General features: G+C 39.0%; 1 long non-coding RNA gene across 1 annotated transcript; it reads right to left on the bottom strand.

Annotated features, from left to right (window-relative positions):
* Window positions 1-31175: 31175 nt before the first annotated feature.
* Window positions 31176-64361, bottom strand: LOC114227030 (uncharacterized). Its single transcript, XR_008558530.1, has 3 exons — window positions 64195-64361; window positions 36507-36712; window positions 31176-31292 (listed from the first exon to the last, which is right to left on the bottom strand). It is a non-coding gene; the product is annotated as an uncharacterized LOC114227030 (long non-coding RNA).
* Window positions 64362-72089: the final 7728 nt, after the last annotated feature.

The raw sequence follows: 72089 nt of genomic DNA, 5'->3' as shown, positions 1-72089 counted from the left end.
CGTATGCTCATCTGGAGTAATCTTGCTTGTCTCCCTGTTTTGTGTGTCTTTTTACAAGAGAACATAAGCTCTGTTGAGTGCAGCACTGTCCAGGGTTAGATCCCAGGGCCACACGTGGAACTATTTCCTGAATGCACTGCTGCCCAGTGATACCTCAGTACTGATGTGCAGGGCGCTTGTGATGAGCCCGCCTTCTGTTAGGGAAGAAGGTATGCACACATGTACTTCCAGCTCAAAATTCGATTAAGAAAACAGCATGTTCCCAACCTCTCAGCGGAGACAAGCTGTCTCCATTGCCCAAAAGTTTAATACACTACTCACTAAGCACGGAATTTCTGTTTTGTTTTCTTTTCTAGTGGATAGATCCATGTAACAGCTGGGCCCATATAGAGGCAAGCTATGTTATACTAGGAAAATGTATAACTCAGATGTTTGGATTTTCTGTGTATCAGTTTGAATATGCCTCTCCTTCTGTGGGGATGCTATGCTCAGCGCTAACGGCAGTTACCAGAAAATTAACTTTACTACTCAATGCGAAGTTCATATTGGCATTCCAACATCCAAGTGTTTTCCTTGACTTTTCTTCAGAAAAAGAAAAGAGCAAAATGTCAAAATTAAGTGCTTTCTCAAAAGATTTCTTTTACATTAAGATTTTCAGGTTAAAAATAGTTAGAAATCACCTTTTGCTCTTTTTTTTTTTTTTTTTTAACTAGAGGCCCAGTGCATGAAATCATGCATGGGTTTGGTCCCTCAGCCTGACCTGCACCCTCTCCCAATCCAGGACCTCTGGCTCCTAACTGCTCACCTACCTGCCTGCCCTAACCACTCTGCCTGACGCCCCTAACTGCCCTCCCCTCCCAGCCTAGTCACTCCTAATTGCCCTCCTCTGCTGGCCTGGTCACCCCAATTAACTTTTTTTTAAAAACTTATCCCCTTTACACACAATTGTATTTGACTTGCTTATTGGCTTCTCCCTCTCACACAATTTTTCCCTCTCCTTTATGTAACACTTTTTCCTACTGACTCATCATTTATAAACTTTTCTTTCCTCCTTATTTCCTACTTCTGTTCCATCATCCTTCTTCCCATCTTTCTCCTACCCTCCCTCCCCGCCCCTACATTCCTTCTTTCCTTTATCTTTACCCTTCCCTCCCTCCCCTTTTCCTTCCTTCCCACCTTAATTTTTTTCTTCACTTCCTCCCTCGGACCTGCTTTGCTCCCTCCCCCATTTCTTCCTTCTTCCCATTCTCCTTTTAAGCTCCACCGGCTCTCCTTTAAAACTTTTCTTCCCTCCCTCTTTCTCTCTCATCCTACCTTTCCCATACATTATTCTCTACTTACTTCCACTGTTTTAATATCTATCTATCTACCAGCCTAATTATTCACTATCATTTATCTTTTTTCTTTTCTGACTGCTAATTTTAAAATCTGTCCCTGTACACAACTATACTTGATTTTCATTATAGCTCCTACGGTTCACTCATACATCCTCTTTCCTTCTTTAACTCTGCTCTCTACTGACTCCTTTATAAAGTTTCCCCTCCCTCCATTCTTAAACTTCCATGGGGCGGCGGGGGGGAGGCATTAACCCCCAGCCCAGGGCTCAGCCCTGGCCAGGTGTTCACCACCCTCCCTTCCCCTGCCTCTCTGCTGCCATCCTGCTCCCATGCCCTGCCCAGATGCCCAGCCCAGCGAGGGTGGCCGAGGCCTGCACGGCCCGAGCATTGCTGCTGCCACTACAAAGCAGGAGCCCCTCCACCCAGAAGGCCTCGGACCGTCCACCACTCCATCCCGGACCTGTGGGCACCTCCCGCCAACGACCCACACTGGGGTCCACCGCCCTCCTCCCATTGGGCGCACCTACTCCCCTCCACTCCGTGATCACCACCCCTCCTCCGCATGCAGCCCTGTGTTTCCTTCCCTTTTCCATTCTTGCAGCTTTTTCTTGTTCCCTTTCTGTATTTCTGTTTCTCCTCTTCGCCTGTCTCCATGCAGGCCTGCCTTCCTCTCCCTCTCCTTTCTTATCCCCTCCTATTGTATCCTATCCTACCCAAGGCCTCACAGCTGCCTGAGCAGAGGGCAGGGACGGAGCCTGCTGATCTGGTCGTGACATGATGCTGTAATGGATAATTTGCATATTTCTCTATTATTAGTATAGATTTTTATATCACTAACAACAAAAAATACTAAAATAAAAATCCTATACTTATGTTTAAAAGGCCCTCAACAGTTGGGTTTCCATTTGGTTTTAGATCCCTTATCTAAGTAGACTCATATAGGGTTTGTCCTCTGTGACTGGCTTATTTCTGTAATGTTAAGGCTCATCCATGTTGTCACATATGGCAGGATTTCCTAATTTTTAAAACCCGAGTAATATTCTACTCTATGTATATGCCACATTTTCCTTATCCACTCATCTGTCAATGGACATAAGGTTGTATCTATGTCTTGGCTAATGTGAATAGTGCTGCAATGAAGAAGTGGAGAATAGCATGGTGGGTGCAGGGACTGGAAGGAGGGAGAAATGGGGAGATATTATTAGATGGGCATGAAGTTTAAGTCATGCTAGATAAGTAAGTTCCAGAGATCTGCTGTACAACATAGTGCTTATAGTTGACATATTGTATTATACACATAAAAATATTTAAAGGATAGATTGTTAATTACGTGTTCTCACCATAATAAAAAAAAAAAAGCAAACAAACATTTCGATTTAGATGACTTTAAAAATTGTAGCTGGCTTTTCTCTTTGATGAATTTTTCACTTTTTTATGAGTGGTAATTGATTAAAAAAGGAAAATTACACGGTAGGTGTTATCTTAAGTACTTCAAATCTAGTTTTGTAATCCTGAGAGGTAGATGACGTTATTATTCCAATTTTATAGATATGGAAACTAAGTTTAAAAATTAAGTAAACCGCTCAAGATCACACAGCTAGCAAGGTTCTATAGCTGGAATTAAGTGGGCCATCTGATTATAAAATAAGTGTTCTTCAGCACTACACAGTAATTTGTTTTTTATTCTATTCATTGTCTTGGGGTTTTTTCTCTAGTCACTTATCTTTATGTTCTATTATGTTTTGTCTTTCCAGCTATGTCTGGCAATTTGAAATCAGTCAGAATGCTGTGGAACTTGAAAATCAGGCTAGTTTGGGTTGGAATATATGTCCAAACTGCCCTCCCTCTTATTACCCAACCTCTAGTGCCTGCCCAGGAGTTTTCTCACCCAGTGCCCTCCTCCCAACAGTCTCTTCAGTTTCTCCTGGGGTAATCCTAGAAGTAGACTTCTCTATATCCAACCTCAACTCAAACACCTGCCCCAGCCAGGCTGGGGCTCTTCCTCACTGCTTCAACCAACAGTGTTGATTTATACTTTAAATCTTAACAGGAGGAACTTTCCCTTAATTTCTAACATTGTAACCAAATTATATAAAAAAAAAATCAACTTTGTCCTTTGCAAAATTTTAATGATTCTGTCAGAATCCTAGATTTCTGATAGCTTGACTACTTCTTTTAATTCACAAATCTCTTCTGGAGAACATTTTGAGTACTTTCAGAACTTTTTTTTGTTCTTTTTCCTAACAAGTTTCTGTCGTAGATTTCTTCAAAGGAGTATGCAATGACACTCATGATCTAAATGAAAAGGAGTTATGCATCTAATCATACTTTCTGTATTTTAAGGACAATTCTACTTTGGTAAAATAGAATCTCCATTTTCTAAGCCCCTCCCCATACACACAATTGTTGGGCATTGTTTTATTTTTTACCATACATAAAAATGTTTATTACCACTCTGTTTTATTTTTTCATTGTTATTTCATATGCTAGTTCTATTTCTTCTGGCTCACTTCCTACAGAAATCTTCTTTTTGTAAATGGTAAATCATAGGCACAAGGAAGCTATTCTAAGCAAAAGGAAGAGCAGACACTTCTTACTAAGTACTACGATCTGATTACAGGAGAGATTGTCTACCTTGAGAGAAAGTGTGAAAGCTTTCTTGGAGAAATTTTATGTTACTACAAAATTGGAGGGCAATGTAACACTATTGGACATTTTTTCAAGTAAGCATTACTGAAGACGTGTCTAATAGTGCATATCTGTGGATCTTTAGCACTTACTGTTATAATTGTTAGCAGAGACCCTCCGCCACTCTACAAAGAACGAGAAGAGCAACACAGGGTAATTCTTGAAGAATATGAAATGCCTTTAATTCCAATTTGTTTTCTAAAGAACAGGAGTTTTAAGGTATGTTACTTTGGGGAAAAAGTTGAGGTTATTTTAAATTAAATATGCAAAACATTGAACTAAAGTTCAATAAGCTTCTTTAGCCCATGACTTCTCTGAGCTTCTAACATGCTAATGTGCTTTGTAAATCTCCAAGGAGTAAAGGCAGTTACAGAGAACAACCCATTTTCCAAGCTTCTTTACCTGCAGATAATTAACTCTAAGGGTCATCTAAGTGTTCCCTATATGGCAATTTGGGAAACAATTGTGCCATTGGGTCAGGAATAAATAAGAAGACTCTCTAACTAGATGGTTTCATTTTGGCTATTTAAAAAAATTATTTTTTTTCTAAGTTTTCATGCCATCATCTCTGTCTGAAGGCATTACCACAAAAGACCCATGATCCTTGCTCTCCAAAGTCTTATGAGAATGCTGTCCACAATTTCACTAGTACAACTTTTACAGTAACCCAGGAGGATGCTATTAGGGAACATCACCAGGAAAAGGAATGCACGTAGAAACTTTATTTTTTTTCTCGAAGTATAATCAAATATTCACTAAGCCTATTTTCTTTGTGGCAGTTGCTAAGAAGTTCAGATATAAATTTTGACTCATCTCTAGTAGCCTTTCAGAACTACAAGCAGTGATGTTCCTAGTGTATTTGAGAGCTGAGTGTGTCATGTTTTTAACACCCATTCCGCCAAAAAAAAAAAAAAAAATCAGTAATAATGAATAAAAATATTATTTGCTCTTGCTTTCTTTACCTTTAAAACAAAACATTAATATTTTAAAATTATAAATTTAAATATATTCACATTTTGTAATTGCACACAAACTAAAATTGCACTTACCAAATAAAAATATACTTTATAGTTCTCTCTTTTTTGCATTTAAACAAAACTAAAATCTCAAAGAGAATTTCAGAATGGAGTTAATCTGATCTGTTTTATAAATATTGTGCTCTTATGTTTTATTATTATTATTATTTAGAACCTACCATCAACTATCAATTGATTTCTCAACAGAAGCACTTCAGGCCAGAGGGAGTGGCATGAAGTATTAAAAATGATGAAAAGTAAAGACCTGAATCTAAGGCTACTCTATCCAGCAAGATTATAATTTAAAATTAAAGATGAAATAAAGTCTTCCCAGAAAAAAAGAAAAACAACAACATAAAACAAAAACAAAACAAACAAAAATGCCAAAGGATTACATTACCAGCACACCAGCATTGCAAGAAATATTATAGGGAATGCTTTAAGAAGAAGAAATTAAGAGAGAGAGAGAGAGGAACATAGGTATAAAGAAAATAAATAGTTGCCAAAACCGGTTTGGCTCAGTGGATAGAGCGTTGGCCTTCGGACTGAGGGGTCCCGGGTTTGATTCTGGTCAAGGGCACATACCTTTGTTGTGGGCACTTCCCCAGTGAGGGGTGTGCAGGAGGCAGCTGATTGATGTTTCTCTCTCCTTGATGTTTCTAGCTCTCTGTCTCTCTCACTTCCTCTCTGTAAAAAATCAATAAAATATATTAAAAAAAAGAAAAGAAAAGAAATGGCAATACATTAAGTACTTATTGACAATAACCATAAATGTAAATGGACTAAGTGCTCCAATCAAAAGACATAGGGTATCTGAATAGATAAGAAAGCATGGCCCACATATATGTTGTCTACAAGAAACCCAACTCAGAACAAAAGATGCACACAGACTAAAAGTGAAGGGATGGAAAAAAAAAATTCCATGCAAATGGAAACAAACAAACAAAATGCTGGGGTAGCAATACTCATATCTGACAAAAAAGACTTCAAAACAAAGATCATAATAACAGACTGAGAAGGTCACTACATAATACTAAAGGGATCGATCCAACAAGAAAATATAACCCCTGTAAACATATAGGTACCCAGTATAGGAACAATTAAATATTCTTAAAACAAAACAAAACAAAACTCTTAGAGGACCTGAAGGGAGAGATTGACAGCAACACAGTCATAGTAGGGACTTTAATATCCCATTGACAGCACTGGATAGATCTTCCAGACAAAAACTTAACAAGAAAATGGTGATAAAGAACACACTAGATCAGATGGATTTAATAAATATTTACAAATCATTTCATCCCAAAGTTGCAGAATATACATTCTTTTCAAATGCATATGGAACATTCTCAAAGATAGACCATAGGTTATTATACAAAGTAAGTATCAAGAAATTTAAAGGGGGGAGGGTCAATTGGGGGAAAAGGAGACATATGTAATATAATACTTTAAACAATTAAAAATAAAGAAATTTAAGAAGATTGAAATTATATCAAGCATCTCAAATCAAACTGGCATGAAATTAGAAATCAATCACAATTAAAAGAAACTCAAAAACATAAAAAAATATAGAGTTTAATAGCATGTTATTAAACAATGAATGGATTACCAATGAGATCAAGGAAGAAATCAAAAACTTCCCAGAAGCAAATGAAAATGAACACAAACAATCAAAAATCTATGAGAAACAACCAAAGTTAGTTACTGACAAGGAGCTCCAATAAGACTGTCAGCTGATTTCTGAGCAGAAACATTTCAAACCATAAAGGATTAGCATAAAATATTCAAGGGCATGAAAAGCAAGGACCTACAGCCAGCACTATTCTCTCCAAGAAGATTATTATTTCAAATTGAAGGAGAAATTAAAAACTTTCCAAATAAAAAAAGAAAGCTAAAGGAGTATATTACTACCAAGCCAGTCTTACAGGAAATGTTAGAGTGAAGAAGAAGAAGAAGAAGAAGAAGAAGAAGAAGAAGAAGAAGAAGAAGAAGAAGAAGGAGAAAAAGGAGAAGAAAAAGAGGAAGAGGAGGAGGAGGAAAAGGAGGAGGAGATAAAAACAGGGAAACATAGTTGTAAAGAATAAAATGCCAACAAATACATACCTATCAATAATCACTTTAAATGTAAACTTCTTAAATGCTCCAATGAAAAGATATGGGGTAGCTGAAACAGTAAGAAAATGAGACCCATCTCAGAATGAAAGGCAGAGACTAAAAGTAAAGGGATAGAAAAATATATATCATGCAAATGAAAAAGAAAAAAATAGCTAGACTTTAATACAAAGGCTATATATAGTTAGAGACAAAGAAGGGAGCAATTAAACAAGAGGATATAACCCTTATAAACAGATATGCACACAACATAAAAGCACTTAATTATATACAGCAAATCTTGATAGATATAAAGGGAGAGATTGACAGTAATACAATAGGAAAAGCAGTCCTAAGAGGGAAATTCATAGCATTATAGGCTGATCTTAAGAAAGAAGAAAAATCTCAAATAAACAATATAATTTTACACTTAAAGAAACATGAAAAAGAACAATAAACAAAGCCCAAAGTGAGTAGAAGAAAGAAAATAATAAATATTTCAGCAGAAAAAATAAAATTGAGTAAAAAAAAATACAAAATATTATTGAAACCAAGTGTTGGTTCCTTAAAAAGATAAAAAAAGGTTAAAAAGTCTTTAATCAGATTCATCAAGAAAAAAATGAGGGAGAAGGCCCCCCAAAATAAAATCAGAAATAAAAGAGATGTGACAACTGATACTACACTTATACAAAGGATTGTGAGAAAATTTTATAAACAACTATTTGCCAATAAATTGGACAATCTAAGTGAAATGAATAAATTCCCAGAAACATACAATATTCTAAAACTAAATCAGGAAGAATAAGAAAATCTGAGCCCTAGCCTGTTTGGCTCAGTGGATAGAGCGTCGGCCCATGGACTGAGGGGTCCCAGGTTCGATTCCGGTCAAGGGCATGTACCTTGGTTGCGGGCACATCCCCAGTAGGGGGTGTGCAGGAGGCAGCTGATCAATGTTTCTCTCTCACCGATGTTTCTAACTTTCTATCCCTCTCCCTTCCTCTCTGTAAAAAATCAATAAAATATATTTAAAAATAAATAAATAAAAATTAAAAAAAAAATCTGAGTAGACTGGTAAAACTAATGACATTGAAGCAGTTATCAAAATCAAACAAAAATCCTGAACCAGATGGCTTCACAGGTGAATTTATCAAACATTCTTCTCAGAATTCAAACAAATATTCCAAAAATATTTAAAATATTCCAAAAAATTCAAAAGGAGAAAAGACTCCAAAGCTCATTTTAGAAGGCCAACATTATTCTAATTTCAAAACCAGGTAAGACACTATAAAGAAAGAAATTTATAGGCCAATAACCAGCATGAACACAGATGCTACAATCCTCAACAAAATATTAGCAAACTGGATCCAGCAAAATATTAAAAAGATGATACTCCATGATCAAGTGGGATTTATTCTGGGGATACAAGGTTGGTACAATATTTGCAAATCAATGGACATGATACACCACATAACCAAAATGAAGGATAAAAAATCACATACATGAATAGATGCAGAAAAAGCATTTCATAAAAACCACCATTTATGATAAAAACTCTCAGCAAGTGGAAATAAATCATATCTCAACATAATTCCACCAAAAACAACAACAACAACAACAACAAAAAACAAAACACAGAGCTGATAAATTAGTTCAGTAAAGTAGCAGGATACAAAATAAACAAATATCCAGAAATCAGTTGCATTTTTATACACCATTAATGATCAGAAAGGGAAACTGAAGGGAAAAAACAAAATAAAACACCTCTCTTACAATTGCATCAAAGCAAATAAAATAACTAGAAATAAATTTAACCAAGTAATAGACCTGTACTTCTAAAATGATAAGAAACTGAAAAAATAAATTGCAAAATATACCAAGGGGTGGCAGTATATATTGTGTTCATGGACAGGAAGAATTAACATCATTAAAATGTCTGTATTAACCAAAGCAATCTACAGTTTCAATGTAATTCCTATCAAGATACCAATGGAATATTTCACAGAACTCTAACAAATATTCCAAAAATTTATATAGAACCACAAAAGACCCCCAAGTAGTCAAGGCAATCTTGAGAAAGAAGAACAAATTTGGAGGTATCACACTACCTTATATTAAACTATACTACAAGGCCATAGTAGTCAAAACAGCAAAGTGCCAGCATAAGAACAGGAATATAGATCACTGGAACAAACCAAAGAACCCAGAAATCAACCCACATATATAAAGTGAATTAATATTTGGCAAAGGAGGCAAGAACATACAATGGGGTAAAGATAGTCTATTTAATAAAGTGTTAATAAAATTGGACAGATACATGCAAAAAAAATGGAACTAGACCATCTTTTTACACCATACAGATGAATAAACTAAAAAATGAATTTAAAACTTAAATGTTAGAATCCAAACCATAAAAATCTTAGAAGAAAACATAAGCAGTAAAATCTCAGACATTTCTCATAGCAATATTTTTTTTCTGATATATCTCCTCAGGCAAGGGAAACAAAAAGAAAAAGAAAAACAAAACAAAACAATGGGACTACATCACACTAAAATGTTTTGTACAGCAAAGGAAACCATCAACAAAATGGAAATACAGCCCAAAACTTATAAAGAACATATACAACTCAACACCAAAAAACCCCCCAAACAATCCAATTAAAAATGGGCAAAGGGCCTAAATAGACACTTTTCCAAAAAGGACATAATGGCCAAAAGACATATGGAAAGATACTCAATGTCAGTAATCATCATGAAAATGCAAATTAAAACCACAATTAGATATCAGCTCACACCTGTCAGATTGTCTATTATCAATAAATCAACAAACATAAGTTTTGACAAGGATGTGGAGGAAAGGGAACCCTCTTGCCTGTTGGTAGGAACCCTCTTGCCTGTGCAACTACTGTGGGAAATAGTATGGCATTTCCTGGGAAAAAAAAAAATTACATTGCTTTATGCCCCAGGAATTCCACTTCTGGGAATATATTCAAAGAAACTCAAATAATTAATTCAATAGAATATTTGCAACATTATTTACAATAGGTAAGATTTGGAAATAGCCTAAGTGCCCATCAGTAGATGATTGGATAAAAAAGCTATGGTACATTTACACCATGAAATACCACTGGGTCATATAAAGAAGGATCTCTTACCTTTTGGGGCAGCATGGATGAACTTGGAGAATATTATTCAGAGTGAAATAAGCCAGTCAGAGAAAAACAAATACCATATAATTTCACTTATATGAGGAATCTATTGAACAAAATAAACTAACAAACAAAATAGAAAAATATTTAGATACAGAGAACAGTCTGTCAGCTGACAGAGAAAAGGGGTAGGTTAGGTGGCTTGGTGAAAAAGATGAAGGGATTAAGCAAAAAACAAAAACACACAGATACAGATAACAGTATGTTGTTTGCCAGAGGAAAATGGGGTGGGAGGAAGGTAGAAGAGGGTAAAGAAGATAAATAAATCCCAGATACCTTTCTGTGACTCAAGTACTTGACTTAGAATATTATTGTAATACTAGAGGCCCAGTGCATGATTGAATCATGCACGTGTAGGGTCCTCTACACGCTTTCGCTTTTGATCGCAGGGAAGCTGGGTGCCTGTCCGCTGGTGCACCAGGCCTTTCCGAAGCCTCCGGCGCAGCAGAGGCTTCGGAAAGGCCTGGAGCCGGAGCAGACAGGCACCCAGCACCCCCGCTTTTGATGGTCCGCGGTGGGACATGAGCTCGCTGCCCCAGAGGCCCCTTCTGTTCCACAGCAGCACAGCCATGGCGCAGACGCTGAGCTTGCGCCGCCGCTGGCGACACGAGCTCAGTGTCCCGCTGGCCCAATCGGCTACCCCGGCCACCCCGAGTCCCGCCCCCTGTGCCTCCCGCTGGCCCAATCATGGGTGTAGCGGAGTGATGGTAATTTACATATTACCATTTTATTAGGTAGGATTTCCAATATTTTGTATCCCATAGAAAGTACTAGCAATTAGGCAATGTATATATTAGTATCATTCTACCAAGTTATTTCTATTTATTGTTCTCAAGCTATATTTCCTTTGTTTCTATAATTGAAACCTTCATTCTTTCACCCAGTAAGTTTTTAGTTAATTGCTGACTATGGTTCAACCATTACTTGGGGAATTGTGGAAATAGGCTGAGTACAATACAATTCATGGATCTCTTTGAGCAGAGAATCATATAATTATTTCATAAAACAAACATATGAGTAGAATATATTACCCAGGAAAGGCTAGTGTCTGCTATAGTTAAGCTAAATCTCAGTGGCTTAATCTTATGTGGTAGTTGTCTCCAAAGATGACCGACAGTAACAACTCCCTCTGTGTATGTCCATGGTGAACCTCCCATCAAGGTGTGGTAGTCTCAGCCCTTACATCTGGCTGGACTTACAACTTGCTGTGACCAACAGCCAGCGCTGGTTTCAGACATAGTTCGCAGGAGGCCTGGCAGCCTCGCTCTTGCCCTCTGAGCCACAGCCACTGTGCTGTCAGGAAGGCCACGTTATTCTTTTGGAGAACGTCCCTGGAGAAAGTATAAGTTGCTGTTAAGCTACTACATTTTGGCCTGGATTTTGTTATCGAGCAAGAGATAACTGAAACAGGGCCAGGTTTATTCTCACTCATGCTACCGGCCCATCATGGGTTGGCAGGGAAGTTCTGCTCCATAGAGTCAGTTGGAAACCCAGACCAACAGAAGTTACCACCTTGTTGTAGCTACCCTTTCATAACACATGGCCTCCTGGCCTGCAGCAGATGTATAAATGTGTGTATGTGCTGGAAGTGGCTCCTTCGCTCCTGCTCACCGGCACTTAGTTAAATCTGGTGACATAGTTTTGATGTCTGCACAGGGGTGGAACTGAGTAATCTTCCCACTTGCCCCGAGAGAAGAGAACCCGATATAGGTGAGCACCAGAATGGTCTGTGACACAGAGCCTCACAATATAATGTGCAAAATGCTCAACTAAATAAAAACGTGTTCTATCTGGGTGAGTCAAGAAGGCTGCTTAGGTGAGCTAAGAGGTGAACTTCCTGTGACAGGACAAATGGGAGCAGGGCAACAGAGAAAGGATAGGCGCATGGCAGTCAGAGAGAGCAGCCATGTGGCAGTGTAGAGAGGCCTGTCGGAGTGTGGCCTGCTCTGACAATGGTAAGAAATGCACATGTTGGAACATAAAGTAATTGTACAGATGAATTTAAAGATACAGTGCAATGTTTTGAAGAGCCTCATATCTCATATACAATGCTGCTCAGTTCCATTCTGTAAGCACCACTGACTCCAGTGTAAGAATTTAACAGAGAAACAATCAGGGCATTTTAAGAAAGAAACTGTGCAAGTGGATTAGAATGAGAAAATGGCAGAAATAAATATGAGGATAGTACAATAATTTAGGTAAGATGATAGAAAATTGATGTGAAGGACAGGCAATTCCAAAGTAGAATTGATATACTAGTATATAAGTAATCATAAATATAGAATATGTAGAAAATAGGTTGAGGACGGAGCCAGGAATAACCGTGGGAGTTATTGCTTAAGATGGAGCACTGAGGATGACCAGTTTGTGGTGCGGAGGGAGAAGAGACATTGAGGTCTATCTTGGGCACACTAAGTGGAGGTGCCCGTGGTAAGTACAGAGGAGAAGTGAGGTGGGATGGAGCAGGGGGGCCTGCCTTAGGTCCGGCCTGAGAGGGAGCACAGGTGGACTCAGGCAGGCAGGCCTGGAGAGGTGCTTCCCCAGCCCTGCAGAACCCCGCTCACTCGCCGAGCCAGGAGGGCACCTGCCAGGCACAGTGCCTTTACTTTGCAGAGGTCAGATTGGCATATTGATTAAAGGTACAAAATGATGACTTAAATAGGTATTTAAAAGTACAATGACTACAGTTGAATGACAGTAATCTAAAGCTCTAAGATTTATGTTTCATTACTTAATGAGCATCTAATAGTTGAAAATAACATGCTTTGGAAAAAATGTATTTTAATGAATATAAAAATCTAACTTCATCATTACAGATCACAAAATGTAAAGTTAAAAAGGATGAACATGTACATCTGACACCCCCGGTCCCCAACTATTTTTTAAAGAGAAGGTGAAGGGTAACATTTTGGCTTCCTAACATAGGTGTCTGCCTGCACCAGTTTCCTGAATAAGTAATTCAATCCAAAGTGCAAAAAAAGTGCTTTCCTTCAATGTTTTCCTAGATATCAAGTTGAATGTTATGGTGCGGCTGAGCACATTACTGGTTACCTAAGCAAGTCTCCCCACCCCCCCCCCCCCCCCGCTCCTTGGAAGGGTGGGGAGTACTGAGCTCTGCTAGAGGCCGGTCCTTTGATGTAGGCAGCCTAGTGTCATTAGACAGGAAAACCTGCACTTGAGCCAAATTACACAGTGTATGTCCTGGCACCGACTTTAGTGTGCACCTGGGTTTCAAAAAAGGAAAAACAGAAACCCAAATTCCTTTCCTTTTCTTTTGGGATTCAGCACTAACACCATTTTGTTTAAATTTCATAGGTTAAGTTTCATCAAAGTAGAATTTGTTTATGTAAAATTGCATACCAGATGTTCCCTGCCATGGAAGTTGTGGAGTATTTTATTGCCAATGTGGCCCTTGCGGATTTCACAATTATAAACTGAAGCAAGGTTGTTTATATAAGTTTCAGCTGTAGACAGTATGGAAGTGTGGTAGCAGGGGCCTCTGGCCTTGCAGACAGGTCTACTTTTTTGTTGGTTTTTAAATATACCCGAGAAAATGGATAACTTGATCTTGTAAATTTTGGAGTTTGGAGAAGTACAAATTTAGTGGCAACATTTTATAATTTTGGAAGTATTTTCTACTCTTGCCACCAGTTTGGTGTGAGATTGGAGATGAGATAAAGTTAATATGGAGCTTTAAGTTGGATTCCTCTTTGATAGCAGAATTGATCCATTTCTGCCCACAACACCCTCAGCTGCAGGGTTGGCTAAGACGCAGATTGCCAGCCCCACCCAGAGTTTCTGATTCAGAAGTCTGGGGCACAGCTTGAGAGCTTGTATTTCTCTCATGTTCTCAGGTGATGCTGTTGCTACTGGTCCGAGGACCCCAGCCAAGCACCCATCCTGTAGCAATAGTTCTTAATGTGGATGCACACCAGACTTCTTGAATCAAAATTTGAGGGGAGAGGGTTCACCTTCACCCTGGCAGACTGAGGATATAGCCAAACCAAACTAACCAGTGACCAGTGGCCTATCCTCTGGTTTTAAAAGATGAACTGGACCAATAGTTTTTTCTTCTAAGGCAGTTTGAATGCTCACCAGTGATCGGTGAGAGCAAAACCTGAGGGAGGAGTGAGGTCGAGTCCCGGTACAGCAAGTCGGAGGCTGAGCCAGAGCTTCTAAACTTCACCTGTGAAAGAAGACCTTAGTGGACAGGGCTGGGAACCACTGCCATGCAGAGGGCATGAGAGCAGCACCAGTGACGAGCAGATGAAGCGAATTCAGGGAGCTCCAGGAGGAGCACTCAACTAGAGCAGTGTCTGCAAAGTGGGTTCGCCACCTGAGCAGCATCCACGTCACCTGGGAGCTTAGGAGAAACGCAGAATCCTGGGCTTATCACGAGTCTCCTGATCACAAACCTTGAAGGTGGGGCCCAGCAAAGTGTGTGGGACAAACCCGAAGGAAATGCATGCTGCATTTTGAGAACCAATGAACTAGTGTAGCGATTTTCAACCGTGTGCCGCAAGAATGTTTAAAACATGCAATACCTGATTGTTTAGTCGGGGGCACTGACCTCTTTTCCCTTAGATTGTCAATTAAAAAAACAAACAAAAACAGCCAATACAACAATAGCCTTCTACTGTGAGTGAATAAAAATTACAACTATTATTTGTAAGATCAGCAAAAACTGTATTTTTGGTGTGCCTCAGTTTTAGTGATTAGTTTATGTGCCATGAGATGAAACTGTTGGAAGTCATTGAACTGGAGCTTTGCTGAACTGACCTGGCTGCTGGGACTCCAGAAGCAAACCAGGCCCAGCATTTACGAAGACCTGAGCTACTATTTTGCCCCTTCTTTGATTTTCATTTATATTTCCTTTATATTACTACTTACAGTTTTTCAGTCAACGCTTTTCTCTGCATGTGGCTTGAGGACTCACAGCTCTGTGTAAACAACTCTTCTAACTTAAAGTCAATAGAAAATTTTAGCCCAAGAAAGACATGATGGTGAAGAGAATAATCATCTATCTGCTTTGAATAGTATGCATCTCTAACCTAGTGGTTATCAAAAACGCTGAGTGTCCCTTAGAATCACCTGAGGGGCATTTAATGATACCCAGGACATTCCACTGGCATTCATGTCAGCTTCTCTGCTGGTGAGACCAGGTTTCATTTTTTCCTAGGTGATTCCGATGTTCAGACAAGGTTGGGAATGCTCCCTTAGTTCCAGATAAATAATACCTCAAGCTACTGGAAAACCTTGTGCTGTGATTCTGAAACCACAATCAGCAATTTTTAAGGTGTCATAGAATACTGAAGAGATAAAATGCACCCATAGGAGAGCAATTGTTCTGGTCTCACTGTATACAGAGGGAGGGGAGGATGAGCTGGGTATTACCATCTGCAACTGAGGAGACCGAAACTTAGAGAGGCCACAGTGCTGGTGAATATAAAACTAAGATGTCAGCCAGCGCTTGGCACTGGAAGTATTCAGAAATTAAATGAGGCACCTTGACTTGTTGATAGGGCCTAAACAGGCAGTCAGACATCCCTCTGACAATCTGGGACTGCTGACTCCTAACCACTCGCCTTCCTACCTGCCTGATTGCCCCTAACTGCTTCTGCCTGCCAGCCTGATCATCCCTAAGCGCTCCCCCACTGGCCTGATTGATGCCTATTTGCACCCCAGTAGGCCCAATCACCCCCAACTGCCCTCCTCTGCAGGCCTGATTGCCCCTAACTGCCCTCCCCTGCCAGCCTGGTCACCCCCAACTGCCCTCCCCTGCAGGCATGTCCCCCCCCAACTGCCCTCCCCTGCTGGCCTGGTCTCCCCCAACTACCCTCCCCTGCTGACCTGGTTGCTCCCAACTGCCCTCCCCTGCAGGCCTGATCTTCCCCAACTGCCCTCCCCTGCCAGCCTTGTCCTCCCCAACTCCCCTTCCCTGCTGGCCATCTTGTGGCAGCCATCTTGTGATGACATGGGGGCGGCCATCTTGTGATGACGTGAGGACACGAGCGCCAACTAGGCTTTTATTAATATAGATAGTACTCCTTTGTGTAAATATACCATAGTTTATTCAACTGGCCCCATTGGGCATTTGAATTTACAGTCTTTTGAAATAAAAATAAAGTCACATTTAATAAAATTGAACATTTGTTTTCTTTTATTTTTGCAGATGTACTTTTGGGATTGAATCCTAGAAGCAGGATTGCAGAATCAGAGTAACTGTGTATTTAATGCTGTTCAATGTTGCCAAATTCTCTTCCACACAGGCTGTACCATTTTTCATTTTCAGTATTTATGTAGGAGAAGAAAGCATTTCCTTCAAATTTGCCATCAGAATAAGTCATCAAAATTGCCCTATCAGTGCAGTTGTTACTTCTCTTTGAGGGAGATGGAGCATGCATTCAGTGCTCAAGAGTCATGGGCATCCTATCTAATAATAGACAAATATGCAAATTGACCATACCTCTGACACACCCACAAACCATGCCCACAAGCCACGCCCACCATCCAATCAGAGCGAGTATACAAATTAACCCAAACCAAGATGGCTACAGCCACAGAGAGCAAGGTTTCCTAGGTAACAGAGGAAGCCAAGTTTTCCGCCTGGCCTTGCCAGGCCTAAGCCTCCACTCAAGCTACAAAGTTTCAATTATAGAAGGTAAACAAATTCAAACAAATGGTGGCAGAATGGAGCTTGAGAGAGCAGGCCAGGGTTGCTGCCGGCAACAGGAGAAGCAAAGCTTTCCGCACACCCTGGCTGGGCCCACCCGCTTAAGGCAACAAAGTTTCAATTATAACCCCAACACAAATGGCTACCGGCCTCTGAGGGAGCCCCAGGCTTGGCTCTGCTCCAGGCTACAAAGTTTCAATTGTAGAAGGAAAATAAATTCCAGATACCAGGGCCTCCGCTTGCATTGCCAGGGGATGTGGCCTGCCTGCAAACCACCACAGGCCCCTCGCTCAGGCCGCCCCACGCCCCAAGGGAACCCCCACCTGATCCGGGACGCCCTTCAGGGCAAACCAACTGGCCCCCACCCCTGTATCAGGCCTCTATCATATCTAATAAAAGAGTACTATGCAGATTGATCATCACTGCAGCACACAATATAGCTGCCCCCATGTGGTCAAAGATCCTGCCCCCGTGTGGACACAAGATGACCACCACAAGATGGCCAGCAGGAGAGGGCAGTTGGGAGGCACCCGGCCTGCAAGGGAGGGCAGTTGAGAAGGACCAGGCCTGCAAGGGAGGGCAGTTGGAGGTGATCAACCCTGCAGGAGAGGGCAGTTAGGGGTGACCAGGCCAGCAGAAGAGGGAAGTTGGGGGCAAACAGCTGGCAGCAGAGTGGTTAGGGGGTGATCAGGCTGGCAGGCAGAAGTGGTTAGGGGCAATCAGGAAGGCAGGCAGGCAAGCAGTTGGGAGCCAGCAGTCCTGGATTGTGAGAGGGATGTCCCATATTGGAGAGGGTACAGGCTGGGCTGAGGGACAACCCCCCTCCGTGAACAAATTTCGTGCACCGGGCCTCCAGTTCATTATAATCTGACTTATATCTCTTACAATTTTCCGTGCGAGTTGTTGTTCTTTTTCTGTCCATTTTAGCAGGTCTAAAAAGTATATTATTGCCAAAACTGGTTTGGCTCAGTGGATAGAGTGTCGGCCTGCGGATTGAAAGGCCCCAGGTTCGATTCTGGTCGGGGGCATGTACCTTGGTTGTGGGCACATCCCCAGTATGGGGTGTGCAAGAGGCAGCTGATTGATGTTTCTCTCTCATTGATGTTTCTAACTCTCTATCCCTCTCTCTTCCTCTCTGTAAAAAAAATCAATAAAATATATTTTTAAAAAATAAAAAGTATATTATTGATATTAACCCTTTTTTATTTTAAAATCTTTATCATTGTTTTTTCAATTTGCTTTTGGGGGAGAAGGTTTATAAAATGTTTTATTAGTATTTGCATGTGACACATTTTGTAGTTTAGTTAGGAAACCTTTATCAGATTTTGTACTATTTTAATCCTTGTTCTAGTCAATTTATTTAAAGACAAACATTTTCCTTCTTTTTATATCTTATGAAATACATTAAGCAATATTACTTCTAGCTGCTTTTTACAGTTTGGTAAAATTTCCATATAAAATTTTTTGGGGTTATCATAAATTTCTTTCTTGTTTGTCTTTCTTCCTTTTATATATATTGGTCAGATTAGACTTCCTACTACGATGGCAGTTGTTGCTAGGTTACACTTTCCATGAACAATCTCTAGCATCTAGATTTTCAAATTCATTTGAATATATTTGTACTGAAAGGCTTCTTTTAACTTTAACCTCACACGCTCTTTGAACTTGAGAGAAAGCAACATGTAATTGACCATATCTGAAAATGGGTTCAGGTAGGAATATTCCTACTCTGTCTAGAGTTTGTCGTTGTGATTTATTGATAGTCATCGCAAATGCTGGCATCACAGGACACTGTCTTTGAATTAATTTAAATGGAAGGCCAGTGTCAGACGGGACAAATCAATTATTGGAATCAGAACAACCTCTCCTTCTGCAGATCCTGTTAATACTTCAGCTTTGAGAAACACACAGGTGCAATTGGTGCCAGCAAGAGCTTTATATGCATCACGCATGTGCGAGTCAACATTTATTTTAAATTGCCAGTGTGTGTCATATGTACTGGCTGGTCAGTCAGTCGGATGGTCGGATGGACAAAAGGCTGGTCACTTAGCTTTTATATCTATATAGATAATTTTTATTGTTCTAAATATTCAATGCTGCCGACTTATCTTGAGTATACCACTAGTGGTCTGTGGACTCTATTGTGAAATGTTTTTTTGTTCTTTTTTATCATTGCTTTATTACCACTTCTCCATTGATCCAGTTGATCCACATGTATCTTAATAGTGAAATTATTTTATTTTTAGTCCCCAAGTGTATAGACATGTATGTTTGGTTATTGTTACTGATTCCTAGTTTTAGTGCATTGTGGTCAGGGTATACAATTCATATGATTTTTATTTTTCAAACTTTATTGATTGTTTATGGCTTATTGGAGAGGTTAATTTCATGAATGCTCTGTGTACACTTGGAAAAAAAAAACAAGTTACATTCCCCATTATCAGGATTGGAAATTATATGCAAGGGTAGGTTCAATCCCTGTTTGGGGAGCATGCAAGAGGCAGCCAATTGATGTTTCTCTGTCACATCAATATTCCTCTTTTTCTCTCTCCTCCTCTCTTTCTCTCTAAAAAATAATCAATAATAAAAAGACAACAGTGACTGCCAGTTAATTAAACAATACTCAGAGTCATTATTTTGGGTTTGTAATCATGAGGAAGTGTTTTACATATCTACATCTATAGCTCTGCCTACGTATTTTTTTGTTTTACCTTTATATATCTTCTCTATATCTATGCATCAATATTTATTTGATCGTCTTTACACACTGGAAATTATTTCAGAGATTATTTCAAGTATCCCCACTTAAAAATGCTATTTCATCCATGTGTAGGTATCTGAGCATAAGCATATCTAAAGATTATGTAGCCTTCCTATACACCAGACATTTGCTTAAGTAATATATATACTAGTGGCCTGGTACATGAAATTCATGCACATTAAAAGGGGATTAATTAGGGGAAATGGTTTACTATTGCTATCTGCCCTTTCTCTATAATAGAAGTGTCAGAGATGAAAGAAAATTGGTAAAATGTATTTGAAAATCTTCCCCCTGTCAGAGTCTGGGGTGCACCATGTGCACCTCAAAATTGTGTGAGACCCAGACCTGGCTGCCCGCATCCCCTCATTGGACTAGATCCAGACCCGGCTGGTCCCACCCTTGTCAAGCCCCACTGGACAGGGGGCACGACCTGAGGTCCCCTGTCAAGCCCCACAGGGGCGGGGGGGTGCAGCCTCAGGTCCCTGCTGATTGCTGGTTAAGGCTCATTAAGGGAACTCGGCCTCTGCTGTGGGTGCAGCCATCTTGTGTTATGGAAACCCCACCTCTGCTGTAGGCGCCGCCATCTTTGGGGTGGAGTGACGGCCAATTTGCATATTCCCTCTTTATTATATAGGATATTCCTTACTCAACTCCTTTTCTGAGGCAAGTAGTAGTATATATCCCATTTCACAGATCAGGGCACTGAAGAGCAGGGAGTTATTTGACATGCCAATTACTACACAGCTCCTAAGGGTAGGACTAGATTTTGCACTACGGCTTTGAACCCAGCCCAAGTGGGTCAAAAGTCAATGACTTTAACCACTAAGTAACACTTCTCCCTGTTCTAAGCTCTAAGAAAGACAATACTTCAGTTTCAGATGTTTTTCTTTGTTATTATGAAAATACCCATTTTCTCTGTTACAATGTGGCTTACTTTTGGTTTTATGAGATAACAGCAGTTTCTTTCAAGAAAACATTTAAATGGAAGAAGAAAGAGAGATATAGGTGAAAATGGGATTCTATGAAGGTAGTTACACACCTACTTGTCAATGCAGGAGGTGGCTAGAGGGAAAGGAAAAGAATAGAGATGTCACAGATACTGAAGATGCACTTTGTGAACTTGGCCAAATTATATAGCATTGTCTGTTTAATATTGTGCTTAATAAATACTTTGTGCTTTAGTTTCCAAATTGGTTATACAATACTAAAATCATTTTTGGATATTAGTATATTGAAAAAAATAATAGACAAATACAAATGGCCAATATCTACTTTTATACTATACTAAAACCATGCATTTATTTTCTGAATAAAAAAGGCCCATAATTAGTGTTTTTGAAACCCAATAAAATTAACTATTGAATTATACATTTACACTTTGAAATTTGTTTCAAAATACAATATGCTCAGTCCTATATTCTTCTGTGGTATTTTCTAAAGTACATAGACCTTAGAACGCTAAGAATATAAATTGTAAAGGTTAAAGGGTCATCATATTTCTGGCTATTCTCATTAAGTATAGTTACAAGACAAAAATTAACTTTTATTTCCATAGCAGTCAATGGCAGAGGTGAAATTTTCTTATTAAATGAAGAATCCTTCTAAGTTGGAAGAAGTAAAAATAACAATAATAAAATTCCCGGCAAATAGTAAAAAAAAAAATATATATATATATATATTAAATGTGTGTTTCCTTTCTCTAATTGTTTAGAAAGTTGGATAGTTAAAATATCAATAAAAAGAACATTTTAGGTTTTCATACAGCTTCGGGTATTATGTAACCATGATGTCAACAAGCTTTTTTGCAGTGAATAAAATGATGGTTGAATAGGCAGCCATGTCACACACATCATCTGGGGGCCAGGCTGGAAAAGCAACTAAATCAGAGAACATCCACCTGGAATTAACAAATTAGACACAGCTGAGGAGACCACTTTCAGTCAGGAAGGGCAGAGGATGCCTGGAGAATGGTAGGAGTAGAGGTCTGGACTGGAAAGGGTCGCCCAGCCCGGGGCTGAGAGGGTGAGGTGGAGGCTGCATTGCACCAAAGCCATGCCCTTTGGCAACAGGAGTAATACCCGGTTGTGAAAAAGAAAACCCCACAGAGCTGCTGGTGCCTGGGGAATCTAGACCAGGGACTGCAGCTGCAGGCGGCTGCGCCCCGAAAGATAGTCTGAAAAGTGGCCCAAGTGACACGGTGCTAGGTGAGGGGAGAAAACCGCAATTTTGTGGTTGTTTTGCTTTTGTTTTGTCTTTGCTTTTATTCAATAAACCCATAATATAGGACTTTTCAGCTGCAAAAACTCACCCAAGGCTCTGGTGCAGGGAGAGGCACAAACTTTTGGAGACTGAGGAGAGGCTAGAAAGGGAGGCAGGGCAGCAAGACGTGCCCAAGACTCATCCTAACGCTCCAAACACAAGCAGCCATTTCTCCCAAGAAGAGCGAGCCCCGCCCAGTGGCCTTAAGGCAGGGAATTTGCCTGCTTGCAGCCAAGGCCTGTAGAGACAGACAGAAGCAAAGGAGCGGAGGATCGCCAGACAGTGTCTGAAAGGGGTCAGCACCTGAATACCCAACAGGGAGCCTAGAATTGACGGACGGAACGGAAGAGTGGGGTCTGAACCCAGCCTGCATGGGGCATTGAAATGCAGCTGAAGCCAACACTTCACATTTTTAATTTTGTTTAATTTTCTTTTTAATTTTTTACTATAATTTTATTTTCTTCTTTTTTTATTTTTTCCACTTTTACCTTTTTCTTCCTCATTTTTTCCTTTTTCATCCTGTTTTTCTTCTCTTTTCCTGATTTAGCTTTTTCCTTGTCTTTCTTTTTACCTCTTTTTAAAAAGTGATCTTTGTTACCTGCTTTATTGATGTGTTATTATTACTGCAGTGTCTGTTGGCTTATTAAAATATCTAATTTCCTCCTCCCTGTTCCTATTCCATTTCCCTTTCTCTTTTCTCATTCTTCACTAATCAAATCTTTTTTTCTTTTTCTTTTTTATTTCCTCTCCTCTCTTGCTCTTTTCTACTCCTATTTTTTTAGTTTCACTTCCTAAATTCAAGACTATCTGCTCTCTCCTCTATTCTCAATAAATAAATACTTTTATTTTTTTTTATTTTTATCTCTTATCTATTCATTCTCTTTCTCCTTCCTCTATACTAACCAGACCTTCCCCTATTTATTCTATTCCTTAACCTTATTTTCTGTATTTAAATTCTGCCTCTACAGATTCTGTACAGCCCCCTTCTTCTGGGTGTTTTTGTTTGCTCTTTTTGGTTTATTTGTTTGTTTTGTTGTGTTGCCTCCACATATTCTTTCTTTTTCTTTTCTTTTCTTTTTATATTTACCACTATCATTTTTGTTCCCTTTCTCCTAATTCTCTTTTCTCTGGTGGTCACTTCTATTGGGGTTATAGCTGTCTTGTGTACATTCATATTCTGTTGCCTTTGTGTTGTGTCTTGTGTTGTATTTTGTACTGTTTGGTCAGCACCTTCACAATGGTTGGCACAATGGGGTAGAGAGTGAGCCACATAAACAGACACCCTGAGAGAAGACTCCATCCATGAATGGGATAATAGCATTAAAGACCCAACTGTATCAAGAGAACCTAAATACCTCCAGTAGGGGGAATCCATTGAATACCCAGCCCAGAAGATCTGAGATACTGAACCACTGTGTCCCAAAAAACATCAACTACATAAGACAAATTCAAAAATTCTGGGTGGCATAGCTGTTTGATCTAATGCATACAAACAATCACAAAGGAACAACAAAAATGGGGAGACAAAAAAAAAAAAAAAAACACATATGAAAGAAAAAGAGAAATCACCAGCATAGGAAATAAATGAAATGGAGGCAAACAATATGTCAAAGAAAGAATTCAGAGTAATGGTTATAAAGATGCTAAAAAGGCTGAATGGGAAATTAACCAACATGTGTAAGAATTAAGATGAAATGAAAAATGACATAGCTGCAATAAAGAACACAATGGAAGATTTCAACAGTATACTAAAAGAGGCTGAGGACCGAATCAGCAACTTAGAAGACAAGGTAGAAAAAAATAAAATAAAAACACCCAAGCAGAGCAGCAAAAAAAAAACAAAACAAAACAAAACAACACTTAAAAAGCAGGAGGAGAGTCTAAGGGGGCTTTGGGACATCAAACAAAACAACATCTACATAATAGGTGTACCAGGAGGAGAGGAAGTTGAGCAAGGAATAGAAAATCTATTTGAAGAAATAATGCCAAAAATGTCCCTGAGTTTGGGAAGAAAAAAGTTACATAAGTATAAGAAGCACACAGAGTCCCAAACAAGATGAACCCAAAAAGACTGACACCAAGACACATCATAATCAAATTGGCAAATCTCAATGACAAAGAAAGAATCTTAAAGGCTGCCAGAGAGAGAGAGAGAGAGAGAAATTTACCTATAAGGCATATCCCATTAGACTATCAGCTAATTTCTCAACTGAAACACATCAGGCCAGGAGGGACTGGAATGAAGTAGAAATATACAAAGTGATGCAAAGCAAGGGACTGAATTCAAGAATACTCTATCCAACAAAACTATCATTCAAAATAGAAGGGGAAATTAGAAGCTTCACAGTAAAAAAAAAAAAAAAAAAAAAAGTAGGGAAGATTATTACTACCAAATCAGCAATGCATAAAATGCTAAAGCTATTGATGAAAATAGAAGAAATAGAAAGGGAAGAAGGAACACAGGCATAAAGAGTAAATATGGCAACAAACAAGTGCCTGCAATAATAACCTTAAATGTAAATGGATTGAAGGCTCCAATCAAATGACATAGGATAGCAGAATGGATAGAAAAATATGACCCATATATATGCTATCTACAAGTGATGCACCTCAGAACAAAGTGCTCATAGAGACCGAAAGTGAAGGGATGGAAGAAAAATTTTTTTTCAGGCAAATAGAAGTAAAAAAAAAAACAAAACAACAAAACAAAAAACCCACAATGCTGGGGTAGCAATACTTTTACCTGACAACACTGTCCTCAAATGAAGGCCATAACATGTGATAAAGAAGGTCACTTTATAATACTAAAGGGATTGATTCAACAAGAAGATATAAGTCTGGAATACATACATGTATCCAGTACAGGACACCCAAATACATAAGACAACTCCTAGAAGATATCAAGGGAGAGATCAACAGCTATACAATCACAGTAGCGCATTTTAATACCCCATTGCCAACACTGGATAAATCCTCTAGACAAAAAATCAGCAAAGAAACAGCAATCCTAAATGACTCACTAGATCAGATGGAATTAATTGACATCTTCAAAACATTTCACCCTAAAGCTAAGGAATATACATTCTTCTCAAGTGCACATGGGAAATTTGCAAATATAGACCACATATTAGGACACAGGTTAAGTCACTATAAATTCAAGAAGATTTAAATCATATCAAACATCTTCTCAGATCACAATGGCATAAAATTAGATATCAACTACAATAAAAGCAATAAAATCAATCAAACACATGGAGACTAAATAGCATGTTATTAAACAATGAATGTGTTACCAAAGAGATCAAAGAAGAAGTAAAAACATTCTGGAAACAAATGAAAATGAAAACACAATAACCCAAAATCTATGGGGCACAATGAAGGCAATCCTGAGAGGGAACTTCATAGCACTAAGGAAATAATAAAGATCAGAGTGGAAATAAATGAAATAGTGTCAAAAAAAAAAAAAATACAACAGGTCAATAGAACCAAGAGCTGGTTCTTGGAAAGGATAAACAAGGTTGATGAACCTCTAGCTAAGTTTACCAAGAAACAAAGAGGACCAAAATAAACAAAATCAGAAATTAAAGAGGTTAAGTAACTACCAACCCCACAGAAATACAAAGGATTATAAAAGATACTATGAACAACTCTACCCAAAAACTGGACAACCTAGACAAAATGGACATATTCCTAAAAAAATAAAATCTTCCAAAACTCAATCAGAAAAAAATCAGAAAACCTGACTAGGCAAACAACTACTGATGAAATTGAAGCAGTAATCAAAAATATTCCAGCAAACAAAAGCCCTGGTCCAGACAGCTTTACAGGAGAGTTCTACCAAACATTCAAAGAAGAACTTAAACCTATCCTCCTCAGACTATTCGAAAAAAATTCAAGAGGAAGGCACACTTCCAAGCTCTTTCTATGCAGCCAGCATTATCCTAATTCCAAAACCAGATAAAGATACCACAAAGAATGAGAACTACAGGCAAATATCCCTAATGAACATAGATGCTAAAATTCTCAAGAAAATATTAGCAAATCACATCCAGCAATATATTTAAAATATCATACACCGTGATCAAGTGGAATTAGTCTGGGGATGCAAGGCTGGTACTTCACATAAACTGATGTGAAAGACAAAAAGCACATGATTATATCAGTTGATGCAGAAAAAGTATTTGACAAAAATCCAACACTTTTTTGATTAAAAATATATATATATATATCAGCAAAGTCGGAATAAAGGGATCAATCTTAACATAATAAAAGCCTTATATGACAAACCTATAGCCAACATCACACTCAATGGGCAAAAATCTAAAACCATTTCCCCTAAAAACAGGAATAAGATAGGAATGCCCACTTTCACCACTCCTCTTCGATATAGTACTGGAAGTGCTAGCCATAGCAATCAGACAAGAAGGAAAAATAAAAGTTATCCAAACTGGAAAAGAACAAGTAAAACTGTCATTATTTGTAGATGGCATGATATTGTACATAGAAAACCCTAAAGACTCTATAAAAAAACTACTAGATTTAATAAATGAATTGGGCAACATAGCAGGATACAAAATTAACACCCAGAAATCTATGGCTTTTTATAAACCAATAATGAACTCACAGAACTAGAAACAAACAAACAAAAAAATCACATTTAACATTGCAACAACAAAAAATTAAGAAACCCAGGAATAAACTTAACCAAGGAGGTAAAAGACCTGTACTCAGAAAGCTATTGGACATTGAAAAAAGAGATAGAAGAAGATAAAAACAAGTGGAAAAATATAACATGTTCATGAATTGGTGAATCCACATTATTAAAATATCTATACTACCCAAAGTAATCTATAGATTCAATGGAATTCCCATTAAAATACCAATGGCATAGTTCACAGACCTAGAACAAACCCTCTAAAAATTTATATGAAGTACAAAAAGATCCCGAATAGCTGCAGCAATCGTGAGGAAGAAGAACAAAGTTTGAGGGGTCACAATACCCAGATATCAAGCTATATTACCAAGCCACAATTCTCAAAACTGCCTGGTACTGGCACAATAACAGACATAGACCAATTGAACAGAACAGAGAAGCCAGAAATCAACCCAAGACATTATGCTCAATTAATATGTGACAAAGGAGGCAAGAGCTTACAATGGAGTCAAGACAGTCTCTTCAATAAATGGTGTTGGGAAAATTGGACAGATACATGCAAACAAATGAAACTAGATCACCAACTTACACCATACACAAGAATAAACTCAAAATGAAAAAAGACTTAAACATTAGATGGGAAACCATAAAAATCTTAGAATAATCCACAGGCAGCTTAATATCAGACATATGTCATAGTAATATATTTACCAATACATCTCCTAGGACAATGGAAACTAAGGATAAATAAACAAATTGCACTACATTTAAAAAAAAAAAAGCTCTGCACAGCAAGGAAGCCATCAACAAAACAACAAGAGAGCCCACTGCATGGGAGAACATATTTGCCAAGGTTACATCCGATAAGGGTTTAATCTCCATAATTCATAGGGAACTCATACAACTTAATAAAAGGAAGATAAACAAACCAATAAAAAATAGGAAAAAGACCTAAATAGACACTTTTCAAAAGTGGACATACAGAAGGCTAAGAGACATATGAAAACATGCTCAAAGTCACTAATCATCCAAAAGATGCAAATTAACAGATGCAATGAGGTACCATCTCACACCTGTCAGAATGGCTATCATCAACAAATCAAGCAATGACAAGTGCTGGTGAAGATCTAGAAAAAAAGGAATCCTCATACACTGCTGGTAGGAATGCAGACTGGTGCAGCCACTGCGGAAAAACAGTATGGAGTTTCCTCAACTAATTAAAAATGAATTCCCATTTGACCCAGTAATCCTACTTCTAGGAATATATCCCAAGAAATCAGAAACACCAATCAGAAAGAATATATGCACCCCTATGTTCATAGCAGCACAATTTACAATAGCTAAGATTTGGAAACAGCCTAAGTGCCCATCAGCAGATGAGTGGATTAGAAAACTGTGGTGCACCTACACAGTGGAATACTACGCTGCTGTAAAAAAAAGAAGGAATTCTTACCATTTGCAACAGCATGGATGGAACTGGAGAGCATTATGCTAAGTGAAATAAGCCAGCCGGAGAAAGATAAGTATCACATGATCTCAGTATATTGTGGAATATAATGAACAACATAAACAGATTCAGAGACACAGAAGTATGGAACAGACTGCCAAACATCAGAGAGAAGTCAGGAGAGGGGGCGGGGGTAAGGGATCAATCAAAGAACTTGTTTCCAGGCATATGAGCATGACCAATGGACAGACAATAGGAAGGTGGGGGCTTATGCTGGGGAGTAGGAGCGGGTGGGGAGAAGTCAATGGGGGGAAAAGGAGACATATGTAAAACTTTCAACAACAAAGAATTTGAAAAAATAAGTTTTTTGCATAATTAATTGAACTAATAATATTGTTTAATTTTTTTTTTTCAAGTAAGAAGTTGAGATTTTTGGTAAACAAATAGGTTGATGACCAGCAGTAGTGAAAAGAGTGCTCAAGTCAAGTAGCACTACAGGAATAAAGGGAGAAGCCAAAATGGAGAGGAAGAAGGCTGTAGAAGAGATAAAGACAGTTTTGGATTTTTTTTTTTAAATCCTCACTGAGGTTATTTTTTCCATTGATCTTTTAGAGAGAGAGTGGAAGGGAGGTTGCCTCCCACACATGCCCCTACCAGGGATAGAACTTGCAACTGAGGTATATGCCCTTGACTGGAAATTGAACCCACAACCCTTTGGTCTGCAGGCTGACACTCTAATCACTGAACAAAACGGTCCAGTTTTGGATTTTAATCCTGCACACAAGACAGAGAATTGTATCTCATTTAAATGAATGGGTGGTGCCCAGTACAATTTTGGTAATCAGTGCATGTTTATTAATAATTACTGCAACTAACACAATAATTTAAACATAGTAGGAGAAATAATCAAGAATGAAAAAAGGGTTAGCAAGTTACCTGAAGACAAAATAGCTCCCTTTCCCTTGGTAGTCCCTCTTATAACTCTAAAACACTGGACATAACACAAAAAACCAGCAAAGAAAGACTCTGGTAGGTGGAAAGAAGACAAATTGCACAGGCACCTTCAGCCTTGAGGAAATCGTGCAGCAAGCTCCCCGGCTTTCTTTGTTGCTCCCACATATCCGGGACAGGGAGCTGTAGGAGCAGCCAACCAGAACTGCCAGTCGTCACTGACAAAAAATGGCCCAACAAAAGCCTGCTCCCCCTAGATGAAGGACAGAGAAGAAGGCAGCCTAACAACATAAAACCTTTTTGGCAATATTCTCCCTCGGTCTCAAACACCAACAGAAAAACTGCATGTCAGGCTGCCCAAGCAATAGATGCTCTTCCTCATTGTGAGTAGTGTCTACAGGGTCTAGCTGTGAGTGGAAACACCAGGTGGTGTGAGGAGGGGATTATTCTAAGTAGAACTAGTATTGCTTGACTCTGTTACTCATGCAATTTCACTCCTAAGCTCATTTCTTATTAACATTATTTAAAACGGAAAAGTATAAAGAGGAGAATTTGGGAAGGAGAGCTGAAGGGGGAGGAGACATTGAGAACTCTGGAAATCTTAAGGTATTTGAAGGTGTGCTGGAAGTGAAATTTTGATCATCTGATCAACAGTGAAGAAGCCATTAGGACTCTGAGCAAGAAAGAGGTGAAAGAGAGGTACAGTTTATATCATAAATGTGGAAGGGAGGATTTTAGGTTAAGAGAGAACTTTCAGTGGTGATGCAACAGATGATTTAACAAGATCGAGTTGATTTATTGTTCATAAGTGCAAGAGCCTCTGGGACCCTCCTCAGCTACAATCTGCATTGACCTTCACATCCAGGCCACATTTGAATGACCCTCAGACCAATTCACTGACCATTAGTTCTAGAAAATGTGTTTTTCTTTCAATTTTGGACTCTTCTGAAGATTGGGTGAAGAGTGTTATTATTCAAGGCAAGACTTTCAAAGAACAAAATATAGCTGTATCTCCAAGAGGTTCGCAATAAGCACTGAGATGATTTGAGAGAGTGGAGACATCAAGCAGTGGTGCAGGCTCAAGGGCCTGAAGGCCGAATACATAAACTGACTTTTGTGCACAGCTTGCTGACTGTGTCTGATTCTTGGTTGATATAAGGGTCAAAAAGACTAATCAAATTTGTGCTGTTCTATTATACACTCAGATGGAGGAGATTCCCTCCGCTGGCATTTGAAATCCATATGGAAGCACACCATCAGCAAATTCCCTTGTCATCTGTCCTCTCTCCTCTCCTGCCTTTGCCCCTAAATGCCATGTGGGTGGTTTTCTTATATTTTAATGGACAGATATAAAGCTGGGGGTTGGACACTTATTACTGTGTGGAATTATAACCTCCCTTCATCTGCATTCAGAAATCACAAAGGGAAATAAAAAAGCTATGCCTGAATAATCCAGATGTTGATGAATACAAAGACCCAGAATGCCCTTCCATCCTTCAAAAGCATTCCAGTGAACAACCTACAATCTAAATTAAGACCAGAGGCAGGAATGAGTTCAACAACACTACATTACTACAGTGCTCAGAAGGACAAGATTCAATTACATTACAGTATATACTCTTAATCAAAATATAGAATACATCAAAAATAAACTTCATATTTTTCCAGGATCAGAAATCTTTTTTAAAAAAAAATAAAAGCTCTAGTTTGTAGCAAATATGTTTGTTTTGTTTATGTTGCCTAATAATTCCCAGTCTAGAGGAGAAGTTAATAACCTTTAAGTAAAGACTAATATCTTTCTACGGAAGTGCCTTTCTTTCTCTTTTTCTTTTTTTCTTTCTTTTTTTTTTTTTTTTTTGACCCATCTGGTTTGTCAGAAAAGTCTCCTACCTCTGATATTTATACAATATCATGCAAATGTCAAAATCTGAATGTCATCTTCAAAGACCCTTTTATGTCAGGCAACCCCTTTATAGGGAAAAAATAAACAATTTTATGTATGCATGCTTGATGCCAGTCCAATTAATAAAAGCCTTTTTTGCTATGCTTGGCTACAAGCAAGTTTCTCTTTTGAAAATGAACAGAGGGAGAATGAGATAAAAGGTCTGTATTGTTTCCTTGCAAATTTTACAGTTTCATTTTTAATTTGTGTTTGGATGTGAGGATCTTGGTGCAGATGGTGTGATAGTCCACAGTATGTTCTGAGAACCTGAAATGATAACAAAGATATGCAAATTGAGAGGGTGCTTTGGATAAAAGCCAAGATATCCAATTTCACAATAGCTGAAAACAAATTGATGTGCCCAGCACACTATTCAGAGGAGCACTAGGAAATGTAACAGTGCCAAAACAAATTATACTAATGACCTTAGCCGTTTGTTGCATTCTATTGGCCAGCTTAATGTTGGTTACATTTGTCTGCATTGGCACTTCATTTACTGCACAAAACAACTTTCTAAAAAATACAAACCAAAACAAAACCAAAAGGAAAAAGATCAATCCTCATAATTGAAAAAATGCTATACAACTATTTTTGCACCTCAGAAATATTTAGTAATATTTAATATATCAAAAAGTTAAAATGTAAACAATAAAAATTTAAGAAAAATGTCTAAAGTTTATCATTTTAGGAGAATATATAAGTTCACATTACTTCATTGGGAAGTTTAGTCAAAATGACTAAACCAAAATGACTTTCAACAATTTTATGTAGACCAAGGCATATTTTAATAGAAAATTTTCTAAATTCCATGTTTCAGAGCATAAAATGAACTATTCCAGACAACAGGAGCAAAGAAAGGAACTAAATAAGAAAGGGAGGAAAGAAAAAAATACCCTGTTTTAAAAATAGAAACTCATGATTATAAAATCTAATTCATAATGTACTATATGCAATTATAAGTATATATACAATTATTGAGCATTATTCTATACTTGAAGTTAAATAAAATACTAGCTAGTGCTATTTAGAGGTTATTTTTCTACCTTATCTGATTTTGGCAACCTGTTTAATAGTTGCTGAAATCTAACATTCAATAAAATGTTGTAAATAAGAATGATATTTAATCTTAAGTCCTACTTAAATATATAATTTAAGACTGATGGAAGATGCTGACTTACATTACATGTTTATTAACAGGGATACTTTATTTTTTCATTTTGAACTTTAAGACTCCAAGAACCCTGAAGTTCTTCTTCTTATTATTCATTTTTAAAATGTATCTTTATTGTTGAAAGTATTACAGATGCCCCCTTACCCTCTCCACCCTGCTCTGCCCCTCCCCAGGCCTTCACCACACTGTTACAGAGGAACATCAAATTTTCTTTTTCTTGGACAATTACCCTCTGACTTTTCATTATAAGTAAAAATTAAGCAAACCAAATACAAACATAATTTGTAGTGGAAGCAGTTAAACTTTTGAAATCAATAAAATATTTCTATAAGTAAACTGCAATTCTATTGACTTTTCCATTGTTCATGCTTTTGCAAAAAAAAAACACAAAAATTCATATTCAAACAGTTTATAGCTCCAAACTCTAGAGTTTCTTAAAAATTGATTGCACACTTATTGCTCAAAAATTAGTGAGCCAAATGCAAAAGCCATGCAAAATAGGTGAATAGAAATCAAGATTATGAAAACATTATGATTTGCAGCTCATTGTGAGAGTGTAAAATGTAAGGAAACCTTATTGAAAGCAGGACTCTACATCTCTCATCACATTTTAATAGTTTCTACTTAAAATACATTTTAAAAAAGATCTTATTCTCCTACAAGAAGATAGTGTGCAGTCACAGTAGGGCAGATAATAGTAGAAAAGGGCAGAGTCATAGTCAAATGCACATTACCTAACAGATTTGACTGCCAATTTAAATGTAACATTTATTTAAAAATCAGAAATCATTTTTAATTTTAGGATATTATTTTTGTTCCAGAATTATTATGTTTATATTCCTGTCTTTTTAATGTATGTTTTCAGATTATTTCTGATTTGAAAATTTTAAAAAGAGAAATGACAGGAAATGAAAATCGCTTTTATACAATAAACAGGCAAAGGTTAATAGTGCTCTCCTTCTCATTACACCCAATGTGCCTTTTAATACTTCTTCAAGGTCAACGGGGCCTTGGCAACATAATGCAAGTTTAGCAATTCCAAGTTCAGTTATGTAAAAAGCGACAAGTTATTGCATAACTGTTTTCATGGTATAGATAGGAGTAGCATCTATGTGGGATATCTTGCAGCTGCAGCGAGGAGCTGGAAGGTTGGGTATGTAATTAGATAGTAGTGTGTCAAAAAAATCTCTTCTCATCACAAGAGTAATTCTGTAGAGAAGTATTCTTGAAGTATGTTAGGCAAATATGAAAAAAGTCTCTATCTGCAACAAAAAACAGCTCTTATTAGCTCTTTAACTTAAGAAACACCAAAATGTAGATTTCTGATAAGCCCCCAAGTGACCCCTAGTTTAGGGGGGGAAATTCACTAACCAGAAGATCTTGGAGCTGTCCATCAATTTCTAAGACACACAGAAATCCTGAGCAGTGAGGCAATGCACTCTCTGTCTTCATGCATAATACATTTCAAATAGGTGAAGTAGTATGTAAAGTGAATTTTAATTGGCTATAATTGTCATTTCATTTAGTAAAGTATTGTCTGGAGACCAGGATATCAATTAGCACTCTATGGACTCCCTTACTTATGAAAATATGCGTAGAGAGAGGCAGTGTGCTCAAGCCGTAGATATACTTTAATTAAGAATATAGACAGTAAATTAAAGACTTAAAGTATCAATTAATTGCTATATATGTGGGTTTTGATTAGCAACCTGGTAAATTAAAAATCACTGTCTTTGCTTGAAATGAACTAAAGAAACATGTTTTGGCCATATTTTTTACTCAAGCCATTCACTTGCTATGCCCTAAGAAAAATGTCAGCATTTAAAAAAAAAAAAAAAAAAAGCCATCAGAGGTGTCTGAAATAGTAAAATTTTTCTCCTTTAATTTTAAGCTTCTATAAGGATGCATTGCATGAAAACGTAAGAAAACAATATTAAGTCAAAAGTCTCCCCTAAAGATCTCTTTCATATGTCCTTCATTTCCTCAGAATTAATGGATGTTCAGGCATCAATAAGGTAGAAAAAAAGATGATTGATGTATTTCGTTTTATTATTAAATTGTTGGTAACCAAGGCAGCTTTTTCCATGGGGATGAAGAGGGACCTGTCCCTTTTTAACCACTTGCTCTGAATGACTTTTATACCCAATATCAGTGAGAAGAGAGGATGAATGTCACCTCTCTTCTCTTCCTCCTCCTGCTGATGTCTACTCCCTCTGTTGATTGACAGCTACTAATAACCTTCCTGCCCTAAGTGCCATGGAGACACTTTATTAGGACAAACAGCCAAGGAAATCTAGGAATGGAGCCAAGTCTGCAGTGAGTTATTATCGGGCTTGTATTTATCTCAGCTTTGTAATTTTTTTCAGTGATATGCAAATCCTGAAATAGATCTTCCGCTGTTGAAGGACAGGTCCCTCTGTTAATTGATCCACTGAGATTCACTCTACCCTCTTCCAGCTCCCAGCCAGGGAAGATGCTACATGAAAGCCGCTCAGAGCACGCACAGGCCGGAAATTCTCCACACACGCCTTCCATTAGAACCTCCACCAAAAATGAATCTATGTTTCTAAAAACACCCTGCCTTCTCCATGTATCTGCCCAGCAGATCAAACCAATGTGTTTATTTGTTTATTAGCTTTGTATACAATACTATTTCAAATTATAACCAGATGTGATTTCAGAGGGGATTTATGTTTTCTGTTGAGATACACAGAGCGCATATATATTGTAAATGCATTAAAACTAATTCAGGGAGAATCCACATTTATTTTTCAGGTGGAGAGACAATTGTAAAAAAGGCCATGAAGTAGAGAAATCTGTTTTCCCTAGAGCAGCCGCTTCTCTGTAAGGTAAAAACGCAGCTGTCTGCCCCACATTTTCATGCTAAGAGTACTTGGCATTTATTTTGTTTCTTCATAATGATTGCGTGTGTGTGTGTGTGTGTGTGTGTGTGTGTGTGTGTGTGTCTACATGCTCTTCTCAAGAAGTTTACCAATAGAACATTAACAATAACAGGTCTATGTTAACTTACATTGCCTTGATAGCTTACTTGACACTTAAAGTGGACATATGGCACGTAAAAGCAGTAAAATATAAATAAAACTATGGCCTAAAAATCTAAATATTAATTGGTATTCTGCACAGAATCCATGGCACAGACTCAGACTGATTTTGAGGCTGACACTGTGCTATCCTTTGCAGTATAAAATAAAAGCTCCATAAAGTATCATTCCAAGACGAAATATAAAAACATACAAATTAACCAATATCTTTATTCGTTATAGTGTAGTAATTTTTCCTAAAGTGTGGCAATAGGCCACGTGTTTGGCGATTCATCGTGCACTTTGGCACATTAAGTGTGTTGGGAAGTCTGTGGACAACTACACTGTTCAGCCAGTGATCTCCAAAGCCAGCCTGTCCGGGACCGCTTTTATCAGGATCTCTCGCAGCATTCCCTGGATCAACAGGGAGCATATCCACAGAGTCAGCACTTCGCTGGCTAGACATTTTTATTCACAGAGGAAGCCATCGCCTGTTCCTGATACGCAATTGCTTATTTATAAGCTCTTTCCTGCAGCGCTGACGTCACGGCACCCTACACCCCAGTGAGGTTTCGCTTGTGACAGCTCAGGACACACCTTCCGGCTGCGGGCCTGACGCCATGACCGGGCGCCTCGCGGCTGGTCGCTCAAGTTGCTGTTCCCTGGAGCAGACTTCCTCTCGTGTGCCGAGGCTGACTTTGTCCCTCGGGGAACATCTGATATTTGACAACATCGGAGTTCATTTTTGGTGTCACAACCTGGTAGCGAGGTGCGACTGGCATCTAGTGCATCGAGACCAACACCCTGCAACGCCCGGGAGCAACCCCACAGCGAAGCCCGAAGCCCGAAGCCCGAAGGCACGGGTGCCGCGGCTGGGAGCCGGCCCTAGAGACCCGGCCGCACCCCTCTGGGGGAGAAGCGCGGAGGGTCTCTCTGGGGGGGCAGCTCCCCCACGCCGCTGCGTGCAGAGCTCAGGCCCAGCCAGGCCCGGCCCCGGCCCCAGGCCCAGCCCCGCGGCTGGAACCTCAGACGGGACTGTGCCTGAAACATGGGGGGTTGTGGGGGGTAATGGGGGGATAAGGACACATATGTAATACCTTAATAAATTAAAAAAAAAAAAAAGAATGCGCGCTTCGCTGTGGAGTACAGAACTTAGCTTTTCTATTTTCAATCATAATTGATGCTTTAATATTGGCTAACGGTATCTGCTTTGCATTATTTTTTCTCTTAGACTTATAGAAACTGCCAGTGAATCCCAACTATACTTACAGAAAAATGGTATCTTTGACACAGAAATCACTCAGCCGGTCAGAGGCATGCTGACCCAGGTACACTCCCATCGACACGCAGGCCGGCCAGGGAAGCCCTCAGACGGGCTCAGGGCTCATCCATGCCGCCTTCCCTCTGCAGTAGGACTGTCTGTGATGAGACTTATTCTGCTGTGGGGTGACTGTCATCTTCCTGAGAACTGCTACCTACCAAAGAGCCATCTGATTAGACCTGTTTTAGACGTTCTCTAACTTTATTTAAAAGTAAACAGTAAAAGGGTTTTTATGGTCATAAACCCATTCCTTTAATAACCAGTTGTCATTGGGGAATGCTGGGCATTGGACAAGGAGCTGTTGCTGTTTTAATCAGTAATATTATATTTTCCTAAACCTATTTTGCTTATTAGCAGCAAGAAATGTTCACACATTCTCATGTTTTTTGTCATCCATTGTTATAAAAAGAGGAATTATAACCACTTAAATGGAACAGCAGTAAGAGCCAGGAGACGGCCTTCAGATTTCTCCCAGCTGCCAAATGAATGAACGAACTAATATGGCCCACACAGTGCAAATCTATAATCTAATCAACTGACCAGATAACACAGAATTTTCTTTAAAAAAATTTGAACCAAAGAAAAAATACCCCTATTATAATGGTACTAAAAATACAAAGAAAAATAACATGGTTCAGATCCTTTGGAATTTCTTAAACAAACATTTTAAACACTTTGTAAGCAATATAGCAAATTCCACATAACTGTATAATATTCTGTTACTAGTCTCAAAAATGATAAATGGAGCTTCAGCTAATCTCCCTGTTAGAAAGAAAGTGACAATTCAGTACTGGAAAGGAAATATTCTAAACTTCATTGTTATTGATAAATTCTACAAATGCTCATTGAACTTCCAGATGTCCCAAGAACTACAATATACTTAACAGAGTTCATCAACAATAGCAACACTATATCCATTGCCTTAAAATGGTTTACCCTATACACTGAGCTGATTGAATCCCCTTTATTAGCATTACAAGGCTCTGTTAATGGAAATTATTTAATCTGTCCTTGGGATATAAAAGAATAAAATTCTGATCTGGCTCATAGGGTGTTTTTATATGCATAGAGCACAGACATAGTTTCTGAGAGGGGTGCTAGTGTTGTACTGGCATAACCGAATATGCAAACGGCTACTAGACTTTATAGTGACAACTAGAAGGAAGTGCAAATGTAACATCTTTAACTGAGAACCCTCCAACATCTGCAGAGAATAAATTCAACTAACTGCCAACCTGCAAGGAGCTAAGCACATAACTGAAGTGAAGGCAAGTTCCCGGAACTTAGAGCACTTGCACTAAAGCATTACTGGCTATATTTGGACCCAAAATTTATTCCTGAGTATTAGTGCTTGCCAATGATGACACTGTGTTAATGAATGGTTTATAATGGCCATTTATCTACTCCACAACACACCACAAAGATTATTTATATGCTGAAGAAATGAACAGGGGACTCTCACCTCGATTCCTAACAGAAGCACGTGCCTCTTCCCTACCCATGCATTGCTCTGCCCGGGAAGAGCAGTCTCCCGGCTTCTCAAGTCCTTCTATAGAGCAGGAGCCCGAGTGAGAGAAGAGCTATAACCTGAGAGCTAGCAATGAAGCGCTTTGCGTTCTCCCTTTGGTAAGAAGCAACAGGACTGAAGATTGGCTTTAAGAGGATAGGATGCTTAGTGGTAGAACTGGAATGAGCTAGAACGCCTTAATCTGTGTCTGTTGATGGATGAATGGCTAAAGAAACTGGCATCTATAAAATGGAATCTTAGCCATAGAAAAGAAGGAAACCCTGCCATCTGAGGCAACATGGGTGAACCTGAAGGACATTATACTTACTGAAATAAGCCAGACATAGAAGAAAACACCGCATGATATTACTACATATGGAATCTTAAGCATTTTAATTCATCAAAGCAGAGATTAGAACAGTGGTTACTTGGGGCTGGGGGTGAGGGAAATGGGGGAGATGTTGGTCAAAGGGTACACATTTTCAGGTATAGTATGAGTATCTTTGGGGTATTTAATGTACAGCAGGGCAATGATGACTAAAGTTACCAATATTGTATTATGTGTCTCAAAATTGTTGAGAGTAAATCTTAAGTATTCTCAAAACATACATATAAGTAACTATATGAGTTAACGCATTTGTGTGTTTGTGGTAATCATTTCACAATATGTATGTATAGTAACCATCTCATTGTACAATTTAAATATATATATAATTTTTATTTATCAGCTACACCTCAAGAAAGCTGAAAAACTGGGATAAAAATATATCATTTCACCAAAAATGTAATAATTTTATAATTTTGGAAACTATAAATAATTAAATATCCTTCCCAAATGACTTGAGATTCACTTTAAACTGTGTGTGGTTGTTATTCTTGCCCACGCCCCTTCCAGTAGTCATTCCTTACTCATCAAGTCCAAGTTTAAAAGCCATCTCTAGGACACTTTTATTATATGCATTTATGTGCAGAATCCTGGTTCTCTTCAGATGCTATTTGGAGCTCCTTGCCTGTGCCATGAGGTCTAAGGAACCAACACAACACCCATTCATTTATGTTCTGTCCGTACCCTTTGGCTCACATGGTGTCTAGCAGTGAAAAGGGCCTAAACAAATCTTGAATGAGTAAATAAACAGGTGGGTTTGCTTGTTTTTCTCCTTAAGCATAGGAACACTAGTGTGTCCCGAGAGCTTATTTATATCTTAGTTCTGTGGTTAAATTGTGTTTTCTGAACTGTAGCATTTATTATCAGGCTGAGAGTAATCTCCCGAACATTTGCTTGGAAAGTATGAATAGTTCTTCAATTAACCTCAGGAGTAACACATACTAGTACATGCATACATACATAGGTACATATACAGATATATGTATGATCATATATAACGTGTATGAATTTATTTGTTTTACATTTATACAAAGTATGATTATATAAAAGGTATTACCAATCCAGATAAACTTATTGAACTTCACAAAGAGGTTGTTTATACTAAGTGTCATCAGCACATTTTGTTTTATTTCAGAAAAGAAGCATATCCTGTGGGTTAGAACTTCTTTCTAGGAGCAAAAGGAACTTCCTGGTGTGCACAGGTGTTTGTGTGCAGGGAGTGGATGGGAGAGGTAAAGGGGAGGGGGCAGGTGGGAATCTGAACTAAGCTATACTAACACTGAATACGCCCTGGGAAAGTAAAGCAGTGTAAGAATTTACAAACCTGGACAGGACCTGCAGTGTTACCAAACCCAGGGATGCCCGCAGGGCTGAGGCGTGTCTAGGAAGGAGCCGAGCTTCTGCCTTCCAGGGGTGGGGTGAAACACCAGTGCACAAGATTAAAAGAAATGGGCAGGAGGAGAGTTGGATTTATAGAATGCTGGCTTCCCTCAATAAAACAATTTTGTGTATGTACTCCCAAATAAGCATGTTTATTTCATTTTAAATTTTACTAGTTACATACCGTAAGCTTTTCAAATTTGCAAAATCAAAAATCTGAAAGAATGAGATAGATTGTCACAAAGAATCTCTCCACAATTACTCACTCTTAAAAAGGAAAAGGTCATTACTGTTATAATGGACATATAGCATGAATACCACCTTAGCACATTGATCAAAGAAGCATGCGATAACAAGTGTGGATCAGGGAGTGTGGAGAAATTGGAACACTCATACACTGCCAGTGGGAATGTCCAATTGAGAAACCACTTTGTACAACAGTTTTCCAGTTCCTCAGAAAGTTAAACATAGTTATATGAACCAGGAATTCTACTCCCAAACATATACCCCAAATAATTGAAAACATATGCCCACACAAAAATTCGTATCTGAATGTTCATAGCAATATATTTCATAATAGCCACAACATGAAACCCATCTAAATACTCATCAACTGATGAATGGGTACTTAATATATAATATACCTACACCATGAGATATTAGCTACACAAAGGAAAGAAATGCTGACACCTGCTATAACATGGATGAACCTTGAAAACACTTCTTGAAGTGAAAAAAGCCAGACACAAAAGGCTACCTATTTTATGATTTCATACCTAGGAAATGCTTAGAATAGGCAAATTTATGGAGACAGCAGGTAGATTAGTCATTGCCAAGGGCTGCGGGTATAAGAAGTGACTGTTATTATGTATGAAGGGGGTTTATTTTGAGGCAATTTAAATGTTTTGGAATTACAGCATAGGGGACATAGTCGATAATTTTGTAATAACTATGTATGACGCCAGGTGGGTACTTGAATACCGGGGTTATCACTTTGTAAAGTGTATGATTGTCTAACCACCCTGCTGTACACCTGAAACTAATACAAAACAAAATAAAATGTAAATGAGAATTTTAAAAACTAAATTAAGTAAGTAAAATTATGAGTCACCAGGAAGAACATGAATAGATTGGGAGATAATTTTAAAATCAAATACTCTAGATTTAAATAGTGAATATGGCTTTACAATTTTGTGAATATACTGAAAGTCACTGAAAAATAGTCTTTGAAAGAATAAATTTTATGGTAAATTATAAAATTATACTCTAATAAAAATTAAGGGCCATTCTGTGAAATAACTAGTTTAACCTCTTTAAAAATGTCTTTATCATAAAAGACAAAAATTACTGGCGAAGTGTTCTAGCTTAAAAAGTATATAAAGGCAACACATGATCTTCAATTAAACTTTTACAAAAAATAGAAAAATAGATGACTTCAGTATGGTAGTGGCACTGTGCATGGGATACTAGTATTGTATCAAAGGTACCAATTTTAATTTCCTGAGCAGAGCATAGGCCTTGTACTGTGCTCACACAGGAACGTACCTGTGCTTTGGAGATGCTTATGTACTTCGGGTATTGACTGGTGCTCTGATGCCTTCGACCCTCAAATGGTTCAACAGTAATAAACTTAAAAGTTGCACATGTAGAGATAAGGTAAATGTAGTAAGATGTTAGTTAGCTTTGGGGGAATCTAGGCAGAGGTATATGGGAGTTCATTTCACTATTTTGTTGTTGTTAATCCTCACCTGAGGATATTTTTTCCATTGATTTTTTTTTTTTTAAGAGAGAGTGGAAGGGATGGAGGGAGGAGGAGAGAGAGAGAGAGAGAGAGAGAGAGAGAGAGAGAGAGAAAGGCACATCGATAGGTTGCCTACTGCACACGCCCCAACTGGGGGCTTGGAAAGAAACCTACAACCCTTTGGTGCAAGAACAAATTCAGGCTCCCACTGTGGGAGAAGGGCCTGCAAACACCATTAAGTACTGTTAGCGATAGCTCTGCGTGGTTGCAGAGTGCAGTGAAAAGTTGGGGATGTTCCCAGTTGAGCAATGCAATCAACCCTGGACTTTTCTTTGCTAGAAGGACTGACTGTGCTCTGAATTCTCCCAGCATGATGTATGATGCCCCTTGTCACTTCATACAGCAGTGAGAGCACTCCATTTGCATAGCCTCTCCTACAGCTCTGTCTTCCAGAATAGGGACCCTGCGCATAAAGAAAGTGTGACCTGTGATAAATGCCTGTCCCTGATAAATGCAGATTTAACACCCCCCCCCCACTATAATAATAAAGCCGCGAAAAACAAGGAACATTCCAGCAGAGGAAAACAACCATCTTCCCATGGATAGGTAATGACTAAAAGCCTCTTAAAAGATTCTCTCCCCTCATTTTTTTCTAACCTCTATATGTTTCCAATATTCAATATAGTGCTTTTTCTTTTGTATTACTGTGTGTTTTTTGCATTAAAATGAGAGGGAACACTATACATTTTATTTCATGTGTTATTTTATGTAAGAAATCAGAAATTATTTTCACTTGCTAAAAAACAAAGGGAAAACTATGACTTGGCATTGGATGCACAACTAATACTTCAATCCAATTTTCCAGCCAACATGTAACAAGGATACACTCTTTCCAGAAGTACGGTGGGTGAAAGTAAAATGACGATGGGTGTGAGGAAGGTCGGGATCAGAGAGCACGAGTCATTCAAAGAGGCATCTCTGTCCTATATTGGACTTCTCTCTGAGCTCCAAGTTGATAGAGAAAAATAAAGCCCGAATCTGAACTTAAGCCATCAGAAATAAGATGCAATACATTAAGGCTCAGGACCACAGGACTCCTTGATTAGCAACGGAAAAAAAAAAAAAAATTTTGAAGAACGGTTACCTCTTTAATAGATGTGACGAAAGTACTGAGTGTTAAATCTTGCCTAAAATATTGTTTAAGCCCCTGGGTTAGCCCTCTGGACTTTGTTTATACCACTGCTCTTCCTGGGACTGAATCTGTTTTCCCAGGTGCACGCCCTGGGTCTTCCTCCCTCCTGCTGCTCCGCCCTCCTGGGTGCTTGGGGTGAGCACAGCCTCTGGACAGACCAGTGGTGGCCACTACTCCAGGTCACTCTCCAGGTATTTCAAAGTTACATATATATTAAAAAGACACATCATAATTAAAATGCCAAGAGCAAAAGACAAAGAGAGAATCTTACAAGCAGCAAGAGAAAAACAGTTAGTTACCTACAAGGGAGCTCCCATACGATTATCAGCTAATTTCTCAACAGAAACAATGCAGGCCAGACGGGAGTGGCAAGAAATATTCAAAGTGATGAACAGCAGGAACCTACAACCAAGACTACTCTACCCAGCAAAGTTATCATTCAGAATTGAAGGTCAGATAAAGAGCTTCACAGATAAGAAAAAGCTAAAGGAGTTCATCACCACCAAACCAGTATTATATGAAATGCTGAAAGGTATTCTTTAAAAAGAGGAAAAAGAAGAAGAAAGATAAAAATTATGAACAACAAATACATATCTATCAACAAGTGAATCTAAAAGTCAAGTGAATTAAAAATCTGAGGAACAGAATAAACTGGTTAACTTAATAGAATCAGAGGCATAGAATGGGAGTGGATTGATAATTCTCAGGGGGAAAGGGGTGTCTGTGTGGGGAGTATGGGAAGAGACTGGACAAAAATCATACACCTATGGATAAGGACAGCACGGGAAGGGGAGGTAAGGGAAGAGGGGGGGTGGGAACTGGGTGGTGGGGAGATATGTGGGGAAAAAGGAGAAACAATTGTAATCTGAACAATAAAGATTCATTAAAAAATAAAAATAAAAATAAAAAAATAAAAAGAAGATAAACTGAATTTTTAAAGCACTCCCTGTTTTAGGGGGACATTATTTTGCTTTGGAATTTAAGAAAAGCTATCAATTTAGTGTGTGACCTTTCAGTTGAAGTTAACTGCCCGCTCACACTGTTTTTATGCCACTTTCACTCTTATGGCAACTGCCAGCATCGCTGATGTAACACAATTTTATAAATTACCTGTATTTGATCTACTGAATTATTTTGAATATTTACAATTAGATTATTTATGTATTATTTTACCTAACTCCCACTCCTAGACATTCTGACTTAATTTCTCTATCTATGACCAGGGCATTAAGATATTTTTAAAAGTCTCATCAGGTAATTTTAAATCTTTGGCAAAATTTGGGAACAACTGGATTAGAAAATAGTAGTGTCTTAATATTTTGTTTTATGATTTTGCTTACTGTTGTGAGAAAATACACCACAGTAGTTAAGGACCACAAACATTGTGTCCACAATACATAGATGCATACAACATAAGGTGGAAAGAGAATGATACAGCAATTGGAACTAATTGATTGTTGAATCTGGGTAAGAGACACATAAGAGTCTGCTGCAACTCTAAAACACCTCCTCAAAGTTTGAAATTATATCAAAATAAAGGTTACCAATAATAATTTGACCTCAATTCCTCAGAGAATATTGGACACACCTTGAATTTTCCTTTCACTATTAAGCAATATCTTTTTACCTCTCCCCCACTTTTTTGTGTTAGTATAAACAATATTATACTTGCTTTTACAGATCAAAGTCACAAGGATGTAAAGTACAGCATATGGAATATAGATAATATTATATAATAAAGAGCAAATATGCAAATTGACCATTCCTCCAACACACCCACAAGCCATGCCCACAAGCCACGCCCACCATCCAATCAGAGCGAGTATACAAATTAACCCAAACCAAGATGGCTACAGCCACAGAGAGCAAGGTTTCCTAGGTAACAGAGGAAGCCAAGTTTTCTGCCAGCCATTTCAGGTCTAAGCCTCCACTCAAGCTACAAAGTTTCAATTATAGAAGGCAAACAAATTCAAACAGAAATGGCAACAGAATGGAGCTTGAGAGAGCAGGCCAGGGTTGCCGCCGGCAACAGGGGAAGCAAAGCTTTCCACACACCCTGGCCAGGCCCACCCACTTAAGGCAACAAAGTTTCAATTATAACCCCAACACAAACGGCTGCCGGCTGGCCTCTGAGGGAGCCCCAGGCTTGGCTTTGCTCCAGGCTACAAAGTTTCAATTGTAGAAGGAAAATAAATTCCAGATACCAGGGCCTCCGCTTGCATTGCCAGGGGGCGTGGCCGGCCTGCAAACCACCACAGGCCCCTTGCTCAGGCCGCCCCATGCCCCCAGGGTACCCCACCCTGATCAGGGACACCTTTCAGGGCAAACCAGCTGGCCCCCACCCCTGTACCAGGCCTCTATCCTATCTAATAAAAGAGTAATATACAGATTGATCATCACTGCAACACATAATATAGCTGCCCCCATGTGGTCAAAGATCCTACCCCCATGTGGACACAAGATGGCCACCACAAGATGGCCAGCAGGAGAGGGCAGTTGGGAGGCACCTGGCCTGCAAGGGAGGGCAGTTGAGAGGGACCAAGCCTGCAATGGAGGGAGGTTGGAGGTGATCAACCCTGCAGGAGAGGGCAGTTAGGGGTGACCAGGCCGGCAGAGGAGGGAAGTTGGGGGCAAACAGGCTGGCAGCAGAGTGGTTAGAGGGTGATCAGGCTGGCAGGCAGAAGCAGTTAGGGGCAATCAGGAAGGCAGGCAGGCAAGCAGTTTGGAGCCAGCAGTCCTGGATTGTGAGAGGGATGTCTGACTGCCCGTTTAGGCCTGGCCTAAACGGGCAGTCGGACATCCCTTGAGGGATCCCAGATTGGAGAGGGTACAGGCTGGGCTAAGGGACAACACCCCTCCATGCACGAATTTTGTGCACCAGGCCTCTAGTATTATATAATAAAGAGCTAATATGCAAATGGTCGTCATGCCCTCACATTGTCACTCAACACTGGGGAGAGAAGAATGGGGACCAGCCAGGCACAAATGAGTTTGAGATAGAGGAATGGGGGCTATCCAGGCTGCAGCCTGGGAGAGGGACAAGCCACCCGCCCTGCGGTCCCAGACACCAGCGCCTGAGGCCCAGGCGAAAACACTGGCCTACCGTCCCCTGCGGCTGCGGAAGACCTGGGTGAAGCCAGCCCAGATCCTGGGTGCCTGCGACCAGCCAGAGGAGGGAATTTTGGGTCCCAGGTGCAGGGCAAAGCAGAGGTGGTTAGGGGCGATCAGGCAGGCAGGCAGGTGAGTGGTTAGAAGCCAGTGGTCCCAGATTGCAAGAGGCAGTTGGACATCCCGAGGGGTCCCGGATTGGAGAGGGTACAGGCTGGGCTGAGGGACAGCCCCCCCCATGCACAAATTTTGTGCACCAGGTCTCTAGTAATATTATAATATGCATGTAAGGGGCCAGGTAGGTACTATACTTATTGGGTGATCACTTTGTAAGGCATATACATGTCTAATCACTATGTTGTACACCTGAAACTAATATAGTATTGTATGCCAACTATAGTAGGAAGGGAAATTATATATGTATATACATTTTACCAAGATACCATGGACTCACAAGGGCTTTGTGTAAAAATCACACCTTTTTCAGAATTCTACATTTATAGCAATTAAGTTATCAAGGACATTTCAGACAAGTTATTTAATTTGTTCCCTTCAAGTATCTGGGGAAAGTTTTATGGTAAGAATTACAATGGCCATTTTACAAATGAGAGAACAGGAAGTCGCCGTGTTCCCTGCTTATCCATTGCCAGGCAGGCGCCCTGGAGAAGGTGCTTGTTGCCATCCTACAGGCCTCATCCCGTGCTGCCGGGACCACTGCTGCACACTCAGTGCCGGCCGGGCCCTGCGGCAGCTTGTAGAGGCCGCCTGCACCCTGTAGCTCACCGCCCTTGCCTCCATCTTCAGGCCGGTATTGTGACACCCTTTCTCTGACCTCCTGCCTCTCTAAGAGGGACGCTTGTTACTATATGGGCCCATTTTTACAATCCAGGATAATCTTTCATCTCAAGATGCTTAATTTGCATACTTCTGCAACCTCTATTTTTTTACCAACTAGTAAGGTAACATAGTCACAGATTATAAGGATGAAGACATTGTAATGGTTAGGGAACCCTTAGTCAGACTACTGTCTTACAAAAGCAGCCATATACCTAAAACTTTTGATTAGCTTTTTAGCATCTCTTAATTTATAATTAGTGGATAGTTCAGAAAATTATTCTTATTAGAAAGAAAATACATAAAAATCAGAAAAAAATTAAAAAAATAGATGAACCAGGTAATGCAGGAACAAAATAAAAGTTAAGATAAACTTCTCTATAATTACTTTCTTTATAAAAACGATAATATTTAGGTGGGATTTTGTCCATTAGGAATAGTTTGCTACTAAAAATAACCTGAAAAGCACATATAAATAAAATCTATAAAAACAGAAATGAAAATTCAAAGGAAAGATTAGAATTTTAATTCAAAAGTATCTCTGAAAATGGAAACAAAAATTTTAAAGTTTTTGAAATAGAAGGCAAAAGATAATACATTTATAAAGTAATTAAGGTGGTGTACCACCTGACTAAAATAATTTTGGAAAATGAAGAAGAGGTAATTACCCCCTCAAAAAAGTTAGGAACAAATTTTCATACTCCAGAAACAAAGAGTATGCATGAGACTCTAGATTTAAAGTGCTCAGGGCAGAAATCAACCACACTGATAAATTTCAGAATGCAGGCCATGAAAGCAACATTCCAAAAGAAGGACTGAATCGCTCATACAGAAATGACTGCAATCAAAATGGCTTTAGGTTTCTCAAGCATTGATTTATGCTTTGGAGAAAAATAAAAAAACTACCTTTAAATTTTTAAGGGAAGAATTCTTTTGTCTTGGAATTTTATACCCAGGTGAACAGTAAAATAAGGGTGGTGGTTGATTTGAATAAACATTATTCAGACATTCAAATATATTTTAGATGTGCCAAGACAAAAATAGCATGACCTCCCACATATCTTCTCCTAGAAAACCACTGTAGTGTGTTATTTGGCAAATAAGAGAACATCAACCCAGCTGCCAAAGGAAAACCAGAGTGTGCCATCTCGACAGTCCTCGCCATGCAGGGAGCTGCTGGATAACACCCGCTTTCCTGCCCTTGGTAAGAGCACTGACTGCAGAGAGGTGGTTGGTGTGGTAATGGATTCTGCTGGCTCTCTCCCTTCCTGTGTCACTTCACTCATTCTCTACCAATGTTCCCCAAAATACCCTTTGATAGAGCTAATCACACTCAAATGCTCAGATCCAGCTTCTGGGAGAGCCCAACCATAGTAGGGAAGGCTTAAGAAAATTAGCTCAATTAAATGAGTATAAAACCAATTTAAAAAGTTAAACTTTACAGTACTTGTGTCTAGGCATCCGTTTACTTACCTTACACAGTGCCATTCTGATAATGATCTACTGCCCCCAAATCAAGTGATGCCATGTTAGAGCTGCTTGTTAAAATGATTATAAAAATCACGTTAGTCATTTTTTTTTTTCATTTTTGAAAGCTAATTACCAATTTGTTTTATTGAACTTTGTGTGGTCCTGTGAACAGTAAAATATGATTTTTTAGTATTCATTTACCAGCTAGGACATTGTTGGCAGGCTCACAACTGCCACAAAACCCTGAGAAAGAAATTTAAATGATTTCATTGATGCAGACTTGCAAGGGGTAACGCTTCTACCCACTAATCTGGGAACAAGGAGATCTGTCAAACAGGAAGCACTTTTAAACACTGAGACATGAGAATAATGCTCGTCAGCTTTCCTTGGTGCACAAAGTGGGAGTGAAAGGTTTAGATCCTTAAAGAAAAGAGAAGTGCTTTTCAAAGCCTGGGTGATCCCCCAGGTGACAGGGACCCCATGGCCTGAGGGTACTTGCATGGGCCGCCCAGCCTTCCTCACACATGCTGGTGACAGGGTGGTTTTATCCTCGGGCAAAGCTCCATGGAGTCAGTGAAAACCTCTTTCTAACATCAGATGGCGTGTCACAATGCCACACACTGTCTTCTTGCCGAGCTTATAATGAGTTTTCCTCACTGCTATTACCTGAGCCCCAAATACACATTAAAAGAGTCTGTCAATTAACATTTGCATCAGAATGCAACCTCCATTCCTGCTGACAGGGATTCATGGAGACAGTCCTGCAGAGTCCAAGTGTCTACCCATGTATTTCCAGCCCTCATTACTAAGAAGGTGTAATGTTCAATTAAGAGGAGGTGACCCCTCAGGACCCTCAAAAACATAGGAATTCTGTATATTGCAATGAGTTATATGATGCCACTTAGTAAACTGGCAGTTTCCTTGTAGTTCTGCTCTTATCTCTCAGTCAAAAGATTTAGAAAACGAGGGTTCAAATCCCCTGACTTTACCTTGCTCCTTTTCTCTGCCCACCGTCCCACCATGAAAAAATGTACCTTTTTGATAAAAAGAAGAAGTTTGACTGCGTGACCTCAAAGGCCATTTCCAACTCCCATTCATGTTCCTCTCTCTTTTCTTATCAGTATCTCACTTTCTGATGGGCCTTCATAAAACAAAACAAAACAAAACAAAACAAACAAACAAACAAAACAACAAGGGAGGAGAAAGGCCAGGGTATATCCAATGCTGAAGGTATATAAAAATAGCAACAACGACAAAAGCCTAACTGAACATAACTATAACTACAAAAAAGGCCTGTGCGCCTTTATAGTATTTCTCCTCTTTCCTTTGGTGGAGCTGTGTATCTGCAGATTTCTCCTCTGCCTCTGCAAGCTTGGGAGAGGCTGAGCCCTAAGGCACATTTGGGTAAGTGACTGGGGCAGGATTCCCACTTCCTGCTTCCACCCATAAAGAGCTTGGGGATTTTATTCTTGTTTTTACAATAGGTTGGTTCAGGATTCAAAACTCTATCAATACAATCCACCATATGAATAGATTAAAGAAGAATTATCACATCACTTAATGAGAAATATCATTTGACAAATTCTAATGCCCATTCCTAGGGGTGGAAAACAATTCTTTAGCAAACTGGAAATAAAAGGAAATGTATTGAACCTGTTAAAAGACATCTAAAATATTTTATGGTTGATATAATTCTTACTATTGAGAAACTGATGCCTTTCTCATGAGTCAGTGACAAAGCAAGAATACTCTTTCTTCAGTATACTCTATATGTCACACTTAAGTAATATGTAACAAGATAATTCAGAGGCATAAGAGGTAGACAGATTGAGACAGAGGGAATAAAAGTCTTCACAGGTCACTTGATTGTCTATAGAGTATCTAAAGAATTGACTACATAACCTCTGGAACTGATATGAATTTACCAATATAAAAGGTTTTATACCAATATAAAATACAAGGTTAATATTAAAAACTCAATTGTTTTCTTATGTGCAAGCAATGAAAAATTCAAATTTGAAATTTAAAAAATACCACTTACAAATAGATTATATACTTAAGTACAAAACTAACAAAATATGTTAAGAAACTAAATGCAGAAAAGTATAAAATATTCATGAAAAAAATTAAAGAGATCTAAATAAATGGAGAAATTCCAGCAAGGTATTTAGTGTGTATCAAATAACTGACTCAAAGGTTACATAAAAAATCATGTACTTTACAGTGTTCCTTGATTGTCTAACCACTATGTGGTACATCTGAAACTAACATGGAATAATATTGAGTGTAAATAGTATTGGGGAGAAGGAAATGAAAAGGCATGTCTGTGATAAAATGTTCAAAAATACAAAAGCATAACAAAAGACTTATATTCAGAATAGTAAATTCATACAAATTAAAAAAAAAAAGTTTATATGGAAAGGGCAGAGACCAAGAATATCCAACAATATACTAAACAAGAAGGGTAAAGTTGAAAGAGTCACATTATCAAATTTGAGACTCACTGCAAAGCTATGGTAATCAAGACAACATGGTGTTGATAAATATATTAGACATGTAGATCAACTGAAGAGGAAATGGAGCCCAGATATATACCCACACAAAGAGAGTCAACTAATTGTTGACAAAGGAACAAAGGTTATTCAAAGGAAAAAGAGTTGTATTTTCAACAAATGATGCTGGAAAAATTGGTTATCAATCTGTAAAAAATACACCTAAACACATACTTTTCACCTTGTACAAAAATTAAGTAGAAGTAGATCACAGATTTAAATATTAAATGAAAAATTATAAAAATTATTTTAAAAGTATAGAAGAAAATCTCAGTGATCTTGAGATCGGTGATGCATTTTTAGATAAAGTACCCAAAACATGGTCCATGAATGAAAAAATTGATAAAATAGAATTAATTAAAATTTAAAAGTTAGGTTAATGAAAACACACACACACACACACACACACACACACACACACGCACACACACACACCAAAAACAAAACAAGTCACAGACTTGGAGAAAGTATTCTCAGTATACACAGTTTATAAAAGTTTTGTATAGCACATACGAAGAACTCTTAAAACTCAACAATAAAAAATAATGAACAATCCAGTTTCCAACTAACGAAATTGAAGAAGTAATCACAAAGCTCCCAATAAACAAAAGTCCTGGACTGGATGGCTTCACAGTGAATTTTACCAAACATTCTAAGAAGAACTAACCACTATCTTTCTAAATCTATTTCAAAAAATGCAAGATGAGGAAAGATTCCCAGGCTCATTTTATGAGGCCAGCATGATCCTAATTCCAAACCAGAGAAAGACACTACAAATAAAGAGAATTTCAGGCCAATATCCCTGGTGAACATAGATGCTAAAATCCTCAACAATATATTAGCAAACCGGATCCAGCAATACATTAAATAGATCGTACATCATGATCAAGTAGGATTTATTCTAGGGATGCAAGGTTAGTATATCTACAAATCTATAAACATGATACATTACATTAACAAAATAAAGGAGAAAAAAACACATGATCATATCAATAGATACAGAAAAAGCATTTGATGAAATCTAGAAACTATTTATGATAACAACTCTTAGCGACATGGGAATAGAGAGTACATACCTCCATGCATGTAATAAAGGTCATATGTGACAAACCCATGGCCAACACCATACTAAGCATGTTTCTCTTCAGATTGACAACAAGACAGGGATGCTCACTTTCACTACTCTTATACTACATAGTACTGGAAGTCCTACCCATAGTAATCAGACAAGAAGAGGAAATAAAAGGCATCCAATTTGGAAAGAAAACAGTAAAACTGTCACTATTTGCAGATGACGTGATACTATATATTGAGAACCCTAAAGATAACACCAAAAAGCTACTATAATTGATAAATGAATTCACTAAAGGATACAAAATAAGTATCTAGAAATAAGTTAGATTTTTATACACCAACTAAAGACCCGGTGCACGGATTCATACACTGGTGGGGTCCCTCAGCCTGGCCTGTGCCCTCTCACAATCTGGGACCCCTCAGGGGATGTCAGACTGCTGGTTTCACCCTGATCCCACAGGCCAGGCGGGGCTGAAACCGGCAGTCCAACATCCCCCAAGGGATGTAGTAGTGCACAAAGTGGCAGGCAGCTGGGGAGGAACCCCAACCCCGGGGCCAGGCACCTCGCTGTTCCTGCTCACCCCAGCCCTGCTGCACCTGCCACCACCCCCCGTAGCGCTGCTGGGAGGTGGGAGAGGCTCACACCACTGCAGCTGTGCTCGTCAGCCATGCGTCCAGCATCTGGTGCCTGTCGGTCAGCTGAGTGGTGCTCCTGTTGTGGGAGCACACTGACCACCAGGAGGCAGCTCCTGCATTAGGCATCTGCCCCCTGGTGGTCAGTGCACATCATAGTGACCAAACAGTGAAACTGGTTGCTTAGGGTTTTATATATATGGACTAGAGGCCCGGTGCATGAAATTTGTGCATGGGGACGGTGTGTCCCACAGCCCAGGCTGCACCCTCTCCAATCTGGGATCCCTCAAGGAATGTCTGAATGCCCGTTTAGCCCGATCCCGGTGGACTCGGGACTAAACGGGAAGTCAGACATCCCTCTCACAATCCAGGACTGCTGGCTCCCAACCGCTCACCTGCCTGGCAGCCAAATTGCCCCTAACCACTTCTGCCTGACCACCCCCTAAACACTCCCCTGCCAGCCTGATTGACAACTAACTGCTCCCTTGCCAGCCCAATTGCCCCTAACTGCCCTCCCCTGCTGGCCTGGTCACCCCTAACTATCATCCCCTGCAGGCCTGGTCGCCCCAAACTGCCCTTCCCTGCTAACCCGGTAAACCCTAACTGCCCTCCCTTGCCAGCCAGGTCGCCCCTAATTCCCCTCCCCTGCCAGCCTGGTCTCCCCCAACTTCCCTTCCCTGTAGGCCTGGTCACCCTCAACAGCCCTACCCTGCCAGCCTGATTTCCCCCAACTGCCCTCCCTGCAGGCCTGGTCCCCCCAACTGCCCTCCCTTTCAGGCCTGCCCCCCCCAACTGCCCTCCCCTGCTGGCCTGATCACCCACAACTGCCCTCCCCTGCTGGCCATCTTGTGGCAGCCATCTTGTGGTGGCCATCTTGTGTGCTGGATTGATGGTCAATTTGCATATTACTCTTTTATTAGATAGGATAATGATCTATCAGAAAGTAAAACTAAGAAATAAACCCCATGTGCAATTGCATAAAAAATGGAATAAATTTAGCCAAAGTTGTAAAAGACCTGTACATGGAAAATTATAAGACACTGAAGAAAGAAACTGAATAAGATACAGATATGTGGAAGTATATACCATGTTCATGGATAGAAAGATTTAACATCACTAAAATGTTAATACTACACAAAGCAATCTATAGATCCAACAAAATTCCTATCAAAACATCAATGAGCCGAAACCGGTTTGGCTCAGTGGATAGAGCGTCGGCCTGCGGACTGAAAGGTCCCAGGTTCGATTCCGGTCAAGGGCATGTACATTGGTTGCGGGCACATCTCCGGTGGGGGTTGTGCAGGAGGCAGCTGGTCGATGTGTCTCTCTCATCGATGTTTCTAGCTCTCTATCCCTCTCCCTTTCTCTCTGTGAAAAATCAATAAAATATATTTAAAAAAAAAAAAAAAAAAAAAAAAAAAACATCAATGAAGTATTTCACAGAACTAGAACAAATACTCTAAAAATTTATATGGAAACACAAAAGACCCTAAATAGCTTGAGAAAGAAAAACAAAGTTGGAGAAATCTTGCTACCTGATATCAAAATAGTATGGAGCTGGTATAAACACAGACATATAGAACAATGAAAAAAATAGAGAGCCCAGAAATAAACTCATGCCTTTATGGTTAATTAATATTTGACAAAGGCGGCAAGGACACAAAATGGGGTAAAGATAGTCTATTCAATAAATGGTGTTGGAAAAATGGACAGATACATGCAAAACAACAACAACAACAAAAATCTAGACCACATTTTACACTTTACACAAGAACAAACTCAAAATGGATGAAAAACTTAAATGGATTCAAAATCATAAAAATTCTAGAAGAAAACATAGGCAGTAAAATTTGGGACATTTCTTGTAGCAATTTTTTTTTTTTTTTCTGATATGTCTCCTTGGATGAGGGAAACAAAAGAAAAAAAATAACAAATGGAATGACCTCAAACTAAAAAGTTGTTGCATAGCAAAGGCAACTATCATCAAAATAAAAAAAAATAACCTACTTAATGGGAGAACATATTAGCCAATGATATATTGAATAAGGGTTTAATTTCCAAATTTTATAGAGAACTTATAAAACTCAACACCAAAAAAACAAACAATCCAATTTTAAAAAGGGCAAAAGATTTGAATAGACATTTCTCGAAAGAGGACATACAGGTAGCTAATAGACATATGAAAATATGCTCAAAGTCACTAATCATCAGAGAAATACAAATTAAAACCACAATTAATCACTGCACACCTATCAGATTGGCTATCATCAATAAATCAACAAACAACAGCTGTTGGTGAGGATGTGGAGAAAGGGGAACCCTCATGCACTGTTAGTGGGAATGCTAACTGGTGCAGCCACTGTGGAAAGCAGTATTCAGTTTCCTAAAAAAAAACAAAAAACAAAAAAACAAAAATTAAAAATGGAACTGCCTTATGACCCAGCAATTCCAGTTTTAAAAATATATCCAAAGAAAACCAAAACACTAATTTGAAAGAATGTAGGCACTTCTATATTCATTGTAGTGTCATTTATAACAGCCAAAATTTGGAAGCAGCCCCAGTGCCCATCAGTAGCTGAGTGGATAAAAAAGCTGTGGTACATCTACACAATTAAATAGTGTTCAGCCATAAAAAGGAAGGAAATCTTACCCTTTGCAATAGCACGGATGGACCTGGAGAACATCATGCTAAGTGAAAAAAGCCAGTCCAAGAAAGACAAGTACCATGTGATTTCATTTATATGGGGAATCTAATGGGAAAAAAAAAAATTAAGTACCAAAAATGAAACAGACTCATAGATACAGAGAGCAGGCTGACAGCTGTCAGAGTGGAGGAGGTTAGGAGGCTAGGTGAAAAGGTGAAGGGTTAAGAAAAAAAAAAATACTTATAGACATAGGCAACAGTATGGCAATTACAAGAGGGAAAGGGGGATGGGCAGAGGAAGAAGAGGATAAAACAGGTATACCTGGTGATGGAATGAGACTTGACTTGGGATGGTGAACACACAATACAATATGATGTATATAGAATTGTAGACCTGAAACCTATATAATTTTATTAATCAATGGCACTATAATAAATAATAAATATTTTAAGAAATGGGTAAAAAATCTAAATAGACTCCATACTAAAAATGATTTACAATAAACAATAAGCATGTGAAAAGATATTCAATGCAATTTGTCCATAAGAAATGCAAATTAACATATAAATGAGATAGTACTACATATATATAAAATATATATATATATGTAATACACACACACACACACACACACACACACACACACACACACACACACACACTGGAGGCCCAGTGCATGAAATTCATGCACAGGGGGATGTCCCTCAGGCCAACCTGCACCCTATTCAATCTGGAACCCTCGAGGGATGTCCGATCCCAGTAGGATCGGGCCTACATGAGCAGTTGGATATTCCTCTCACAATCCAGGACTGCAGGCTCCCAACTGCTCACCTGCCTGCCTTCCTGATTGCCCCTAAACGTTTCTGCCTGCCAGCCTGATCACCTCCTAACCACTCCCTTGCCAGCCTGTTTGCCCCTAACTGCCCTCCTCTGTAGGCCTGGTCACTCCTAACTTCTCTCCCCTGCAGGCCTGGTCTCGCCCAACTGCTCTCCCCTATAGGCCTGGGTCCCCCACAAATGCCCTTCCCTGCAAGCCCGGTTGCCCCCAACTTCCCTTGTCTGCTGTCCTGGTCACTCCTAACTGCCCTCCCCTGCAGGCTTGATTGCTCCCAACTGCCCTCCTCTGCTGTCCTGGTCTCTCCCAACTGCCCTTCCCTGTTGGCTTGATCACCCACAACTGCCCTCCCTTGCAGGCCTGGTCCCTCCCAACTGCCCTCCCCTGCTGGCCATCTTATAGTGGCCATCTTGTGTCCACATGGTGGCAGCCATCTTTGACCACATGGGGGCAGCCATCTTGTTTGTTGGAGTGACGGTCAATTTGTACATTACTCTTTTATTAGATAGGATGAAGGCCTGCTGCATAGGTAGGGGCCGGCTGGTTTGCCCTGAAGAGTGTCCCGGATGAGGGTGGGAGTTCCCCTGAGGCATGGGGAGGCCTGGGAGAGGGGCCTGTGGTGGTTTTCAGGCCAACAACAACCCCTGGCGACCCAAGCAGAGGCCCTGGTATCTGGGATTTATTTATCTTCTATAATTGAAACTTTGTATCCTTGAGTGGAGGCCTGGGCCTGCCAGGGTGTGAGGAAAGCTTGGCTTCCTCCTTTGCTGGGGAAACCCAAGCCTCCTGCTTGCTCCATGGCTGTAGCCACCTTGGTTGGTTTAATTTGCATACTCGCTCCTGATTGGCTGGTGGGTGTGGCTTGTGGGTATAGCGGAGTAATGGTTAATTTGCACATCACTCTTTTATTACATAATATATATATATTAGAACTAGAGGTCTGGTGCATGAAATTCATGCACATGGGGGGTATCCCTCACCCAGCCTGCACCCTCTCCACCGTCTGCAATCTGGGACCCCTCAGGGGATGTCTGACTGCCGGTTTAGGCCCCTGTGGGATCAGGCCTAAACTGACAGTCACACATCCCTCTCACAATCTGGGATCCTGGCTCCTAACTGCTCCTACCTTCCAGCCTGAACACCCCTAACACTCCCCTGCTGGCCTGATTAACACCTAACTGCTCCCCTGCTGGACAGATTGCCCCCAACTGGTCTCCCCTACCAGCTTGGTTGCCCCCAACTGCCCTCCCCTGCAAGCCTGATCTCACCCCCAACTATCCTTCCCTGCAATCCTGGTCCCCCCCAACTGCCCTCCCCTGCCGGCCTGATGGCCCCCAACTGCCCTCCCCTGCAGGCCTGATCTCTCTCCCAACTGCCATCCTCTGCTGGCCAACTTGGTTCTGATTGGTCGGTTTCTATGCCAGTCAGTGTCAAAAGCTCCGCCTCCTAGGCAGCCATTGGCTCCTCACAGTTCACTCAGATTTGGTTCTGATTGGTCAGTTTCTATGCCAGTCAGTGTCTCTGGGCCTATCAATGGGGCCTGATTAGAAAGGCCAGGCTGATCAGCAGCCCCAGTGGAGGTCTGCAGAGAAATGGAGGTGCAGCTGCTGGAGAGAAAGAGACAGGCAAGTGCTGATCAACAGCTGCTGCCGAGGCTACGGATCACAGCCTGCTTCTCTCTTCAGGCCTCTCTCCATTGATTTTTAGAGAGCGTGGAAGAGAGTGGGAAAGACAGAGAGAAACATCAATGTGAGAGGGACACTTCAATTGGTTGCCTCCTGCATGAGCCCTGACCTGGGCCCCGTCCAGGGAGGAGCCTGCAACCTAGATACATGCCCTTGACCAGAATTGAACCTGGACCTTGCGGTCAGCAGGCTGAGGCTCTATCCACTGAGCCAAATAAGCTAGGGCAGGATATGACATTTCTTAGACCCTCCAGCAGTGAACCTTCATTTTTTTCTCCAGGAGTGAGGTGGAAAAACCCTAGATGACTTTCTTGGATTCTTATTAGGCAAGTGACCAAGAACACTGCAAGTGGTGTACTGGGAGCTTAGCCAATGAGTGGTCAGAAAAGGTGTTTCCTCTGCAGCTCATGTGCAGAGGTGGAACTGCCAGCAAGGGCCTGTCCTTGGCTGTGGTGGCTGCGAGCAGTTCCTCTCTCCTCTCCCCTCTCCTCTCCCCCTTCTCCCCTCTCCCCTCTCTCCTCTCCCCTCTCCCCTCATTCCTCTCTCTTGTCTCCTCCTGGCCTGTGCTCAGCCACAGCAGCTGCAGACAGGTGTGGGCGGGCCCAACCTCTCCTCTCTGGGCCTGCACTTGGCCACGGAGGCTGCAGGTGGGTGCGGGTGGGCCTGCCCTCTCCTCTTCAGGCCTTCCCTCGGACATGGCCGCTGTAGGCGGGCCCACCCACTCCTCTCCAGGGCCTGTCCTCGGCCGTGGCAGCTTGGGCAGGCTCCCCTGTCTCTGTCTCCATCTCCACTCTGGGCCTCATCTGCACACGCAGCCTCCTCCTGACCGGTTGTGACTGTTACGGTGTCCCCGCTAATTTTCATATTTCCTCTTATATATATAGATGAGTGAAACCATCTGGTTCTTAGCTTTTTCTGCCTGACTTATTTCACTTAGAATAATATTCTCAAGATCCATCCATGCTGTCACAAATGGTAGCATTTCATCTTTTCTTACGGCTGAGTAGTATTCAATTGCGTATATGTACCGCATCTTCTTTACCCAGTCCTCTATTGAAGGACACCTTGGTTGTCTACATGTCTTGAGGACTGTGAATAATGCTGCAATGAACATAGGGGTGTATATATCTTTGCAAATGTATGTTTTATGGTAGTTCTATTCTTAATTTTTTGAGGAATCACCAGACTGTTTTTTATAGTGGCTGTACTAGTCTACATTTCCACCAGCAGTGAATGGGGGTTCCCTTTTCTGCACAACCTCTCCAACATTTGTTATTACTTGTCTTGTTGATAATAGCCATTCTAACATTGTGAGGTAGTATCTCATTGTAGTTTTGATTTGTATTTCCCTAATTGCTAGTGAGGTTGAACATCTTCTCATACATCTGTTGGCTGTTCATATGTCTTCTTGGGAGAGGTGTCTGGTCAGGTCCTCTTCCCACTTTTTAATTGGGTTGTTTGTTTGGTGTTGAATTTTATGAGTTCTTTATATATTTTGGATATTAAACCTTTGTGGAACTATTGTTTGCAAATATCTTCCATTCAGTCTTATGCCTCTTTGTTTTGTTGTTGGTTTCATTTTAGTTTTATAGTCTCTTCATTTATTTTTGCCTTTACTTCCCTTGCCTTTGGAGTCAATTTCATAAAATGTTCTCTATGATCAAGATCCATATGTTTATTACCTATGCTTTCTTCTATGTAATTTGTTTCAGATTTTATATTTATGTCTTTGATCCATTGAGTTAATTTTTGTACATGGGGACAAACTGCAATCAAGTTTCATTTTCTTCATGTGGCTTTCCAATTTACCAAGCACAATTTATTGAAGAGGCTATCTTTAATCCATTGTATGTTTCTGGCTACTTTGTAAAAAATTACATGTGTTTTTATATATGTGCTCATAGTTCTGTTCCATTGGTTTGTGTGTCTGTTTTTCTGCCAATACCATGCTGCTTTGATTAACATAGCTCTGTGATATAATTTGAAATCAGGTAGTGTGATACCTCAGGCTTCATTCTTTTTTCTCAAGATTTCTTTGGCTATTTGGGGTCTTTTGTGGTTCTATATAAACCTGTTAAGTTTTTGTTCTGTTTCTTTAAACAAAGAAATTGAAATTTTGATGGTAATTGCATTAAATCTGTATATTGTTTTGGGTAATACGACTATTTTAACTATGTTGATTCTTTCAATTCATGAACACAGGCTATTTTTCCATGTTGTTATGTATTTTTCAATTTCTTTTTATAGTGTTTTGTATTTTTCAGTATATAGGCCTTTCATGTTCTTTGTTAAGTTTATTCCTATTTTATTTTTTGTTGCATTTGCAAAAGGAATTGCTTTTTTCATTTCTTTTTCTGAAGATTAATTAGTATACAGGAAGACAGTAAATTTTTGTAGATTAATTTTTTATCTTGAAACTTTACTGTATTTGTTTATTGTTTCTAATATTTTTTGTGGCATCTTTAGAGTTTTCCATGTACAGAATAATGTTGTCTGTAAAAATTGACACTTTTACATCTTCCTTCCCAATTTGGATGCCTTTTATTTCTTTCTCTTGCCTTATTGCTCTTGGTAGGACTCCCAGCACGAAGTTGAATAAGAGTGGTGAGAGTGGGCATCCTTCTCTTGTTTCTGATTGTAGAGGAAAAGCTTTCCGTTTTTCACTATTGAATATATTAATTAAGGGCTTATCATATATGGCCTTTATTATGTTGATGTATGTTCCTTCTATTCCTATTTTACTGAGTGTTTTGATCTTAAATGAATGCTCTATCTTATCAATTGCTTTTTCTGTGTCTATTGATACAGTCATATGATTTTATTCTTTCTTTTATTGATATAGTATATTATATTGACTGATTTGTGTTATTGAACCATCCTCATGCCACTGGCATGAACATTTGTTTGTGATGTATTATTATTTTTTTATGTATTTCTGTATTTAATTTGCTAACATATTGTTTAGGATCTTTGCTTCTGTATTCATCAGAGATATTGGCCTGTAGTTTTCTTTTTTGTGTTATCCTTGGTATCAGGACTTGGTATCAGGACTATGTTGGCCTCATAAAATGTGTTAGGCAGTCTTAATTACCTCTTCTTAAATATTTTGGAAGAGTTTGAGAAGAATAGGTTTTAAATCTTCTTTGAACATTTGGTAGAATTCACTGATGAAGCCATCTGGTCCCGAACTTGTATTTTTGGGGAAGTTTTTGATGGTTGTTTCAATTTCCTCACTGCTTATTGGTCTATTTAGATTTTTCATTTCTACTAGATTATTTAATTTGGTGGCATATAGTCTTTAATAGTATGATCCTTTGTATATGTGTTATGTCTGTAGTGACTTCTCCTCTTTCATTTATGATTTTGTTTATATGGATCTTTTCTCTTTTTTTCTTAGAGAGTCTCACTAGGGTTTTGTCAATTGTATTAATCTTTTCAAGTACCAGCTCTTAGTTGTATTAGTTTTTTATATAGTCTTTTCATTTTCTATTTCATTTAATTTTGCTTTATTTTTTATTTTATTTCCTTTCTTCTGATGACTTTTTATTGCCTTTGTTCTTCCTTTTCTAGTACTTTAAGATGTATTGTTAGGTTGTTTTCTTTGGTTTGTCTTGTTTCTTGAGAAATAAGCCTGTAATAATATAAACTTCCCTCTAATTACTGTTGGTTTTTTTTTGTTTGTTTGTTTTTGCATCCCAGTAGTTTTGATATGTTGTATTGTCATTCTCATTTGTCTCTATATATCTCTCAATCTGGACATTGATTTCTTCTCTGACCCAGTCAGTTTTTAGTAGTACATTGTTTAATCTCCAAATATTTGTGGGTTTCTTTACTTTCTTTTTTTTGCAGTTGATTTGTAATTTCAAGGCATTGTGATCAGAGAATATGCTTGGTATAATTTTAAACTTCTTTAATATGTTGAGGCTAGTTTTTTGACCCAACACATGGTCTATCCTTGAGAATGTTCTGTGTTCTGGAGAAGAATGTATAATCTGATGTTGTGGGATGAAAGGCTCTGTAAATGTCAATTATATCCATTTGGTCTAGTGTCATTTAAGGCCGATATTTCATTATTGATTTTACATTTGGTTCATCTGTCTAGAGCTGTCAATAGAGTATTAAGGTCCCCAATTATGATAATGTTTTGATATGTTTGTCCCTTTAGTTCTGTGTTATTATTTATATATTTTGGAGCTCCCTGATTGGATGCATATGTTATTAAGTGTTATGGCTTCTTGATTTAGTGTCCCTTTTATGATTATAAAATATCCATCTTTGTCTTTTATTATCTTCATTTTCTTGAAGACTATTTTGTCAGACATACATATGGCTACACTTGCTTTTCTGTGGATGTTATTTGCTTAGAGAATCATTTTCCACCTTTAACTTTGAATCTATCTTTGTCTTTGTGGCTGAGATGTGTCTCTTGAAGTCACATGTGGTTGAGTTTTGTTGTTGTTGTTGTGTATATATTTAATCCACTCTGCTACTCTGTGCCTCTTTTTTTGGTGAATTCAGTCCATTTACACTTAGGGTAATTGTTGGTGTATGAGGATTTCCTATATGAGGATAGCCATTTTATCTTTTGTTTTCTGGCAGCCTTGTGCATCCTTTGGTTCTTTTCCTTTGTTTTCTGTCTGTTGTTTTATTTGGTGGCATTCCATACTTTTTATTTCTCTGTTCTCTTTTTCTATGCTATGTGACTTAATTGTGTGTGTGTGTATGGTTACCATTAGGATTATTAAAAATAAAGTTGTATATTGCAGAGACCGGTTTGGCTCAGTGGATAGAGCGTCGGCCTGCGGACTGGGGGGTCCCGGGTTCGGTTCCGGTCAAGGGCATGTGCCTTGGTTGCGGGCACATCCCCAGCGGGGGGTGTGCAGGAGGCAGCTGGTCGATGTTTCTCTCTCATCGATGTTTCTAACTCTCTATCCCTCTCTCTTCCTCTCTGTAAAAAATCAATAAAATATAAAAAAAATAAATAAAGTTGTATATAAATAGTAGTTGTTAATTTTCTTTTGAGTGCATCTGATTCCATCCTCTTTTGCCAATTCAGACCTTTACCCTTTTAAGTTTTTGTTGTCACAAATTATCCCTGTTTATGCTGTAAGTTTTTGGTTATGTGACTCATAGTATTGTGACCTTATGCTCTTTGTTTTGGGTAGAATAACTCCCTTGAATATTTGCTGCAATGAAGGTTTTCTGGTGATAAAATCCCTCAGCTTCTGTATGTCTAGGCAAGTCTTTATTTCTCCTTCATATTTAAAGGGTAATTTTTCTGGATATCTTATTCTAGGGTGGTACTTTCTATCAGTCATTTAAATATTTAGTGCCAGTGTCTTCTGGCTTATAGTGTTTCTGCTGAGAAGTCAGATAATATTCCAATGTTGTTGGGTTTTTTTTTTTTTGTTTTGTTTTGTTTTGGTTTTGTTTTTTTTGTAGGTCACTTCCTTCTTTTCCCTGGCTGCTATGAGAATTTTTTTTGTCATTAATTTTTGCCAGCTTTAACACAATGAACCTTGAAGAGGGCCTCTTTAGATTGAGGTAACTAGATGTTCTCTTTGTTTCTTAGATTTAAGGATCTAGTTCTCGCCATAGGTTTGGGAAGTTCTTATTCATTATTTGTTTGAATAGGCTCTCCATCCCTTTCTCCCTCTCTTCTTCTTCTGGTATGCCTACTTGTCTCATATTATTTTCGAAGAGTTCTTATAAAGCTCTTTCCCTTTTACATGTGCTCAGTTTTCTCTCTACTTCCCTCTCATCATTTCTACATTCCTATCTTTGATGTCTCTAATCCATTCCTCCATCTGGTTGGCTGTTTTCTATGCTCAGTAGTTCACTCATAATCTCCTAACTGCATGCTTCATTTCCAGGATTTCTGATTGGTTCTTTATTAAAGCTTCAATCACTTGTATAAAGTACTCATTTTGTTTATTATTGTTTTCATTGAATTGCCTGTTTTTTCTCATATCTCTTTGGATATTTTCAGAACTACAATCTTGAATTCTCTGTCATTTATATCACATATTTCCATGTGTCCTAGCCTACTTTCTGGATATTTTTCACTTTCTTTCTGAGCTTTCTCATTATGTGGTTATTCATGGCATTTACTGGTCTCCTTTGTCTAGGCTTTCTCTGAAGAGGTCTGTCTACTATTTTCCAGGTGGTGGCACAGAATCACAAGGTTATTACCTCCGTGACCTCCCAGAGCTGCCTCCCTCTGCTTCCCTCAGACAGTACAGCTGAGTTACTTGCAGGTGGGGTTTATTTTGTCCTCACTGTAATGGTGACCCTGGACCTTCACCAAGTCCCCCCATATGCCTGACCTGGGAGTTAGTCACAGAAAGAAACAGCAACTCTGCTGCACTATCTCTCAATTTACAGATAATGCACTCCTTGACCACACACCAAGGACAACAGGGACTGAGTTTTGGGGGTCCAGTGGGTAGCAGGGCTCTGTGGCTTTGTTCCCTGTCTGAAATACCACTGCCCTACAGTGGGCAGCCACTGCAGAGCTCCTGCACCGTGTCCTTTGCCCAGGCATCTCTGCCGGCTTAGCCACCATTAACACCACTCACCCTCCTGAAGAACCCACCAAGACTCTCTGTTCCTCTCAGCCCACAGCAATGCCTGCTACTGCTGGCTTCCTCCTCCTATGAGCTGAGCTGGTTGCCTGCTCCTGGCTGCAGGGCTGAGTCCATGGCTTCCTGGGCTCTCCTCCCTTCTCACCTTCCTGTTTGTTCTTGGTTGACCGCCTTTAGATGCTTCAACGTGCAGGTCTCTCAGGTGTGCCTCTATACTGAGCAGGGAGCCCTTTGTTGAGTCACAATTGAATAACTTGTTGAAGTTTCAGTGGGGAGAGGCCAAGGGGATTTCTCAGACTGCCATTCCTCTACATTTGACTTTTAAACAACACCGGTTTACAGGTTTAAACTGTGCCAATCCAATTATCCATATATATTTTTCCATAAATGATGAAAATACATTTTCTCTTTCTTATCATTTTATTAATAACATTATATTTCCTCTAGCTTACTTTACAGTAAGATTACAGTATATAATACATATAACATATAAAATATATATTAATTGACTGTTTATGTTATCAATAAGGCTTCCAGTCAATAGCAGGTAATTAGTTAAGTTTTAAGAGAGTCAAAAAAGAATACACACTATTTTTGCTTGGGGACTGTAGCACACCTAACCCCCACATTGTTTCAGGATCAATTGTAGATTTCTAAGCAAAAGGAGCCAATCTGAATGTTTATATACAGTATGCTTTTGTTTAAATGACAGTCTTAACAGGTAAAACTCTAGAACCAGTAAAAAGATAGGTGGTTGCCAGGCTTTTGGTGGGATGGGGAGAGAGGATGGAATGAAAAAAACACAGGGTTTTGTATTGTTTTTGTTTTTCCAAATCCAGTTACCTCATCAAAATGTTTCTCTTATACTCCTTATTCCCACCCCTTGCTACAGGTGGACTGTCCTGGCACTGTTATTAAATTTCCTTTCCTTTTGAATTAGTTGTGTACCTATGTTGAATATTAATTAATTTATGTCTATACTTGCAACAACATAGTGCAAGTATGTTGCATAGTTTGTTTAGGGTTTTTGTTTGTTTGTTCTTACAATGAAACGATTCTCTATGATACTATAATTATGGATACATGATCCTGTGTTTTTGACAAAATCAATTGAACTTTATAGCACCAAGTGTGAACCATAATGTGTTCAAATAAAACAATTATTTAGGAAGTCAAAGGAGTCCCACACAGATATGCAGAATCTGTGAAAGCAGTTTAACAGTATTAAAGATGTATGGAGCTATCTCAGAGAATGGGGCAGGGGAAAAGGTTCTGACCGAAGTACCTTTAAAAGTGGTTCACTCCAGAAAACAAACAAACAAACAAACAAACAAACAAAAACAGGAAGTGAGTGTGTAGCAGTAAAGGAAATGAAGGCACATAAGCACTTCATTCAGTAAGGCCATAGCCAGTGAAAATCAGAAACTGTCAGAGGCTTGATTTGCTAATATTATATGAATATGGGTTTAACTGTAACAAATGTATTGCAAGATTGTGATACTAGCAACACTGAGGGTGGGGTACAAGGGAATTCTCTGTACTATTGTCATAATTTTTCTGTATATCTAAGGCTCTCCCCAAAAATTCAGGGAGCTAAGTTGAGTTTGAATTTGGATGATGAGTCATTTTTAGTATAAGTGTGGCCTACACAATATTTGGGACGGGCTTATCCTGGATATTGTTTCTCTGAAGTTTGTATTTAACTGTATAAGAATGCGGTGCATATAACAGGCTCTCTCCATAAATATCCGCTGAATAGATGAATGGACTGTAGATAGCACAGCTCTCATTAACCCATTGACAAAACAAACAAATAAAACTGTCAGTTACTGATTATTCTAGATAACATATTTCTGCTTGTCCAGCATCTCATCTTCCTAGTCTGATGCTACATCAAGTGTCCAGTTTGTCTTTGCTTTCCTGTAGCAATGGGAGTGAACTGGGTTGTTATAACTTGGAGCAGTTCCCAAATTCCCATGTGGGAGAAGCATAGAAACAACAGTGGGAGAGGGGCTACCAAAGGAAAAGTTCATTTAGAGAAACCTAAGAAAAGTGAGAATTACAGATGAAAGCATAATTGGGGATTATATTTTGAAAAGTGAAGTGACCTTCACATTACACTGAGTGGACAAGTATACAAGGCTTTTAGCTGATAGGGATATAGTAAACCAGGATTTTTGTGGGACAGGGAGGAAGCTGGTTTGGGCATGGAGGCAGGGGGCATGTGGATGATGTTTCCATTAAGGATTAATTTATTTTAGAGGGAGAACATTAAGAAGTCAATGAATTTCCATCTGGTTTTTCTTAGTTTGGAAATCTTCTCAACCCATAACAGATTTTATCATGACCTTAGTATATTTTTAAGTTAGCACTTGATAGAAAATAAACTTATACTCTAAATATTTACAAAATATATTTTAAGTGGTGCTAGAATATTTCCTTTGTCATAAGGACATTTTACCAATGTGCATAGAAATACTAAAATTCTTGTAGTTTTGTCCATTTCATTTGAGGTTTCTACCATCTGCATATTGAATTTTGGTTACTAAGGTTGAGCAGCTTTGTGACCTGCTCAGATTGCCAACATCTGCCTCATTTTTTTAATGCTTTCTCTTTTTCTAATATCCAGCATGAATTGACTTTTAATGGATGGGGCTGATGTTAACTTTGCTTTCTATTAAAAAATAAACTTTTCTTATGCATCTAAATCTTTTCCTCTTGCTCCAACCACTTGCTGGAGAATAGGCATTTTGCAGAATGTAATTATTACAGAGGAGCAGAGCTATTCTTTATTTAGTACAATTTACCTATTGCAGAGCACAGCATCCAGTTCTACAATGCACAGTAGTCATAATGGCCTCCACAGACCCTCTCAGCTAGCTCTATTTTTGCATGTGATTCATTTTAATTTCAGAAGCACAAAGGGGATTATGTTTCTATTGGAATGTCTTGAGTAAGCCCTACAGCAGGAGGGCTGTTATGTCATTTGTTCTATGAAAAGCATGCATTCATGTATTGTGGACTGCGTCTAAAATCTATATATATAAAAGCCTAAGTGACCAGCTGACTGGCCAACCGGCTGTTAGATATGATGCACACTGACCACCAGGGGGCAGATGCTCAACGCAGCAGCTGTGGAGCAACAGCAACTTTGCAGGGTGCCCTCTCGCACTCTGGGACCCCTCAGGGGATACCGGACTGCCGGTTTTGGCACAATCCCCACAGGCCATGCTGATGGACCCCACCAGTGCATGGATCCGTGCACCGGGCCTCTAGTATAAATATAAGATACTGAAGGTTCTCTTACTGAAAAACCAATCATGTGCATTTTTTTCTCCCAGTTTAATCATCAGGGCATTTTCCTGTGAAAAACATTTATTTCATTAGTTCCAGCAGTTTACCTTCAAATTGAAAACTGATTTAAAATCGTCATCCCCAACTTGCTTCTTTAGATATTTGGTAGCCATTTGTGACAAACTGGACAAGACAGTCTGTGGTCTTTGTTATTTACTTGTTAAAATTAGGCTATAAATATAGTTACTGTGCACAATTTCTAAAGAATTTTCTCAGTTTTATTGAAATTTTTGCTATTTGCTTTCAGAAATTTGGTTATTAAGATAGTGACTAATAGGATAGATTATTAAATCACAACAATGACATTGATGTTTATAATATAGATTAACTTGGTATGAAGTTAGAACGACTGGACACATCAGAAGATGTGTCTTGAAGTTCTAAGTTTACCATGTCCTAGCTGGTAGTTAGTACTGACCATTTCGTATTTGAGCAATTTTATTACTTGTCTTTTAAAGACCTGAGATCTACAACTAGTAGTAATTGATGGAATCAGAGATACTTGATAAGAAAATGAGAATATGTTTGCAAGGACTAAAATGATGCAAAATACATACCACACAAAACTTTATCAAAATATAGCTGTCACATCAATACTTTTATCATAAAATTACAATTTATAGCCAAACAAATTAAACTCCCAATATAAAAAGCAGAAAAATAACATTACAAAATAAATTGACAAATTCACAGTCAACATGGGAGATTTTAACACAGTTCTATCAATAACTTGTGTATCAAGCAGACAAATAACTTACGATAGCATAAAATGCTTGAAAAGCAAAATTAAAAAGTGTGACCTAATAAATATCTTATATAGAGACAAACCTACAATCAATAAATAGAGAAGTATGTAGTTCATAGAAGTCACATGAAACATTTACAGAAGGTTTATGGAATTTTTTTTAAATGTTTAAATTTTAGATCACAGAAGTCTAAAAAGTTTCAGAGAATTGATGCAATGCAAATCAAGTTTTCTGACTACAATGCAATTAAACTAGAAAGTAACAGCAACAACAAGAATAATAAATCCATCATGGTAGCCAGATTTAGGGTGACTGGTGATCCTTGACTTCTGGATTTCAACTTTTGTGTATTACCCTTCCGTATGGTCATAGTTGATCTTCTCAGCAATAGATTGTGATGTAAGTCATGTCATGTCTGCCTGAGACTAGGTGATAAAGGACATCAAAACTGCCTTCTTGCTATGTCTTGGATTGGTTGTTTGAGAGGAACAGGAAGAAGCTCTGCAAGGAAATTCACAAGGGAAGGAGCTCAGGCCTCTGACAAAAGCCTGACGAATAACGGGGTCTCCATACAAGAGCCATGTGAGTAAACTACCTTGGGCTGGATCCCCCAACCTCCTACAACCTTCAGAAACCTGAAGGCTTGGCAACATTTCCACTGAAACCCCATGGAACCTGGAATAAGAACCACCTAGCCTCATCTCTATTAAATTTCTGGCATCGGAAACAGAAGGACATAATAAACATTTGTGGTTTTAAGCTACCAAGTTTTAGGGTAATTTGTTAGAGAGCAATGGATAATTAATAAATTTATAAACCTGGAAAATAAATATTTTATTCCCAAATAATTCCTGGTTCTGATTATTTTTTACTTATTTTGTGGATATTTTCAATATTACACTAGAGCAATAAAAAGAATAGCATGAACCTCCATTTCTCATTAGTCATACATTTTTTTTTTTTTTTTTTTTTAGCTATTGGTTTGATGATTAAGGCTGCCTTTTTTCCTTTTTTGATTTTACTTTTTATTGTCTAAAGTATAACATATGTCTCCTTTTTCCCTGATCGACCCCTCCCTGGCCACGCCCACATTCAGGAGAAGCCCCCACCTGCCCAGTGCTCATGTCCACTGGTTATGCTAATATACATGCATACAAGTCCTTTGGTCGATCTCTCAACCCTCCCTCCTGCCCCGCATTCCCTCTGAGGTTGGATGGTCTGTTTGGTGTTTCTTTGTCTCTGGATCTATTTTTGTCCATCAATTTATGTTGTTCATTATATTCCACAATATGATATCATGTGATATTTATCTTTCTCCGACTGGCTTATTACATTTAGCATAATTCTTTCCAGATCCATCCATGCTGTTGTGAATGGTAAAAGTTCCATCTTTTTTTATAGCAGCATTATTCCTCTGTGTAGATGTATCACAGTTTTTAATCCACTCATCTGCTGATGGGCACTTAGGCTGTTTCCAAATCTTAGCTATTGTAAATTGTGCTTCTATGAACATAGGGGTGCATATATCTTTTCTGATTGGTGTTTCTGATTTCTCAGGATATATTCCTAGAAGTGGGATCACTGGGTCAAATGAGAGTTCCATTTTTAACTTTTTGAGGAAACTCCATACTGTTCTCCACAGTGGCTGCACCAGTCTGCATTCCCACCAGCAGTGCATGAGGGTTCCTTTTTCTCCGCATCCTTGCCAACACTTGTTTGTTGATTTGTTGATGAGAGCCATTCTGACAGGTGTGAGATGGTATCTCATTGTCGTTTTGATTTGCATCTTTCTGATGATTAGTGACTTTGAGCATGTTTTCATAAGTCTCTTGGCCTTCCTTATGTCCTCTTTTGAAAAGTGTCTATTTAGGTCTTTTGCCCATTTTTTATTATATTGTTTATCTTCCTTTTGTTAATTTATATGAGTTCTCTGTAAATTTTGGAGATTAAACCCTTATCAGAGATAGCATTGGCATATATGTTATCCCATGCAGTGGGCTTTATTGTTGTTTTGTTGATGGTCTCTTTTTTCAATTATTTATTTATTTATTTATTGTCTAAAGTTTTATACATGTCTCCTTTTTCCCTGCTTGACCACCCCCCCCCCAGCCATTCCCATTCCCACCCCAGGCAAGCCCCACCGCCCCAGTGTCTGTGTCCATTGTTTATGCTAATATGCATGCATACAAGTCCTTTGGTTGCTCTCAACCCCCTCTCCCCTGCCATTTGTCTCTGGATGTATTCTTGATCATCAAATTATGTTGATCATTATATCCCACATATGAGTGAGATCATGTGATATTTATCTTTCTGCAACTCACTCATTTCACTTAATATAATGCTCTCCAGTTCCATCCATGCTGTTGCAAATGGTAAAAGTTCCTTCTTTTTTATAGCGGCACAGTATTCCATTGTGCAGATGTACCACCGTTTTTTAATCCTCTCATCTGCTGATGGGCACTTAGGTTGTTTCAAAATCTTAGCTATTGTAAATTATGCTGCTATGAACATAGGGGTGCATATATCCTTTCTGATCGGTGTTTCTGGTTTCTTGGGATATAGTCCTAGAAGTGGGATCACTGGGTCAAATGGGAGTTCCATTTTTAGTTTTTTGAGGAAACTCGATACTGTTCTCCACAGTGGCTGCACCGGTCTGCATTCCCACCAGCAGTGCATGAGGGTTTCCTTTTCTTCCATATCCTTGCCAGCACCTGTCGTTTGCTGATTTGTTGATGATAGCTATTCTGACAGGTGTGAGATGGTACCTCATTGTCATTTTGATTTGCATCTCTCAGATGATTAGTGACTTTGAACATTTTTTCATATGTCTCTTGGCCTTCCTTATGTCTTCTGTCGAAAAGTACCTATTTAGGTCTGTTGCCCATTTTTTGATTGGGTTATTTATCTTCCTTTTGTTAAGTTTTATGAGTTCTCTGTAAATGTTGGAGATTAAACCCTTATTGGAGATTACATTGGCTAATATGTTCTCTCATGCAGTGGGCTTTCTTGTTTTGTTGATGGTTTCTTTTGCTGTGCAGAAGCTTTTTATTTTGATGTAGTCCCATTTGTTTATTTTCTCCTTAATTTCCATTGTCCTAGGAACTGTATTGGTAAAGACATTGCTAGGACATATGTCTGATATTTTCCTGCCTGTGGATTCTTCTAAGATTTTTATGGTTTCCCATCTTATGTTTAAGTCCTTCATCCATTTTGAGTTTATTTTTGTGTATGGTATAAGTTGGTGGCCTAGTTTCATTTTCTTGCATGTATCTGTCCAATTTTCCCAGCACCATTTATTGAAGAGACTGTCTTGACTCCATTGTATGCTCTTGCCTCCTTTGTCAAATATTAATTGAGCATAATGGCTTGGGTTGATTTCTAGATTCTCTGTTCCATTGGTCTACATGTTTGTTCTTGTGCTATTACCAGACAGTTTTGAGAATAGTGGTTTTGTAATATAGCTTGATATTTGGTATTGTGATCCCTCTGATTTTGTTCTTCTTTCTCAGGATTGCTGCGGCTATTCGGGGTCTTTTTTTATTTCATACTAGAGGCCTGATGCATGAAATTCATGCAAGGGCCTTGGCCCACACAGCCCCGGCTTCGTCTGTAAGGTCATCCAGAAGGTTGTCTGGAAAGTCGTTCAGCTGTCTGGTCTAATTATTATTATAGATGAATTTTGGAGAGTTTGGTCTAGGATTGTGAAATATTTCATTAGTATTTTAATGGGCATTGCATTGAATCTAAAGATTGCTTTGGGTAGTATGGAGATTTTAATGATGTTGATTCTACCAATCCATGAACAC

The sequence above is a fragment of the Eptesicus fuscus genome, chromosome 16 (assembly GCF_027574615.1).
Source record: "Eptesicus fuscus isolate TK198812 chromosome 16, DD_ASM_mEF_20220401, whole genome shotgun sequence".
Lineage (NCBI taxonomy): Eukaryota > Metazoa > Chordata > Mammalia > Chiroptera > Vespertilionidae > Eptesicus > Eptesicus fuscus.
This window is presented reverse-complemented; position numbering and strand designations above follow the sequence as displayed.